The sequence below is a fragment of the Erinaceus europaeus genome, chromosome 17, assembly GCF_950295315.1.
Source record: "Erinaceus europaeus chromosome 17, mEriEur2.1, whole genome shotgun sequence".
NCBI classification, from domain to species: domain Eukaryota; kingdom Metazoa; phylum Chordata; class Mammalia; order Eulipotyphla; family Erinaceidae; genus Erinaceus; species Erinaceus europaeus.
The window spans coordinates 1-58,179 of NC_080178.1; the positions used below are offsets into that span (position 1 = coordinate 1).

Below are 58,179 nucleotides of genomic sequence, written 5' to 3' on the forward strand. Positions count from 1 at the left end.
TGCGTGGGACCTGCGCAGAGAGGGTCAGAGCAGGGCTCAGGTGCCTCCACTAGGACCTCACGAGATGGCCGGGACTCAGGTGCTCACACTCTGCTGATTAACACCAGAGCACTCTCCTCTGAGGGTGTCATCCAACAAACAGGGGGCCAGGTTCTGCACCTGCCTGAACACTGATGTTTCTATGTGCAAGGACCTGGGTTCAAACCTCAGGTCCCCACCTGTGGTGCTAGGGGAGGGCTGAGCTTCAGGACCATGAAGCAGGGCTACAGGTGAAGCAGCTTTTTCTCTCCCCCTCTCTAAGGCCCCCTTTCCACTCAGTTTCTCTCAGTCTCTATCCAAAAAATAAATAATATATGTAAAGTAAATGAGAAAATCTTTATAAAATCAGAGCAAACAGATTTATCCATAACATCCTGTGATTCATCAGACTGACAACTCTCATTCATGGAGCTTATCTTGTTTAAAACACTGATTTAAACCATCACCCATTCTATCATTGGGAGCATACACTGGTTAATATATATATTCAACAAATGCTGAGACAGGTGTGTTGTCCTATGTAGTCTTTCAAAATTGTTGCCTGTTGAAGTGGGATGCTTTCATTATGGAGACAGCATAAGGGTTTTGTAAAATTTTGACTTTAATGCCTGAGTCTCAGTCAGTTCAATCCCTGGTACCATAGCCAAAGCTGAACAGTGCTCCGGTCTCTCTCTCTCTCTCTCTCTCTCTCTCTCTCTCTTCATACAATGAATATTAAAAAAGAAGAAAGGAGAATGCCAGGGGGATCAGCATGTACACTAGTTCACCACAGGTGTTACTATTTGCAAAGGCCTAGGATCAGACTCCTTCTCATCTTCATAGGTGGTAAAGCACGTCTGCAAGTCTCTAGCTTTCTCTCACTCTATCTAACAGCACTGATCAGCTCTGGCTTATGGTGGGATGGAGGATTGAAGCTAGGACTTTGGAGCCTTAAGCATGAAAGTTTCTTTGCATAAACTTTATTCTATCTCCCTGCCCCTCTCGCAACCTCTCTATCTCCTCTAACACCTTCAGTTTCTCTCTGTTCTGTCAAATAGATAATTGGGGCAGAAACAGAAGAGAGGGTGGATTCATAGTACAGGCACTGAGTTCCAGTGATAACCCTGGTGACAACAGCGATTTATAAGACTATAAGTTAATCAGAGTATATATTAACACCATTTCTGCCACCAAAGGTTTGTGTCCCTACCCCCAACACCTTACAGTGGAGCTGAAAATCTATGTTCCCTCCTGCCCCGCCCCATATTTTACTTTGCTAAAATACTCCAAAGTCGATCAAATTCTGTCTTGTGCATCCCATTCTGTGCTTTCTCAACTTCTGTTTATGAGTAGGATCATCCCACACTCCTCTTTCTCTTTCTAGCTTATCTTACTTAGCATGATTCCTTCTAGTTGGTCCATATTCTCAGAGGGATAAATAACAGGGAACTTTCCAGTGGAGGGAATGGTATACAGAACTCTGGGGGTGAGAACTGTATGGAATTATACCCTTCTTATCCCACAATTTGTTGATCATTGTTAAATCACTAATAAAATAAAAAAATTTTAAAAAACATAAGACTGTAGGTGTATATATTCACAGAATGCCATCTTACACAATCTTATAGAACTTTATGAAAAATTAAAAATTATTGGGAGTGCATGAGCTACACAAAATCTAATTTGATAAAAATGTAAACATGATAACAAAGGCAACACTGATATTTACCTAGTTATTTATTATAAATAAATAGTCGAGTCTTTCTCTCACATATGTCATGCCAGGAGTCATACAGTGCACTTCAAACATCCAAGTTCAGACTGCCCCACTAATACAGTTAATGAATAATTTTAGGGCTTGAGTAACAGCAAAATGCTTATGAAAAAGGATATCTATGCCTGAGGCATTGAGCTCCCAGGTTCAATCCATATCACCACCAACAGCCAGAGATGAGCGGCGCTCTGACCTTATCTGTTTATTTTTCTGTATTTCTTGTAGTTCTTACAGCAAAATAAACATAAAAATAACAAATATTTTAAACAGTATAAAATTATCACGATATTCAAAGAAACAGGTAGTATGTATTCTTTATAAGCCATTGTCTTTACCCCAAATGATAAAGGTCAGATAAAAATCCTAAAATAAAGTGTTTTAAAATAATTATGAAGGCAAACATACAACAAACAAGTTATTCTATTTTAAAATTTTTTATTATCTTTATTGGATAGAGACAGAAGTCAAAAGGGTAGGCAAAGAGAAAGAGGGAGAGAGAAAGACAGACAACTACAACACTGCTTCACCTCTTGCAAAACTTTCCCCCTCAAGGTGGGGACCAGGAGCTTGAACCCAGGTCCTTGAGAAGTAATTTATTAATTAAGAAACTTTAAACCAAGTCTAATACCATTTGTTATACTTACTCTTCAAATTAGGATTAAAATAGCATTGCAATAAGATAGAGGTTATGTTGAAGGCTTGAATCTGAACATCTATTCCTGAAATCAACAGCAAGTTCAGGATAATGAATCTCCCTATGTCTTTTTTAAAATGTATTTATTTATCCATTTACTGGATAGAGGTGAAAAGAAACTGGGAGGGAAAGGCAAGATAGAGACCTGCAAGACTGCTTCACTACTTATGAAACTCCCACACTGCAGGTCAGGATTAGGGGCTTGAACCCAAGTCCTTGCAAATGCTAACATTCTCCTCCATGACTGTATTTATTAAAACTTTATTGCAAAGAATAGTGTCAAAAACATATTTTTTACTGATACTGTTAGAAGTTTACCACAAATAACATCTTCATTTATATTTTCTTCACATAGACAAAATATTATTAGCATATATTATATATTAATAGATCTAAACACATCCCTCCTCATAGAACATAACATCCACTATCACTTTATATTTTCCTAGAAAATCTATCCAGAGAACTGTGGAAAGAAGACAGCCTTACACACACACACACACACACACACACACACACACACACAGCACTGCCTATTCAGACTACTGTCATGCTATTTTATATATCCTGCTAAAAATTCAGATATATCTGGAGAGCACTAGCTAGAGTTAACATGGTTTTATGAAAGTGTAAACATTTAAAATACATTGATAAAAACATTCATTACAAAATCTATTGAATACTTAAGAGCTTCATTCTAATATACGTGGTGCCAAGAATCAAACTTTGTCCTTCACAAATGCAAAATAATTCTGTACCACTAATGCACTTTCCTGGAATACATATAAGACTTAGATCCTAAAAATTATAAAATAATACCTAAAGGAACTGCGTTATCCCTCAATAAAAGTGAAACCATTCATGCGCACAAAAAGAAAAAACTAAGGCCTCAGTATATTATTAACATCTGCTGACAAGATCACTCCTATAGGCGCTCTTGGCATAAAGCAAGAGGACCGGTGTAAGGATCCTGGTTTGAGTCCCCAGCTCCCCGCCTACAGGGGGGCTCTCTTCACAGGCGGTGAAGCAGGTCTGCAGGTGTCTGTCCTTCTCTCCCCTTCTCTGTCTTCCCCTCCTCTCTCCATTTCTCACTGTCCTATCCAACAACAATGATGATAACAACAACAACAATGATAAAAACAAGGGCAACAAAAGTGAAAAAATAGCTTCCAGGAGCAGTGGATTCATAGTGCAAACACTGAGCCCCGACAATAACCCTGGAGGCAAAAAAATTAAATTAAAATTATGGACAAAGAAAAGATAGTTTTTTTTTTTTGTCAAAGCAGTTATTGCTGGGACTCAATGCTGACACTCACGAAAGACATGTCTCTGATATCTGATTAAAAAATGGCGACTAATCCCTAGCACTGCAAAAACGGTATCATCTGTTTTCCATCTACACCATGCCTCGGCCTCGCGTAAGCTTAATGTGCAGCTTGGCGATACGAGAATCCGGCATGAAGCCCAGCCAGTCTATCTTGGTGTTACTCTCGATCGCACCGTCATTTCACGGACATCTCATAAAAACTGCAGCAAAGGTGGGCGCGAGGAATCACATCATCGCAAGACTGGCCAGCTCCTCATGGGGCGCGAGCGCTTCCACACTGCGATCATCCTCTCTGGCATTATGCTATTCCACTGCAGAATACTGTGCCCCAGGATGGTTCCGTAGCCCCCATGTCCACTCGGTCGATTCCAAATTATATTCCTCCATGAGGATCATTTCTGGAACCATCCGTTCCACCCCGGTTCCATGGCTGCCAGTTCTTAGCAACATCGCCCCGCCAGATATTCGTCGGGATGCGGCATCATCTAAGTTCATTTCCCATGTCTACGCTCGACCGGACCTGCCAATATACGCGGAGATCTTCGCCCACCCTGTCCAACGCTTGACGTCTCGTCATCCAATCTGGTCCCCTACGCCTACACTGAACTTCTCTGTTCCAGACTCTTGGAAACAGAGTTGGCAGTCAGCTGAGGTAAAGAACAAACACCTCATCACAGACCCCTGCGAGCGTCCACCCGGCTTTGACCTAGCACGTTATGACTGGGCCCTCCTCCATCGCTATAGAACAGGCCATGGCCGGTGCGCCGCTATGTTCCATCGCTGGGGAGCCAGAGACGACCCGAACTGCCCCTGCGGCTCCAGACAGACTATGACCCACATAGTCAACGACTGCCACCTCTCCAGATTCAAAGGAGGTCTGGAAACTTGACATCAGGCTCAACCTGACGCTGTTGACTGGCTACGGAAGAAGGGCAAACGCTAGAAGAAGAAGAATGCTGACACCAAAAGTCCACCACTGCCATAGGCCACTTTTTCCTTCTAATTTTCATTAAACACGGCAAAGAGAAATTGAGAGAGGTGCCGGGAGCCAAGGCCTTAGCTAAGACTCTCTTATAGCCGGTGAGAGGACATTCCGACCAGTGGAACTGAGATGACCATCTAGCTGTTTGGAAAGTCGCTCACCCACCTCCCTCCCCCACTACCTTAGCAGGACTTCCTCCTTGCTTGTGCTTATATTGCGGCTGCAAAGTAAAATTTTCAGAGCTGGATCAGACCTCCTGTCTTGCTCTCGTTCTTCGTGTCTCTCGTCCTTTCCATTCTCTCGCCCCCTCCCCTAGGTTTCCGTCGATAACCCCGCAGGCCGGGGCAGAGAGGATGGGGGAAGAGAGAGAGAAATGCAACTACAGACCAGCTTGACTCTTGAAGCTGACTCACTGCAGGTGGGAAGCAGGGTTAATTAAAGTGAGTTTAGTCTTGCCAGCATAGCCAGCGGAGACTCATCAGGGTGGGGGAGACAGCACAGTCGTTATGCAATGAGAATCTCATATCTGAACTTTCAAAGTCCCAGGCTCAATTCCCCATGCCACCATAAGCCAAACTGCAGTAGTGCTCTGGTAAAAAAAAATAAATTAAATTAAATAAAATAAAAGTAGGTGCAGGGGAGTGGTGCACCCAGCTGAGCACACATGCTACAATGCACAAGGGCCCTGCACACACCAGCAGACATCACAGTCACAGACACCAGAGCCGGGAGGCCCCAGAGCAGAGCTGCTTCCTCAGACGCTGCCTCTCTCAGCACCTCACAAGATGGTGGGGATTCCACATCCTGCTCGCCCTCCTCAGAGCAAGTTTCCTGAAGCCACAGCAGAATGGAGACACCTGCAGCTACTGAGAGGACTGAAGCCTCAGCTGGGAGGCAAGAAAGCACATGTGTGGGACTTGCGCAGAAAGGGTCAGAGCAGGGCGCAGGTGTGAGGGGTAGAGGTCAGAGAGGGTCAGAGCAGGGCACAGGTGTGAGAGGCACAGAGGTCAGAAAGGTCAGAGCAGGGTGCTGGTGTGAGGGGTAGAGGTCAGAGAGGGTCAGAGCAGGGTGCAGGTATGAGGAGCAGGGGTCAGAGGGTCAGAGAAGGGAGGGGCACAGAGGTCAAAGAGGGTCAGAGCAGGGCACAGGTGTGAGGGGCATAGGTCAGAGAGGGTCAGTGCAGGGTGCAGGTGTAAGGGCAGAGGTCAGAGAAGTCAGAGCAGGGCACAGGTGTGAGGGGTACAGCAGGTCAGCTATGGCAGCAGCCTTCAGCCAGCCACTCTGCCCCAGGTCTGCCCCCTAAGATCCTGGGCACTGGCCAAGGTGCTGCTGTGTTTTTTGAGTCAAGAGTCTGACATCTGCTCAGACTCTGCTGGCACCTGACTGAAACCTGCCTTGCTCACACTAACCCTTCCTCTTGATTAACTGGACTTTAAGTGGTCAGCACTATACCTGCTTTAAGTAACATTCTCCCACAGACTGTGACCGAGGGTGTCCAAGTGACATCCTGAGACATGACCTTCATCGTGTAACTAGGACAGATGCAATTTTCATGACTGTTCTTAACCCTGGATAAAGCCAGAATCATAGTCTACAGAAAATTCATGAAGATACAGGTGGTGATGGTGACAGCTAGTGGGTGATAAATACTGTAGGTGACTGACAGGTGAGGTAGATGATAGGTGGGTGACACACGTGGGCAGGTGCATAGATAACAGAGGATGCAAGAGGTCACAAGCAGACAGATGACTGATAAGATAGATGACAGATAGATGTTAGGCAGGCAGAAAGATAGATGATAGATGACAGATGGACAAATGGTGGATAGACAGGTTTTAGATTGCACATAATTAATGGATGATTTATAGATAGATAATAGATAGATAGATTTCAAAATGATAGAGGGGATTCACTTCTTTTCCTTTGAGACCGGTCCTTAGCTTCTCCATAGTGACCCAACAGGTCAGGAAAGATGGTGTTCCAGGCCAGTGATGCTGTTTGACAGTGCTCTGGGCTCAGCCCTGAACGCTGGCTGTCAGACCAGCCTGAATGGCTCTGGTCTTATGTCAGCGGCTCCCCACTATGCCCGAAGTCTGTCTCAGGTAGGAACCCAGGCAGGCGAGGCCCTCACTGGAGAATGTGCTCAGGGTGGCAGAGGGCTGTGACAAACAGAGAGAGGAGGGGCAGGTGGGGGCTGGGTGACAGATGAAGTGGTGCTTGGAGGAGCTTGTCTGCACTTCCTGAGGCCTCTCCTCTCAACTGGGCAGTAGAGGAGCCTGTCCGCACCAGGGGCCTGCAGTGAGCAGCCAAGGTCACCAGGTGGCAGCAGGGGACAGGCCCCGCGGGCCAGACCCAGGTCACCTGGCACTGCTGCTGCATCACCAACACCTGGCCACTTCCTCCATGACATGTGCTGGGCTGTCTCCCCAATTTCTGGGCTCAGACTCTGGCCCCTCCTCACTTCCCAGGGCGGCCCCAGAGATGGACCAGCTCCTCACAGTGTGTCCTTCTCAGCCCCATGGCCATCGCCTGGACTGTGCTAGCCAAGCAGACCTGGGCATCTCCACAGAGCTGCTGGTTCCAGACCACCACCAGAGGGCCCACTCTGCCTACCCTGCCCTCTGCCTGACTGCCAGCCTGCCCCAGCAGATCCATCCTCCCCCAGGTGCTGATCATCAGAGCCCCCGCCCCCAGGTCCTGACGGGCAGGTCCACCCCAGGTCCTGACGGGCAGGTCCCTGCCTCGCCTCCCGTGAGGCATAAAAGCTGGTGCAGGTGGCGCCGGGCAGAGTCCTGCACCATGAAGGGGAGTAGTGCCCTCCTGCTGGCAGCCGTCACCCTGCTCTGCACCTTCGGTGGGTCTGCGCTGCGTGTGGACACATCTGTGCGAGTGTCTGTGCAGGAGTGGATCTCTGCATGTGTCTGTCTTCGTGGCTGTGCATGCATGGTGGCATGTCTGTGTGCATGAGCATTTGTCTGTGTGTCCGTATCTTTGTGTGTCTGAGTGTGTGCGAGTGGGGACTGGACCAGAGCTAGAACCCCAGGCACTGTGTCCACTCCAGGTGCCAGCCCACCTCCTTCCCAGGGCACAGGTTGGCAAGCCTGTCTCCACACCCCTAGCTGACCCCAGGCCCCACACCCGGCCCAGCTGACCCCAGCCCCGGCCCACCCTGGCCCAGCCCCCAAGTTCTAAGTCAAAGCCACATGGAGGGAATCTGGGCACCAGCAGGTCCTGTGCTCTCCTTGCTCGTGGGGTTCCAGGGGCGGTCGGGGGCTCTGCAAGGGAGACCTGGCAGAGCAGGGAGCCCTGAGGAGACTTCTGGAGACCTGCAGCTGGAACGTGAGTTGCTCTGGACCCACCTGGCCTGGCATCATTTTGCCCCACAACACAGGACTGGCCCTAGCGGATGACAACAATGAGTTTTTCATGGACTTCCTGCAAACGCTGCTGGTGGGAACACCAGAGGAGCTGTACGAGGGCCCCCTGGGCAAGTACGAGGTCAACGCAGACGCTAAGGCCGCACTGACAGAGCTCAAGTCCTGCATAGATGGCCTGCAGCCCATGCACAAGGCAGAGCTGGTCAAGCTGCTGGTAGGGGTGTGGGGTGTGGGGGTGTGGGGGTGTGGGGAGCAGCCTACAGCCCATGCACAAGGCAGAGTTGGTCAAGCTTCTGGTAGCGGTGCAGGGGTATGGAGGTGTGGGGGTGTGGGGGTGCAGGGTTTTGGGGAGCAGCCTGCATCCCATGCACAAGGCAGAGCTGGTCAAGCTGCTGCCAGGGGTGCAGGGGTGTGGGGGGCAGCCTGCAGCCCATGCACAAGGCAGAGCTGGTCAAGCTGCTGCTAGGGGTGCAGGGGTATGGGGGTGTGGGGAGCAGCCTGCAGCCCTCGCACATGGCAGAGCTGCTCAAGCTTCTGATGGGGGTGGGGCACAGCCACTCCCCAAAGACTGGAGCCCCAGCAGGACGCACAGCTCTCTACCCAGCCCTGCACTAACACCATGGCCTGCCCCACACGGTACCTCCCAGATACGCTCATCCTCCTGGGCCAGCAGCGGTGTGTGAGCTCCACTGCCCAGAGCTGCCCTGCATGCAATCTGTACACAGGCACACAGACATGCACACTGGGACACAGGTGCACACACAGACACACAGACATGCAGACACACAGGCACACGTCCACACCCTGTCCCAAGTGCTGGGAATGGACAGGCTGCGCCACCTCCCCACCCCACGCTTGCAGACAGGGGCTCCCCAGCTGGGGTCCACGTGCAGCCGCTGCCTCTGGCACACGCGTCTGCCTTCCAGGTGCAAGTGCTGGGCAGTCTGGACGGTGCGTAGTGACCCTGAACATTCCGGCAGTCCAGGACCAGCCATGCTGCTCCCCGCCTCTCCACGTGTGAACCATCCTCAGACCCCCGGATCAATAAAGCCTCTGCAGTCAGGCTCCGGCTCCTGTCTGTCCCCACACTCAGGATACGCCTGTCACTGTAGCTAGCCAGGGTCACGGAGTGGAGCAAGCTCAGTCAGCCGACACAGCGGGCGGGGGCAGGGAGGGCAGGAGCCATTGTTATCTCAAGGATCTAGAACCCACCAACCCACAGAGCCACATTCTAGAGCTCAGGGCTCAGGTCCCCTCCCCAATTCCAGAAGTTCCTGAGGGAGGAGGGGGGAGAGACCTTGCTGTCTCCTTCTGGGGTGGGAGGGCTGCTGGCACCCCCACTGGACGCCTCTGAGGAGGCTCAGCTAGGCTGCTGAGGGACGCCAGAGCCAGGTGAGGCCCAGGGAGCACCCCTCAGTGCTGCCCCACCTGGCCAGGCAGCCCCGGGGAAGCTGCCTGCAGCCTCAGAGCCCAGAGCAGTGGCCGCGGCAGGAGAGGGACCTGAGGTGAGGGCTTGATCCCGTGAGAGCAGAACAGACATCCCAGGGATGTCTCCCGGCTGCAGACCCCACAGAGGCTGGGGTTCCACCCATCATGGGGTCTGGGGAGTGGGCACCCCTCCTCACATGCCCCTCCGTGGACAGAACCAGCCATGGCAGAGGAGGTCTGGGTGGGCACCTGGAGGCCCCACCGGCCCCGGGGGCCCATCATGGCCCTCTACAGCAGCCCTGGCCCCAAGTATCTGATTCCACCCACCACCGGTAAGCACCCTGGCCGGGGTGGGGATGGGGGAAGCCGAGGGGGGCTGGGGAGTCTGGGGAGTGGGCAAGGACAGGCCCAGAGTCTGAGAAGGTCTGAGGGATGAGTGGGGGAGGGGATATGATGTGTCTGGGGGTCATGGGGTCTGTAGGTTTTAGGGGGTCTGGAGTATCTGAGGGAATCTGGGGGGTCAGGGTCCTGGGGATGCCTGGAGTGTCTGAGGGGTCTGGGGGCTGAGGGTGCTGGGGGGGGGGGCTCTGGGATGTCTGGTGGTGCCTGGGAGGGGCTGGAGGACCTGGAGTGTCCAAGGGTTCTTGGGGACAAGAGGGGTCTGGGAGGGTCTGGAATGCCTAGGCAGAGCTGGGAGGAAGGCTGGGGGTTCTGGGGACACCTGGAGCTCTTCCCTGACCCCCAGCAACCTGGATGGGCCGGGTGGAAAAGAGGGGATCTCCCCAGGCCTCTCTCAACCCGTCCCCCAGGGTTTGTGAAGCATACACCCACCAAGCAGCGGGCACCAGCCTACAGCTTCCGCGGGGCCCCCATGCTGCTGGCAGAAAACTGCTCCCCGGGGCCCCGCTACAGCGTCAACCCCAAGATCCTTCGGACCGGCAAGGACTACGGCCCCTCCTTCTCCATTCTGGGCCGCTACTGTGCAAAGACCATGCTGACCCCCGGCCCCGGTGAGCGGGCTGGGGATGAAGCCACCCCAACTCCTGTGACCTTCCTCCAAGCAAGGTCACCCCAGGTCGGGGGCGCCCAGAGACCCTCAAGCCCGGGGGGCCTTCCAGAGCTGGAGTTCTGCCTCAGGCCCTGCCCATCCCTTCCAGTCCCCACTGCCAGTGGCCCTATGCCCAGCACCCTGAACCCCATCCCCACCCATGCTAGGCAGGGCAGTGTCCTTGCAGGCAGCTTCTGCAGTGCCACCCAAGCTGCGAGCTGGGCCCTGCACCCTGGCTGCCTTTCTCCCTGCAGGAGACTACTTTCCAGAGAAGTCTACCAAGCATGTGTTTGACTCTGCACCCAGTCACTCCATTTCTGCCCGGACCAAGACATTCCGAGTGGACAGCACCCCAGGTCCTCAGCAGCCCTGACCACCCTTGGCCGGCCGGCTGGGGTGGGAGGTCTCCTGGGGCAAAAGGCCATGGGGGGGAGAGAAGACGGCAGAGCCTGGCGTGAGACCCAGTGAGTGCCCTGTGCCCTCAGGCCCCGCCGCCTACATGCTGCCCGTGGTCATGGGGCCCCACACAGTGGGCAAGGTGTCCCAGCCATCCTTCTCCATCAAGGGCCGCAGCAAGCTGGGCAGCTTCAGCGATGACCTGCACAAGGCAAGGGCCCCATGGCCAAGGCCTGACTGTTCCCAGGGCAGTGTCCTCTCCGGGAGGCCTGAGCCTGGCAGGCACACCCTGGCTACTGTGGCTGAAGGGGGAGGGCTCACATAGGACTGAGTGTGACTGAGTCAGAAGGGTGCATGGGGCAAAAGGATCACAGACACCCCACCATCACTGGCACCCCGACAGCCCGTGGACTTCTGACCCCCGTCCCCCCGGACCCTGGGCCCCACGGCCTTCTGACCCCCGTCCCCCCGGGCCCCACGGCCTTCTGACCCCCGTCCCCCCGGACCCTGGGCCCCACGGCCTTCTGACCCCCGTCCCCCCGGGCCCCACGGCCTTCTGACCCCCGTCCCCCCGGACCCTGGGCCCCACGGCCTTCTGACCCCCGTCCCCCCGGACCCTGGGCCCCACGGCCTTCTGACCCCCGTCCCCCCGGACCCTGGGCCCCACGGCCTTCTGACCCCCGTCCCCCCGGACCCTGGGCCCCACGGCCTTCTGACCCCCGTCCCCCCAGACCCTGGGCCCCATGGCCTTCTGACCCCCGTCCCCCCGGACCCTGGGCCCCACGGCCTTCTGACCCCTGCCCTGCCACACACACCCTATGGCCTTCTGACTCCTGCCCTTCCCAGACCCCGGGACCCGCAGCCTACCGCCAGACGGATGTACAGGTGACAAGGTTCAAGGCTCCACAGTACACCATGGCTGCCCGTGTGGAGCCCCCAGGAGACAAGACCCTCAAGCCTGGACCTGGGGCCCACAGCCCTGAGAAGGTTCTGGAAGGGCCTGGCAGAAGGGGTGGGAGGGGTTGTAGCCCAAGCTGGTGTGGATGAGAGCAGAGTGACCCACAGAGAAAGGAAATAGGGACAGGCACAGTCCGGGGCGGGACGGTCCGTGAGTGTGGCCCCAAACTGGGCGGGGTTGGGGGCAGGAGGGGCAGGCACGGGGCCTGAGAGGGAGCCATGCCCACACACTCCTGGATCTCTGCCCTGGGACCCCAGACACAGTGACTGCTAGCACGGAGCGGGCTGTCCACCTCTGGCTCCAGGGTGAGCGGGGACAGCAGAGCCCCGTCAGCAGGAGGGGACTGTCAGCATGGTCTCGCTGCCTGTTTCTCCAGGTGACCATGACCAAGCCCAGCGCCCCCGTCGTCAGCTTTGGTATCAAGCACTCTGACTACATGACACCCCTGGTCGTGGACGTGGAGTAGCTTGGCACCCCAGCCTCCGTGCCACGTCTGGCATCCTGGGCCTGGGCTGAGTCACCCCCGGCCGGACTGCAGCTGGCCAGGCTTGGGCGGGCAGGGCCTGCTCATGCAGACAACTGTGACCAATTATTTTTTCTACGCTGTTTTCCCGCTTGCTAGCTTGTTTCCCGGTGAATAAATCATGAATTCCACTAGTCATGGGTTTGTCTTGGGAGTCCCCACGAGCTTCCCGCCTCCTTCTGGGACCCAGGGTCTGAACAAGGAGCCTGGAGGGCTTGGGAGGTCTCCACCTCACCACCGTCTGCCGTGTCTGTTGCACAGAGATGACCCCAAGGCCCCTCCCTGACCCCGCTGAGGCAGTGCGTGCCTCTCCTCGCCTGGGCCAGAGCCCGAGTGCTCTCAAGCCAGGCCACAGATGAGACCATAGCTGTTGACAGGCCGGCAACTGTGAGGCGGCCACAGAGCCCACCAAGCCCCCACAAGCAGGACTTTCGGGCCAGCAGCCCAGCCTCATGTCTCCTGCGTGGTGGGCAATCTCCAGCTCATCACAGTGACACGAGTGACATGGTGCAGGCCTTGTGGGGTCTACTCCTGGCCGTGGCTTCAGGTGTGTGGGGACAGGCAGCCCCGTCCACCTGTGGCCACAGCACAGCTGCCGCTGCTGCCTGCGGTGAGTGTCGGGCTGCGCGGCAAGCGCCTCCCGCGACCAGCTTGGGAGCCACACACTGAGGGTGCAGGCACCCCAATGTGGAAAGCCAGAGCCAGGCTCCATGACCTGCTGGTCCACAGCCCAGGCTCACAACTCTCCCAAGTCCCAGGGAAACAAAAAAGACCACAGACCCCAGCTTCCCTTGGCCACAAAGCTATTTATTCCAGACTTCCTTGTTTGATGTCTTGGCCTTAAGTTACATGACGTTGGCCCCAAACGTACAGGACAGGTCCTGACAGTCCTCACGGACAAAGCCTGAGTCCTCAAGTCCTTTGGGTCCCACCAGCATCAGGGATCAGTCAGTGACCCCCATCTGTGGTGGGCTTGGTTGTTGCACAGAGACCCTGCTCTGTCACACCACGGCTGGAGAGCCACCATCTCCTCCGTGGACTTGCTCGCAACGCAAGAACGAGAAGTCAAACGTGAAGCAGACAGGAAGACCGGGATCCCAAGCAGCTGGAGGGCTGCAGAGCTATGGTGGGGACAAGGACAGAGCCCTGGCGGGAGACAGCTGAGGCTATCAAGCATGCAGAGCACTGCTCGAGCACAAAACCCCAACTCCACTAGTCTGGGCAAAGTGGGAAGGCATGGCTAGGGCATCCTGGGGTTGCCAAAGTGGGGGCAGGACCACACAGGTGAAAAGGGGGTGAGGGAAAGACACAGCGTTCGGCTCCCAGTGAGTCCCCACAGACACTCCACAGACAGGGACAGGCAGCAACAGAGGAAAGCACGGAGGGTCATGAGGGCCAAGCGGGACCCGGCAGGGCCACTACAGGCAGCATGGCCTGTCTGGAAGCCCAGGAAGGCAGGGGAGCCAGCAGCCCAGATGCACGGAGCAACAGGGGCCTCAGAGGTGAGCAGGTGCAGGGCAGTCAGAACACAGCCACCAGGGTCCGGGAGACCCTCCCCTGCGGAAGGCTGAGGAGCTCAGCCAGGAGACGTGAAACAAAGACAGCCAGGTGGTTGTGTCAGAGAGAAATCAGCCCTAAGGCTGCGAGTGCCTGGTGGGGGGCATCTGCACAGGTCAGAGCCCCCATCCCCCAGGGTGGACTTGTTGGGAGAGGAAAGGCAGAGTTGAAAGGCAGCTGGGAAGCTGCCCCAAGACACTCAAGAGCTGACCGTCTGAGCGTCCCTGGGGGCACTCTCAATTCGAGGCCTGGAGTCTGGAAATACATCTTCGGTGAAGGCTGGGTCCTGAGCACAAGCTCAAGACCGCTCATGGACACACAGTGCCACCACCGAGGGTTAGGGCCCAGCGCGGTCCACTCCTCGTCCTGTCTCCCGTCCTTCCCGTCCTGCCTCCTGTCTCTCCCCAGGTCCAGTTCCAGTCACAGGTCTTCAGGTAGGACCTTGGGCTCACACTGCTCTGCTGGCACCCAGCACTCCTAGCAGGGAGTAACTGCCACCTCACGGCTGAGGCCTCTGGGTAGAGGAGGAGGTGCTGATCTGAGGGCCAATGTCACGCAGCCCTTCTGAGTCAGCTCCAGCCACTTCACACGCCAGACGTGGCCTCAGCCGGATGTCAAGAACAGCCTAAGAGTCGTGACAGCAGAGCCTGAGGCCGGAGGGAGGCTGCCAGTAACAGTGCCCTGCCCGGGACTCTCTGAGGCTATCACACCTCTCGCTGCTGGTGCAAAGGGTTATAAAGGGGCCAGGCTCCCCAGAAAGGGCCCCTGCACCCAAGGCACCAGACAGCACAAGCTCACTGGTAGGAGGGAGCGTGACCTCCCGACACACAAGGAGGTTCAAGCCACGGTCATCATTTTACAAGGTATTTCACAGCCAGGGCACCAAGCAGGGGATACAAAGCCTGCCCCAGCACCCCCAGAAGCCAGCTCCCGGTGGCTCCCATGGGCTCACGTCCTTGCTCTGGACAGTAAGTAGAACAGAATGAAGAAGGCCACAACCAGGCCCATAGCCACGCCACACAGAAGCTTCCGGTTGTCTCTCCCAGACCGTGCCATTGTAGAGAAGCGCTTCACACTCCCAGTTAAGAGGCCTGTCACACTGGCGAAATCTGAGTCCTGGGAGGAGGGGGTGTCCCAGTGGGGTCACACAGGGCAGCACCCACAGGCCCCCACAGCAGACGGGGCAGGACCCATGGGAGTCACACGGGCAGCACCCCCAGACCCCACAGCAGGCAGGGTGGGGCAGGGCTTACCGCGATCCCTTACCATGCCATCCAAATACCGGTTGTGATCCTCTGCGTCCCTGTCGATGTCCAGGGCCAGCTGATGAGGACACAGAGGGGCAGGGTCAGGCCCGGGCAGACACACGGGCCGTGTGATCTCCACAAGGGCAGCAGCCCTGCCCCAGCTCCGCCAAGCACGGAGCGCTACCTGAAGGAGGGCCCCGCCAAGCCTCCCTGCCCCAGCACGACAGGTAGAGGACAGGGCAGAAGTCCCACTGACCGATTTGAGCCTGGTAACCTTGGTAGCCAGGCTGTCAGCCATCCGCTTGTTCTCTCGGTCTAGAAGACCCTCCACAGCATCTGGGCTCTGAGCTGCAAGGACAGACAGCTAAGACCAGGCAACTCGGATCTGTACACAGATGCAATGGGGGGGGGGGGGGGACTGGGTCCGTGTCTGCTGGGGGGTCTGGGTCTGTGTCTGCTGGGGGATCTGGGCCCTGTGTCTGCTGGGGGGTCTGGTCCCTATGTCTGCTGGGGAGATGTCTGGGCCCATGTCTGCTGGGGATTTGGGTCCCCGTGTCTGCTGGGGGGGTCTACGCTCTATGTCTGTGGGGGGGGATGTCTGGGTCCATGTCTGCTGGGGAGTCTGGGTCCCACTGTCTACTGGGGGGGTCCGTGTCTGCTGGGGGGTCTGGTCCCCGTGTCTCCTGAGGGGTCTGGGTCCATGTGTCTGCTGGGGGTTCTCGGTCCCTGTGTCTGCTGGGGGGGTCTGTGTCTGCTGGGGGGGTCCGTGTCTGCTGGGGGGTCTGTGTCTGTTGGGGGGTCTGGGTCTGTGTCTGCTGGGGGATCTGGGTCTGTGTCTGCTGGGGGGTCTGGGTCTGTGTCTGCTGGGAGGTCTGGTCCCTGTGTCTGCTGGGGGTCTGGGTCTGTGTCTGCTGGGGGTCTGGTCCCTGTGTCTGCTGGGGGTCTGGGTTTGTGTCTGCTGGAGGGTCTGTGTCTGTGTCTGCTGGGGGATCTGGGTCTGTGTCTGCTGGGGGTCTGGTCCCTGTGTCTGCTGGGGGTCTGGTCCCTGTGTCTGCTGGGGGTCTGGGTATGTGTCTGCTGGAGGGTCTGTGTCTGTGTCTGCTGGGGGTCTGTGTCTGTGTCTGCTGGGGGGTCTGGGTTTGTGTCTGCTGGAGGGTCTGGGTCTGTGTCTGCTGGGGGTCTGGGTCCCTGTGTCTGCTGGGGGTCTGGTCCCTGTGTCTGCTGGGGGTCTGGGTCTGTGTCTGCTGGAGGGTCTGGGTCCCTGTGTCTGCTGGGGGTCTGGTCCCTGTGTCTGCTGGGGGGTCTGGGTCTGTGTCTGCTGGGGGTCTGGGTCTGTGTCTGCTGGGGGGTCTGTGTCTGTGTCTGCTGGGGGTCTGGTCCCTGTGTCGGCTGGGGGTCTGGGTCTGTGTCTGCTGGAGGGTCTGTGTCTGTGTCTGCTGGAGGGTCTGGGTCTGTGTCTGCTGGGGGGTCTGTGTCTGTGTCTGCTGGAGGGTCTGGGTCTGTGTCTGCTGGGGGTCTGGGTCTGTGTCTGCTGGAGGGTCTGGGTCTGTGTCTGCTGGGGGTCTGGGTCTGTGTCTGCTGGGGGTCTGGGTCTGTGTCTGCTGGGGGGTCTGTGTCTGTGTCTGCTGGGGGGTCTGGGTCTGTGTCTGCTGGGGGGTCTGGTCCCTGTGTCTGCTGGGGGTCTGGGTCTGTGTCTGCTGGGGGGTCTGGGTTTGTGTCTGCTGGGGGGTCTGGTCCCTGTGTCTGCTGGGGGGTCTGGGTCTGTGTCTGCTGGGGGATCTGGGTCTGTGTCTGCTGGGGGTCTGGGTCTGTGTCTGCTGGGGGGTCTGGTCCCTGTGTCTGCTGGGGGGTCTGGGTCTGTGTCTGCTGGGGGGTCTGTGTCTGTGTCTGCTGGAGGGTCTGGGTCTGTGTCTGCTGGAGGGTCTGGGTCTGTGTCTGCTGGGGGTCTGGGTCTGTGTCTGCTGGGGGGTCTGGGTTTGTGTCTGCTGGGGGGTCTGGGTCTGTGTCTGCTGGGGGGTCTGGGTCTGTGTCTGCTGGAGGGTCTGGGTTTGTGTCTGCTGGAGGGTCTGGGTCTGGGTCTGCTGGGGGTCTGGGTCTGTGTCTGCTGGAGGGTCTGGGTCTGTGTCTGCTGGGGGTCTGGGTCTGTGTCTGCTGGGGGTCTGGGTCTGTGTCTGCTGGGGGGTCTGTGTCTGTGTCTGCTGGGGGGTCTGGGTCTGTGTCTGCTGGGGGGTCTGGTCCCTGTGTCTGCTGGGGGTCTGGGTCTGTGTCTGCTGGGGGGTCTGGGTTTGTGTCTGCTGGGGGGTCTGGTCCCTGTGTCTGCTGGGGGGTCTGGGTCTGTGTCTGCTGGGGGATCTGGGTCTGTGTCTGCTGGAGGGTCTGGGTCTGTGTCTGCTGGGGGGTCTGGTCCCTGTGTCTGCTGGGGGGTCTGGGTCTGTGTCTGCTGGGGGGTCTGTGTCTGTGTCTGCTGGAGGGTCTGGGTCTGTGTCTGCTGGAGGGTCTGGGTCTGTGTCTGCTGGGGGTCTGGGTCTGTGTCTGCTGGGGGGTCTGGGTTTGTGTCTGCTGGGGGGTCTGGGTCTGTGTCTGCTGGGGGGGTCTGGGTCTGTGTCTGCTGGGGGTCTGGGTCCCTGTGTCTGCTGGGGTCTGGCCCCTGTGTCTGCTGGGGGTCTGGGTCTGTGTCTGCTGGGGGGTCTGTGTCTGTGTCTGCTGGAGGGTCTGGGTCTGTGTCTGCTGGGGGGTCTGGGTCTGTGTCTGCTGGAGGGTCTGGTCCCTGTGTCTGCTGGGGGGTCTGGTCCCTGTGTCTGCTGGGGGGTCTGGGTCTGTGTCTGCTGGGGGGTCTGGTCCCTGTGTCTGCTGGGGGGTCTGGGTCTGTGTCTGCTGGGGGGTCTGGGTCTGTGTCTGCTGGTGGGTCTGGGTCTGTGTCTGCTGGGGGGTCTGGTCCCTGTGTCTGCTGGGGGGTCTGGGTCTGTGTCTGCTGGGGGGGTCTGGGTCTGTGTCTGCTGGGGGGTCTGGTCCCTGTGTCTGCTGGGGGGTCTGGGTCTGTGTCTGCTGGGGGGTCTGGGTTTGTGTCTGCTGGAGGGTCTGGTCCCTGTGTCTGCTGGGGGGTCTGGGTCTGTGTCTGCTGGGGGGTCTGGGTCTGTGTCTGCTGGTGGGTCTGGTCCCTGTGTCTGCTGGGGGGTCTGGGTTTGTGTCTGCTGGGGGGTCTGGTCCCTGTGTCTGCTGGGGGGTCTGGGTTTGTGTCTGCTGGGGGGTCTGGGTCTGTGTCTGCTGGAGGGTCTGGGTCTGTGTCTGCTGGGGGGTCTGGTCCCTGTGTCTGCTGGGGGGTCTGGGTCTGTGTCTGCTGGGGGGTCTGGGTCTGTGTCTGCTGGGGGGTCTGGTCCCTGTGTCTGCTGGGGGGTCTGGGTTTGTGTCTGCTGGGGGGTCTGGTCCCTGTGTCTGCTGGGGGGTCTGGTCCCTGTGTCTGCTGGGGGGTCTGGGTCTGTGTCTGCTGGGGGGTCTGGGTCTGTGTCTGCTGGAGGGTCTGGGTCTGTGTCTGCTGGTGGGTCTGGTCCCTGTGTCTGCTGGGGGGTCTGGGTTTGTGTCTGCTGGGGGGTCTGGTCCCTGTGTCTGCTGGGGGGTCTGGGTTTGTGTCTGCTGGGGGGTCTGGGTCTGTGTCTGCTGGAGGGTCTGGGTCTGTGTCTGCTGGGGGTCTGGGTCTGTGTCTGCTGGGGGGTCTGGTCCCTGTGTCTGCTGGGGGGTCTGGGTCTGTGTCTGCTGGGGGGTCTGGGTCTGTGTCTGCTTGGGGGTCTGGTCCCTGTGTCTGCTGGGGGGTCTGGGTTTGTGTCTGCTGGGGGGTCTGGTCCCTGTGTCTGCTGGGGGGGTCTGGTCCCTGTGTCTGCTGGGGGGTCTGTGTCTGTGTCTGCTGGGGGGTCTGGGTCTGTGTCTGCTGGGGGGTCTGTGTCTGTGTCTGCTGGAGGGTCTGGGTCTGTGTCTGCTGGGGGTCTGGGTCTGTGTCTGCTGGAGGGTCTGGGTCTGTGTCTGCTGGAGGGTCTGGGTCTGTGTCTGCTGGAGGGTCTGGGTCTGTGTCTGCTGGGGGTCTGGGTCTGTGTCTGCTGGGGGGTCTGGTCCCTGTGTCTGCTGGGGGGTCTGGGTCTGTGTCTGCTGGGGGGTCTGGGTCTGTGTCTGCTGGGGGGTCTGGTCCCTGTGTCTGCTGGGGGGTCTGGGTTTGTGTCTGCTGGGGGGTCTGGTCCCTGTGTCTGCTGGGGGGGTCTGGTCCCTGTGTCTGCTGGGGGGTCTGGGTCTGTGTCTGCTGGGGGGTCTGGGTCTGTGTCTGCTGGGGGGTCTGGTCCCTGTGTCTGCTGGGGGGGTCTGGTCCCTGTGTCTGCTGGGGGGTCTGTGTCTGTGTCTGCTGGGGGGTCTGTGTCTGTGTCTGCTGGGGGGTCTGTGTCTGTGTCTGCTGGGGGGTCTGGGTTTGTGTCTGCTGGGGGGTCTGGGTTTGTGTCTGCTGGGGGGTCTGGGTCTGTGTCTGCTGGAGGGTCTGTGTCTGTGTCTGCTGGGGGTCTGTGTCTGTGTCTGCTGGGGGGTCTGTGTCTGTGTCTGCTGGGGGGTCTTGTCCCTGTGTCTGCTGGGGGGTCTGGGTCTGTGTCTGCTGGGGGGTCTGGGTTTGTGTCTGCTGGGGGGTCTGGGTCTGTGTCTGCTGGAGGGTCTGGTCCCTGTGTCTGCTGGGGGGTCTGTGTCTGTGTCTGCTGGGGGGTCTGTGTCTGTGTCTGCTGGGGGGTCTGTGTCTGTGTCTGCTGGAGGGTCTGGGTCTGTGTCTGCTGGGGGTCTGGGTCTGTGTCTGCTGGAGGGTCTGTGTCTGTGTCTGCTGGGGGGTCTGGGTCTGTGTCTGCTGGGGGGGTCTGGTCCCTGTGTCTGCTGGGGGGTCTGGGTTTGTGTCTGCTGGGGGGTCTGGTCCCTGTGTCTGCTGGGGGGGTCTGGTCCCTGTGTCTGCTGGGGGGTCTGGGTCTGTGTCTGCTGGGGGGTCTGGGTCTGTGTCTGCTGGGGGGTCTGGTCCCTGTGTCTGCTGGGGGGTCTGGGTTTGTGTCTGCTGGGGGGTCTGGGTTTGTGTCTGCTGGGGGGTCTGGGTCTGTGTCTGCTGGGGGGTCTGTGTCTGTGTCTGCTGGGGGTCTGGGTCTGTGTCTGCTGGGGGTCTGGGTTTGTGTCTGCTGGGGGTCTGGTCCCTGTGTCTGCTGGGGGGTCTGGGTTTGTGTCTGCTGGGGGGTCTTGTCCCTGTGTCTGCTGGGGGGTCTGGTCCCTGTGTCTGCTGGAGGGTCTGTGTCTGTGTCTGCTGGGGTCCCTGTGTCTCCGGGACCAGGCGGGTCTATGTGGCCCTGTCCGGGGCAGGTAAGCGCTAACACAACAGGCGCCCAGACGGGCTCTCCGGCTGCTGGCTACTCACCACCTGTGAGCTGTGGCTGAGAGGGGTGGGCAGCCCAGGGACCCCGCAAGGCTCATCCCAGAACAGTTTGGGCCCATCTGAGGCACCTCCAGGGTCCCTGGCTGTGCATGGGGCTGGGGAGCACAGTGGTGGGGGAGAAGGAGTCTTTACAGCACAGGGTGCTACCCGAGTCCCGGGACGCCATGGGACACAGCAGCACCCTTCCCCGGCGGACACATCGCAGGGCTGTGACACAGTGGGTGTCCGGTGGCTTCGAGTCCCCGTGCCCTTGCGGGGGTGACGGGCACCCTGGGTGCTGCCCTGAGGGGTGACGGGCACCCTGGGCGCTGCCCTGAGGGGGTGACGGGCACCCTGGGTGCTGCCCTGAGGGGTGACGGGCACCCTGGGCGCTGCCCTGAGGGGGTGACGGGCACCCTGGGTGCTGCCCTGAGGGGTGACGGGCACCATGGGTGCTGCCCTGAGGGGGTGACGGGCACCATGGGCGCTGCCCTGAGGGGGTGACGGGCACCCTGGGTGCTGCCCTTGCGGGGGTGACGGGCACCCTGGGTGCTGCCCTGAGGGGTGACGGGCACCCTGGGCGCTGCCCTGAGGGGGTGACGGGCACCATGGGTGCTGCCCTGAGGGGTGACGGGCACCCTGGGTGCTGCCCTGAGGGGTGACGGGCACCCTGGGCGCTGCCCTGAGGGGGTGACGGGCACCATGGGTGCTGCCCTGAGGGGTGACGGGCACCCTGGGCGCTGTCCCTCCCCGGGGGTGGGGACCGAGTGGAGGCGGCCCCCCGTCTGACCCCTGAGGTCAGGTCCCCGCCGCCGCCCGCGCTCACCCCGGGTCCAGTCTGCCATCGTGCCCGGCGGCGACTCCCGCACGGCGGCTAAGGCCTCCTCGGACGTGGCGCAGCCCCCGAGGGATTTCCGGGTCCGCCCCTTCCGCCCAGGGCTCCGCCCCTCCGCGGCTCGATCTCCCCACTTCCAGGCGGGGGCGGGCAGTACCGGGCGGCCCCGGGTCGGACGGCGACAGAGGGGCGACCGCGGCCACGGAGGAAACACTGCGAGCGCGACACGCCAGGCCCCGCCCCCGGCGAGCAGGCCCCGCCCTCCCCGGCCCCGCACCCAACCGACGCACGCTACGCAGGCCCCGCCCCCGGCCGCTGCGCGCGGTGCAGACCCCGCCCCCGACGCGCGGGCCACGCCCCGGTCCCGGCTTGCCCCGCGACCCGAGCCAGGGCGGGGCGCAAAGCGAGACCCGGGGTCCGGGGCACCATGGAGCTCCGGGCGGTGGCCGACGCCGTGGAGGCGGGGGAGGAGGACGTGGCTCTGGAGGTTCTGCATACGTACAACCGGGAGGTGAGGCGCGGGGGGCGCGGGGCGCGGGGCCCGGGGCTGCGGGGGTGCGGGGAGGCCGCTGCGCCTGAGCCCCGTCTCTCTTGCAGAATTGCGAGAGCTTCACGTTCGAGGACGCCCAGCAGGAGGACCGGAAGGTGCGTGCGTGGGGGCGGGGGTCGGGTCCCGGCTGCAGCCCCTGTCCTCCCGTCCTCCTGTCCCCCTAGTCCTCCTGTCCTCCTGTCCGCAGAGACCACCGTGGGGTGGAGGCCCGGCTGCAGCCCCTGTCCCCCTGTTCGCAGAGGCCTCCATGGCGGGGTCCTGGCTGCAGCCCCTGTCCTCCTGTCCCCCTGTCCTCCTGTCCCCCTGTCCTCCTGTCCCCCTGTCCTCTTGTCCCCCTGTCCGCAGAGGCCGCCGTGGGGTGGGGTCCCGGCTGCAGCCCCTGTCCCCCTGTCCCCCGTCCTCCTGTCCGCAGAGGCTTCCATGGGCGGGGTACCGGCTGCAGCCCCTGTCCCCCTGTCCTGTCCTCCTGTCCCCCTGTCCGCAGAGGCCACCGTGGGGTGGGGTCCCGGCTGCAGCCCCTGTCCTCCTGTCCCCTGTCCTCCTGTCCCCCTGTCCTCCTGTCCCCCTGTCCGCAGAGGCCGCGTGGGGTCCCGGCTGCAGCCCCTGTCCCCCTGTCCTCCTGTCCCCCTGTCCTTCTGTCCCCCTGTTCTTCTGTCCCCCTGTTCGCAGAGGCCGCCGTGGGGTGGGGTCCCGGCTGCAGCCCCTGTCCCCCTGTCCCCCGTCCTCCTGTCCGCAGAGGCTTCCATGGGCGGGGTACCGGCTGCAGCCCCTGTCCCCCTGTCCTGTCCTCCTGTCCCCCTGTCCGCAGAGGCCACCGTGGGGTGGGGTCCCGGCTGCAGCCCCTGTCCTCCTGTCCCCTGTCCTCCTGTCCCCCTGTCCTCCTGTCCCCCTGTCCGCAGAGGCCGCGTGGGGTCCCGGCTGCAGCCCCTGTCCCCCTGTCCTTCTGTCCCCCTGTCCTCCTGTCCCCCTGTCCTTCTGTCCCCCTGTTCGCAGAGGCCGCGTGGGGTGGGGTCCCGGCGGCAGCCCCTGTCCTCCTGTCCCCCTGTCCTCCTGTACGCAGAGGCCGCCGTGGGGTGGGGTCCCGGCTGCAGCCCCTGTCCTCCTGTCCCCCTGTCCTTCTGTCCCCCTGTCCTTCTGTCCCCCTGTTCGCAGAGGCCGCCGTGGGGTGGGGTCCCGGCTGCAGCCCCTGTCCTCCTGTCCCCCTGTCCTTCTGTCCCCCTGTTCGCAGAGGCCGCCGTGGGGTGGGGTCCCGGCTGCAGCCCCTGTCCTCCTGTCCCCCTGTCTGCAGAGGCCGCCGTGGGGTGGGGTCCCGGCTCCAGCCCCTGTCCTCCTGTCCCCCTGTCCTCCTGTCCCCCTGTCCTTCTGTCCCCCTGTTCGCAGAGGCCGCCGTGGGGTGGGGTCCCGGCTGCAGCCCCTGTTCTCCTGTCCCCCTGTCCTCCTGTCCCCCTGTCCGCAGAGGCCACTGTGGGGTGGGGTCCCGGCTGCAGCCCCTGTCCTCCTGTCCCCCTGTTCGCAGAGGCCGCGTGGGGTGGGGTCCCGGCTGCATCCCCTGTCCCCCTGTCCTGTCCCCCTGTCCACAGAGGCCCCCGTGGGGTGGGGGCCCGGCTGCAGCCCCTGTCCCCCTGTCCCCGTCCTGTCCTCCTGCCCCCGTCCTGTCCCCCTGTCCGCAGAGGCCGCCGTGGGGTGAGGGCCTGGCTGCAGCCCCTGTCCCCCTGTCCCCGTCCTGTCCTCCTGCCCCCGTCCTGTCCCCCTGTCCGCAGAGGCCGCCGTGGGGTGAAGGCCTGGCTGCAGCCCCTGTCCCCCTGTCCTGTCCTCCTGTCCGCAGAGGCCCCTGTGGGGTGGGGGCCTGGCTGCAGCCCCTGTCCCTCTGTCCTGTCCCCCTGTCCACAGAGGCCCCCGTGGGGTGGGGGCCCGGCTGCAGCCCCTGTCCCCCTGTCCCCGTCCTGTCCTCCTGCCCCCGTCCTGTCCCCCTGTCCGCAGAGGCCGCCGTGGGGTGAGGGCCTGGCTGCAGCCCCTGTCCCCCTGTCCTGTCCTCCTGTCCGCAGAGGCCCCTGTGGGGTGGGGGCCCGGCTGCAGCCCCTGTCCCCCTGTCCTGTCCTCCTGTCCCCCTGTCCGCAGAGGCCGCTGTGGGGTGGGGGCCCGGCTGCAGCTCCTGTCCTGTCCCCCTGTCCGCAGAGGCCCCTGTGGGGTGGGGGCCCGGCTGCAGCCCCTGTCCTGTCCTCCGCAGAGACTGGCCACGCTGCTGGCCGCCCGCCTGGAGCAGGGCCTGGCCCCCGGCCGCCGCACCGTCTGGCTGCAGAGCGTGCGCATCCTGTCCCGGGACCGCGGCTGCCTGGACGCGCTGTGCCGCCCCGGGTGCCTGCGCGCACTGGCGGGCTACGCGGGGCTGGCGGCCCCGGAGGCCGAGGGGAAGACGGACGCGGACGCGGAGGCGGACGCGGAGGCGGACGCGCTGCTCGAGGCGCTCAAGGGCCTGTGCAACCTGGTGCTGAGCAGCCCGGGCGCGCAGGCGCTGGCGGCCGAGGAGGGGCTGGCGGCGCGGCTGGCGGCGCGGGTGGCGCGGGCGGGGCGCGGGCTCCCGCACGACGTGCGCTTCTTCGACCTGCGGCTGCTCTTCCTGCTGACGGCGCTGCGGCGGGACGCGCGGCTGCAGCTGCGGGACCTGCGGGGCGTAGCGCTGCTCACCGCCGCCCTGGAGCGCACCGTGGGCCCCGGCCTGGGCCGCCTGCCCCCGCGCGAGGCCGAGCGCGCCATGGAGATCCTCAAGGTGCTCTTCAACATCACCTTCGAGCCGCTGCAGAGAGAGATGGACGAGGTGTGGCCTGGGGTCCCCCGCGGGTGCTGCTGGCGGGCGCAGGTCGGTGCGGGGCCTGCGGGGCCGGGGCTTCTCGCTCAGGATCCCCCCTCTCTGGTCAGGAAGACGCTGCCCTTTTCCGGCGCCTGGGGACCGTCTTGAGACACTGTGTGATGGTCACTGCCGCCGGAGATCGCACAGAGGAGTTCCATGGGTGAGGGCGGATGGGTCTGGGGCCATGATGGCCAGTGGGTGTGTTTCCAGAGGCTGAGCGCCGGTACGAGGCAGGGCAGAGGGGCGGGCAGTGCCCCTGCTGTGGGACCAAAGCCTGGCAGGGCCTGGTTTCCCGGTGTCACCCAGGTGGGTGTCTGCGGGATGCTCTCTCCGTGAGGGCCCCCTTCGGGAATGCCCGAGATGAGCGTCCACTTAGCTCTGGAGCCCAGGCAGGGCCCTCGCAGGCTGCCATGTGAGGGCTGGGCTCAACCCATACAGGCACGCGGTGAACCTGCTGGGGAACCTGCCCCCCGCCTGCCTGGACGTGCTCCTGGCCCTGGAGCCTCGCCCGGGCTCTCTGGAGTTCCTGGGTGTCAACATGGATGTGATCGGCACCCTGCTTATCTTCCTGGAGAATCGGCTGCTGCAGGTTTGCGGGCCACGGGGCACCGAGTCCGGCATGGCTGTGTGTTGGCATCTTCAGGGAGCCAGGAGTTGCACCCCAGCTAGGGCTGCAGAGGCCCCGTGGGCCTCGTGGGTGCCACACCTGGCTGTGGCTGCCCTCAGCATCAGGCTGGGGAGACACCCTCTGCTCCCCACGTCCTCCCGAGTCAGGCTCCACCCTGCCCACCTTGGCCTTCACTCACGGCTGCCGAGGCATTCTCCTGAGCGGATACTCTAGTCCCCAGTAGGTGTGGGTGCAGCTCCATGGCCCCCAACTTACAGGACAGTGGGTGTGGCTGCAGCTGGCTCTGGGCTGGAGTGACAGTCACTGTCTGCAGACGCACAGACTAAAGGAGAGGGTGGCACCCGTGCTGAGTGTGCTGACGGAGTGTGCCCGCCTACACCGTCCTGCCAGGAAGTTCCTCAAGGCTCAGGTATGGGGGGGGCCCTAGAGTGGGATCCAGCGGGCTGCCTGGCTGGGCTGAGGGACCGTGTGCCCAAATGCTGCCCCTACTCAGTGCCGCCCGGATAAGGGACTGTGTGTCCAAGTGCTGCTCCCTTTGCGGGACATGCTGCCCCATTCAGAGATCCCGTGTCCAGGCACCTCCCCACTCTGAGACCCAGTGTCCAGGTGCGGCCCCGTTCAGAGACCCCGTGTCCAGGCACCACCCCATTCAGAGACCCCGTGTCCAGGCGCCTCCCCACTCAGAGACCCCGTGTCCAGGCGTGGCCCCATTCAGAGACCCCGTGTCCAGGCGCCTCCCCACTCAGAGACCCCGTGTCCAGGCGTGGCCCCGTTCAGAGACCCCGTGTCCAGGCGCCTCCCCACTCAGAGACCCCGTGTTCAGGCATGGCCCCGTTCAGAGACCCCGTGTTCAGGCGCCGCCCCACTCAGAGACCCCGTGTCCAGGCGCCTCCCCACTCAGAGACCCCGTGTCCAGGCGCCTCCCCACTCAGAGACCCCATGTCCAGGCGTGGCCCCGTTCAGAGACCCCGTGTCCAGGCGCCTCCCCACTCAGAGACCCCGTGTTCAGGCGCCGCCCCGTTCAGAGACCCCGTGTCCAGGCACCACCCCATTCAGAGACCCCGTGTCCAGGTGCCTCCCCACTCAGAGACCCCGTGTCCAGGCGTGGCCCCGTTCAGAGACCCCGTGTCCAGGCGACACCCCATTCAGAGACCCCGTGTCCAGGCGCCGCCCCACTCAGAGACCCCGTGTCCAGGCGCCTCCCCACTCAGAGACCCCGTGTCCAGGCGACACCCCATTCAGAGACCCCGTGTCCAGGCGACACCCCATTCAGAGACGCGGTATCCAGGCGCGGCCCTGTTCAGAGACCCTGTGTCCAGGAGCCGCCCCGTTCAGAGACCCCATGTCCAGGCAACACCCCATTCAGAGACCCCATGTCCAGGTGCTGCCCGGTTCAGAGACCCCGTGTCCAGGCGACACCCCAGAGACCACAAGTCCAGGTGACACCCCATTCAGAGACGCCGTGTCCAGGCACCACCCCATTCAGAGACCCCATGTCCAGGCGCCTCCTCACTCAGAGACCTGGTGTCCAGGTGCGGCCCATTCAGAGACCCCGTGTCCAGGCGCCTCCTCACTCAGAGACCTGGTGTCCAGGCGCCTCCCCACTCAGAGACCCGGTGTCTAGGCGCCGCCCCGTTCAGAGGCCCCATGTCCAGGTGCTGCCCGGTTTAGAGACCCGGTATCCAGGCGACACCCCAGAGACCACGTGTCCAGGCAATACCCCATTCAGAGGTCCCGTGTCCAGGCGACACCCCATTCAGAGACCCCGTATCCAGGCGCCGCCCCGCTCAGAGGCCCCGTGTCCAGGCGACACCCCACTCAGAGACCCCGTGTCCAGGCGACACCCCACTCAGAGGCCCCGTGTCCAGGCGACACCCCGTTCAGAGACCCCGTGTCCAGGCACCACCCCATTCAAAGACCCCATGTCCAGGCGACACCCCATTCAGAGACCTGGTGTCCAGGCGTCGCCCCGTTCAGAGGCCCCGTGTCCAGGTGCTGCCCCCGCTGCGGGATGTGTGGGTCCGGCCTGAGGTGGGTGACCTTCTGAGGAACAAACTGGTGCGCCTCATGACGCACCTGGACACGGACCTCAAGAGGGTAGCGGCAGAGTTCCTGTTCGTCCTGTGCTCTGAGAGCGGTAAGTGCACCCACACCCGCCCCCCCCTGCACCCCACACCTCACACCCCCACACTGACTGCTGCCCCGCCCCAGTGCCCCGCTTCATCAAGTACACGGGCTACGGAAATGCCGCAGGACTCCTAGCCGCCAGGGGCCTCATGGCAGGGGGCCGGCCAGAGGGCCAGTACTCAGAGGACGAGGACACAGACACGGACGAGTACAAGGAGGCCAAGGCCAGGTGCGCCCCCACCCGTCCCCGTCCCCGTCCCCGGGTTCTAGGCGGATGGAGGGTGTCTCCCAGCAGCCTCTGCCCACTCCCACCCAACAGTGAGTTTCTGGCCAGACGGCCTCCCCATCTGGGGCTGACTTCCCTGTCCCCCAGCAGTATCAACCCCGTGACGGGCCGGGTGGAGGAGAAGCCGCCCAACCCTACAGAGGGCATGACGGAGGAGCAGAAGGAGCACGAGGCCATGAAGCTAGTGAACATGTTTGACAAGCTGTCCAGGTGCGGGTGTGGGGGCAGAGGAGGAGGTCGGCAGCACCAGGCCAGCCTCATTCTCACGTCCCCGAGGGAGGATGCACGTCACAGATGACGGCTCAGGTCTCAGAGCCGGCGGGAAGCAGCCCCTCCCCTATTGCTCACCCAGCATGGGAGCGCCCCTCTGAGCCCCTCCTCTGCCTTGCAGACACAGAGTCATCCAGCCCATGGGGGTGAGCCCACGTGGGCACCTCACGTCCCTGCACGATGCCATGTGTGAGACCATGGAGGGCCAGCTCGACTCGGACCCCAGCTCAGACCCCGACTGAGTGCATGGGACCCTCAGCTGGTGCTGCTTCACAGTGGCAGAGACCAGGACACCCCCGCTCCGCCCATAGCTCTCCCTCCCTGACTGCCTGCCGCCCAGCTGTCTCTGACCTGGGAAGGTCCTCCCTGCTGTGACTGACATGCAGGTGCCTTCTGGGGACCCAGTGGCACCTGAGACTGGGCGCTTGGTTGCAGCTTGGTGCGCCAGGCACAGCTGTGACAAGTGCCTGAACGTCAGCTCTGCAGGGACACCAAATGCCGCGGCTGCCTGAGCCGGCTGGGACCACGCGTGTCTGCTCAGGCCTGGCTTCTCCCTGGCCGTCACGGCCACAGTGCTGGAGCTCTCACTGTTGTGACGTCGCCTGGCCTTCCCACCACCCTCAACGATAAACACAAAGGAAACTGTCCCTCGCAGAACCACACACCTGTGCGCCAGCGCATCACAGACACCACCTTGGAATAAATAGTTCTGAGCAAGCACATGAGCAGTAAAGTTGAAGGCGTGAAGCCTCCACAGGGAAACTCGCTCACATAGCCCCAGCACTTCTCAGAGCACCACCTTGAGAACCAAGGCCAGCAGCTCCCCCAAGTCCTGGTCAAGGCGAGTTGTGGGGGAGCTGTCCCTCTGGGGTGGGGGGTTCAGGGGAGGCTGGGGGTCTGCCCAGACGGTACTGCCACAGCTCGGGTCAGCTTTGCAGGGCCACTGGAAAGTGGGCACGAGATGGCCAGGATGATCAGACAGATTATTTCCTGGGGCCGTTTGGGTGGAGGGTCGGTGGAGCTCTGAAAGGCCTGGTCTGCTGCCAGCATGAATCCAGGGGAGTTCCTCGGATGCCCAGTGGGGAGAGCACAGGACTTGCATGTCTGGGCTTCAGACTCAGTCCCACCAGCATATATGCTGGGTGATTCTCCAGCTTGTTCTCATGAGATAAAGCAAATCTTTTTTAAGATTTTACTTATCTATTTATGAGAAAGGAGAGAGAGAAAGAACCAGACATCACTCTGGTACATGCGCTGCCAGGGATTGAACTCAGGACCTCACACTTGAGAATCCAGTGCTTTATCTGCTCACTGTACCACCTCTCAGACCATGAGATAAAGCAAATCTTTACTTTTTAATATAGAGACCACAGCACCAAAGCCTGCTGTGGTGTAACATGGACCAGGTTCAAACCTTTATAGAGATCCTTTCAGGCTAGCAAAATGCATGGCTTTGCCATGTCTGCTTCCCAAGGCCAGGCCAGTCCCCACAGCACTGAAGCTTCTTCCTTTGTTTCCCTCACTCAGCCTCTGTCTTCTTTATATCTGGACAAAAGTTGGCCCAGAGCAGGAAAGCCCCAGGAGACAACCCAAATTATCTTAGATTGAGGACACAAAAAATGAAAGAAGGCCTCATTTTTATTTTACTTGAGAAGTGAAGGGCAAACCCCAGCCCACACTGGGTGTGACCCAGACTGGCCCTGCCTTCCTGACAGGTAAGTGACGCGGCTACAACTTTAGCTGGTCAGTTCAGGGCCCCAGCAGTGATCAACTGGTCCTGACTGCAGCCCTGGGCATCTCCTCAGGCCTCATGTCCAGGTCAGACAGCACCTGTGCCGCTGAGCTGTTCTTCAGCTGTGTGGCCTCAGCAGACAGGGCTGGCCAGCACACTTGTGGTCAGTCCTGCAGCTGCCGCCACTCTACCTGTCCAGCCCATTGAGTTGGAAAACAGAAGGGGAGCAGGCCGTCCAGCAGCTCTCAAGACACACGCTGCTGCTGAGGCAAGTTCAGAAGGAAGCCTGGTGATGGGGAGACAGCAAGATGGTTCTGCAGAAGACTCCTGCCTGAAGCTTTGAGGGCCAGGTCTAACCCCAGCACCACCCTCAGCCAGAGCTCCGGTCTTTCTCATTAAAATAAAATAAATAAAAATAGGAAAGTTAAGGAAGCAGGGCTGGGTAGTGGTGCATCTGGTTGCCATTTTACAGTGGAAAAGATTCAAGCCCCAGTCCCCACCTGCAGGGGGAAAGCTTTGTGAGTGTTGAAGCAGTGTTGTAGGTCTCTCCCCTAACACCCCTTTTCCCCTTGATTTTTGGTTATCTACTCAATAAATAAATAAACTCCAAAAAGATAATTTAAAAAGGATCCTGGCAGGCCAAAACAAGCTTCCTGGCTGGCCAGTCCTGCCTGAGGGCCCAGGGTGCTGAGGCTGGGCTGGGGCACACCTGCAGGTCCTCAGTGTGCACAGCTCTCGACAGCCCACCTTTCGGTCGCCATGACCACCAGGGACAGCTAGAAGCTGTGTGGCCTGTCTGCAGGGAGCCCACCCTGGGTCGAGGCAGCCCAGTGACCCATGGCCCGCACCTGGCCAGTCCAGAGCAGCGTGGCCAGCCATACCTTGCCGGCCTCCCGCTGAATGAGGTCCTGCATCTCCTCCGTCCAGCCCAGTAGCTCCACCAGCCTCTGCACGCCCTCAACCACGTCCCCCTGCACCACCACGTCCTGGACCCGCGGGCGCCAAGCGAAGGGCCCCACCACCTCACGGTTGATGAGCAGCCGAGGCACGGAGTGCCGCACAGCCTCACACAGGCTGGCAAATGGCTCCACCTGGAGAGGACCCGAGCGGAGTCCCATGAGAGCCGGGGACGGGTTGCCACAGCCCGAGAAGCTGCCACCCTCCCGAGGGGCCCACCGTGTTCCTTCTTGCCCGGTCTCCATGACCCAGCCTCCTCCCACAGCCCTCTCCCCCTCTGGGCCCACATCCCGTTTGTCAGGGTCTCCAGGCTCACCTGTTCCTGCCTACTGGCCTTCCAGCAAGCACAGTCCCAGATACTACCAGCTGACACGACTCCTGAGCAAGGCCCAGGTCTCCCAAGAGGGGCCTGTGCCCACACCCACTGGCCACAAACGCCATCTCTTACCCTCTTCCACCCAGACCTGCCTCTGTGCACACCTCCCCCACCTGGACCTGGGCTTCTCCACAGACCTCCAGGGACGTCCCAAGGATGAGCAGCAGGTCTGCCATGGGGAAATCCACCACGTGCAGAAAGAACCTCTGTGGCATGGGCTCCCCAAAGAACACGATGTCAGGCTTCACGACACCCGTACAGACTGGACAGAGGGGCACCCTGCCCTCCTTCACTTCAGCCTGCGGGGAAGAGAAAAGGGGCTTGGGGCAGATCTCATAATATCCTGTCAAGTAATTTATTTTTTCTTCCTTCTTTAAATAATTATCATTTTTATTTATTGGATAGGGACAGCCAGAAATTGAGGGAAGGCGGTGATAGAGGGGGGCCAGGTGGTGGCACACCTGGTTGAGTGCATGTTACAATGTGCAAGGACCCGGGTTCAAGCCCCCCGGCTCCCCACCTGCAGGGGGAAAGCTTCACAAGTGGTGAAGCAGGGCTGCAGGTGTCTCTCCTTCCTCTCAATTCCTGGCCATCTTTTTAAAGTATTTTATTTACTTTTTATGGGATAGAGACAGAACTGTATAGGGATGGGAGATAGAGAGGTAAAGAGAGACACCAGCAGCCCTACTTCAACACCCATGAAGCTTTCCCCCTGCAGGTGAGGACCTGGGGCTTGGACCGGGGGGCCTTGTGCACTGGAGCATACAAGCTTAAGCAGGTGCCCACCATCCAGCCCCATTTCTGGTGTCTCTATCCAATGAATAAAGATAATTAAAAATTTTAAAGGGGGGGGGAGGAGAGAGAGAGAACACCTAAACCGCTGATTCCCCAGAACTTGGGTCCTTGTGCACTGTAACATGCTCAGCCAGGTGCACCACCACCTGCCCCCCCCCCCACTTTTTTTCTTTTTAAACAGAGCTCATTCAGTTCTGGATTACAGTAGTGCTGGAGATTGAACCTGGGATGGAGCAGAGGTAGACAGCTTAATGATGAGGCTCCAAGGTCCCGGATCCAATCACTCTGCACCACCATGAACCGGAGGTGAGTAGAGCTCTGGTTTAAAGCAAAAAGAGATGGGACCTGGACCCTTCGGTGCTTCACACAAGAAGATTTTTGTGCATGACCATTACGCCGTCTCCCCAGCCCAAAGCTCTAATTAACGAAATGTTCAAATATCCACAAAAGCTGACAACAGCAAGAAGCACTTTGATGAACCAGCTCCAGCAATGGCTGGCATCTGCTGGGCTGCTGTCATACTGGCCCTACCTAAGCTTTGAGGAGGCTGGAGAATTCGACACCACGTAGGATTTGCATGTGTCTGGGTGAGCTCTGCACCTGGATGGCTATCAGAACAACAGGTGTTGGGGAGACTGGCAGCACAGCACCCCACACTCTGCCCTGCAGGCCAGGGTACAGCAAAGCCAAATCATCACCACATCCGGCTACATGTGCACTAGTGCCCAAGTCCAAGGAAAAAGGCACCTACAAACCTTCACGACTAAGGGCTGGGTTCTGACAAACTGACACCCGTGAAAGTCAGCAAAAATAGAAGAAATGGACTACTCAGAAACCTTAAATCGGACAGATTAAAACCCATACAATTAACTTTGAAATTCTGCAGAGATAACTAAGAAAATATGTAGGTCTTTAAGACAGAAACATAAAGACTCATAGGCCAATGACAGAGCTCAGAAATAAACTCTTATATAAGGCCAATGACCTTGAAAAAGAAAAGATTAGTCTTCAAGAAGCAGTGCTAGAAAAACTGGGCTGCAGTGTGCAAAAGAATGAACGGGGGTGCGGTGGGGTGTTAACCCTGTGGCTTCCACAACAGACTTTCATACTTAAGGCTCCAAAGTCCCAACTTCAGTAAGCCAGAGCTGAGTGCTCTGGTTTAAAAAAAGGGGGGGGACACTAAAAAAGTAAATTAAAAACAGATTCAGGGGCCCGAGAGGTGCCACAGGATAGAAAACATTGGACTCTCTAGCATGAAGTCCTGTGTTTGATCCATGATATCCCATGTGCCAGAGTGGTGTTCTGGTGTGTGTGTTCTCTCTGATGCATGCAAAACCCCCCACACACACACAGCTGACGGGCCAGGTCAATGTTTCATTTTCAACCTTGAGTTTCCACAGTAAAGTGGAACTCAGTCCACCCCACCCACGCCCACTGGAGGAAGACGTGGCACTGTGGTGTTTTTCCCTGGAAACCTCTGTCTTTATACATAAAAGGAAAAGATTCCCTAGTGTATCCTACAACTTAAGGTCACCACACATCACTGAATCAGAGGAGCAGGAACGTGGATGCCATTACGGTGCGTCTGTTCTTTACGGCCACCAGGGTCACTGCTGGGGAGCGTGGATACCATCACGGTGCGCCTGTTCTTTACGGCCACCGGGGTCACTGCTGGGGAGCGTGGATACCATCACGGTGCACCTGTTCTTTACGGCCACCAGGGTCACTGCTGGGGAGCGTGGATGCCATTACGGTGCGTCTGTTCTTTACGGCCACCGGGGTCACTGCTGGGGAGCGTGGATACCATCACGGTGCGCCTGTTCTTTAGGGCCACCAGGGTCACTGCTGGGGAGCGTGGATACCATCACGGTGCGCCTGTTCTTTACGGCCACCGGGGTCACTGCTGGGGAGCGTGGATACCATCACGGTGCGCCTGTTCTTTACGGCCACCGGGGTCACTGCTGGGGAGCGTGGATACCATCACGGTGCACCTGTTCTTTACGGCCACCGGGGTCACTGCTGGGGAGCCTGGATACCATCACGGTGCGCCTGTTCTTAAGGCCACCAGGGTCACTGCTGGGGAGCGTGGATACCATCACGGTGCGCCTGTTCTTTACGGCCACCGGGGTCACTGCTGGGGAGCGTGGATACCATCACGGTGCGCCTGTTCTTTACGGCCACCGGGGTCACTGCTGGGGATCCACATCAGCACCACAAATTCACTGTCCCGACTGCCGTTCTTCTCTTTTCTGTTGTTGTTTTGCTTTTATTCTCTTCTTTCCTTGTTTTGACAGGACAGTGGAAAATTGATAGGGGTGGGGAGCTAGGAAGAGAGAAAGGCCTGAAGACCTGTTTCTCCACTCCTAGGTCCTCTCTGCAGGTAGAAAGCAGGGGCTTGAACCTGGGTCCTTGGGCATGGTTGTACGTGTGCTTAACCAGTGAACCACCACTTGCCCCCCTAACCTCATTTTGATTTTTTAATGTATTTTATTTTGAGGTAAAGAAATTGAGAAGTAGATAGATAGACAGATGACAGTGAGATTCCTGCAGCCCTGCTTCACGGTCTGTAGTTAAGGCCTGGCTGCTAGAACCCAGGTCCTTCCTTGCACATGATGCTGTGTGTATTCAACTAGGTGCACCACCGCCCAGCCCTACTCTGCTGCATGTAAGTTTTATTTATTTACATTTAGTGGATAGAGACAGAGAAACCAAGAGGGAAGAGGGAGGAGGAAAGGGACAGAGAAACGCCTGGACCATTGCTTCACCGCTCGCAAAGCTTTCCCTGTGTAGGTGAGGACCAGAGGCTTAAACCCAGGTTCTTATGCACTGTAAAGTGTGCACTCAAATAGGTGCAGCACCAGCCACCCCCTAATAACATACTATTTTTAACAGTAAAAAGCATAAGTGTCAAGAAGCATCCCACAATAGAACAGTTATATCATACTGTATAGCTTAAAAAAAACAACTAGCATGTCTGCACTTACACAAGAGTACCATGAAATTCTGCTCAGTAACAAAGCAGATTGTAAAATATTACACGTAATTCCACACTGAAAAACAAATCATTTTAACTGTTTGCTACACAGATCGGTGCAGGTATAAAGAGATTTAAAATATATATAGGGGAGTGGGGGTGGTGAGCAGTGGTGCACCCAGGTAAGCACATAATGACCCAGGTTCAAGCCCCTGCTCCCATCTGCTGGGGGGATGCTTCACAGCAGTGAGGCAGGTCGGCAGGTGTTTAACTTTCTTTCTCCCTTCCGATCTCCCCTTCCTCTCAGTTTCTCTCTGTCCTAGCAAATAAAATGGGAAAAAAAATAATAAAGCTGCCAGGAGCCGTGGCATTACGGTGCTGACACCAAGCTCCAGGAGCCGTGGCATTACGGTGCTGACACCAAGCTCCAGGAGCCGTGGCATTACGGTGCTGACACCAAGCTCCAGGAGCTGTGGCATTACTTTTTTACTCTATATATTTCCACAGTTCACAAGCATTTATTATTTTTTTCTGATTTAAAAATAAAGCCACACTACTACCATCTTGTTAAATCTGCAGACTTTAACAAAAAAAGGCACTTTTCCACACCACTCCCAGTGCCAAGTACCAGGGGTAAGAGCAGCAGTGTGACTACTCACCCAAATATCTTCCCCTGGCCAGGACCTCTGGCAGACAGTGCAGGTAGCAGAGGCAAAGGATCCATGAGCTTCCACGAGCTTTGAGGCAGGGATGCCGGCTGCTGAAACTCAAAGTAAATGTGAGTCCTGCTACCTGTTGCGGGCACACAGGCCCCACACACAGCCTCTGCGCTGAGGGTCCCAGGCAGGAGCCGCAGCTTCCGGTGGACAGCTGCTGCCCTCCTTTACCGCCCACGGTGAGGACACCCACTGTCCAGATGTGCACAGGCCTGGGGCTTTCAGCTACAGCCGCGTCAGTTAAGCTAGCCAGGCACAGTACCAAACACTCAAGATAAATCATATCCATGGTCCAGGATGTGGCGCAGTGGATAAAGCGCTTGACTCTCAAGTGTGGGGTCCTGAGTTCAAGCCCTGGCAGCACATGTACCAGAGTGATGTCTGGTTCTTTCTCTCCTCCTATGTTTCTCATCAATCAATAAATAAAATCTTAAAAAAAAAAAAAAAAAAAGATGAATCATATCCACTAAAGCAGTGGAAGAATTTCTGTCCTACAGACACCAAGTTAAAGTGAGAAATCAGATGAAACGACGTGCTGTGTTGCAAACCAACCCATGGGTGAGAGAAGGCAGGAGAGAAGGCACAGATAAAATTGGGACTTGCTGACATTCGTTCCTCTGTTCTGTGCCTGATAAAAATTCCATCAGTAAATTTTAAAAGACTTATCCTATCAGGCTAGCAAAACTAGGAGCACTGGGTGTCAACTTTGAGATTTTTATTTATCAGGGAGAGAGGAGAGACCCACAAGTTCACTCTGATACATGCAATGCCAGGGATTAACCTTGGGACCTCAAGCTTGTAAAATCTAGCACTTTATCAACTGTGCCTCCTCCTGGGCCCCTCAACCTTAACCCGACTGAAAATTTACAGCCTGGCAGGTCGACGGGAAAGCAGCTTCACCAACAGTGACCTGTAAACACAGGAGCCATTTCTGTTGGGGACAAGTGACTAGTGGGCTCATCAGTCGGGTGGCTGAGTCCTGCAGAGAGGGAGATGAGACTGGATGGCAGGCTCACCTCTCTCGAGCCCATCAATGTTCTGTGTGTAGAGTCGCAGAAGCAGCCCCTTGTCGTGGAGCAGCCGGATGAAATAGTGAATAACGTTGGGCCGACAGTTCCCAGGGCGCAGCTCCTTGGCCAAAGCAAAAAAGGGCTTGGGGTTGTGACAGAAAAACGTGAGTTCAAAAATGGCCTCTGGGTATGGGAGACTGTACTGCTGGAGGTTACTGTAAAGACCGCTCCCTGGAGACCTGCGAGAAGCAAGAGGCTCTAAGAAGGGAGAAGAGCGGGCGGCAGACGAAGGCAGCAGGGGCAGGAACACTGCAGAGGCACCTGAAGTCTGGGATGCCGCTGGGTGTGCTGATGCCAGCCCCCGCCATGACTACTACTCTCCGGCAGGCTCCTGTTCCAATCAACTCAGCAACGTCCTGAAGCAGCAGTTTGCCCTTCTCACTTCCGCCTCCACTGCCGGCAGCAGCAGGAAGAAACATGGGCCATCTCCTACCCGCGACACTGAGAGGGACAGGGAAGCGGCAAACATGGGCCATCTCCTACCCGCGACACTGAGAGGGACAGGGAAGCGGCAAACATGGGCCATCTCCTACCCGCGACACTGAGAGGGACAGGGAAGCGGCAAACATGGGCCATCTCCTACCCGCGACACTGAGAGGGACAGGGAAGCGGCAAACATGGGCCATCTCCTACCCGCGACACTGAGAGGGACAGGGAAGCGGCAAACATGGGCCATCTCCTACCCGCGACACTGAGAGGGACAGGGAAGCGGCAAACATGGGCCATCTCCTACCCGCGACACTGAGAGGGACAGGGAAGCGGCAAACATGGGCCATCTCCTACCCGCGACACTGAGAGGGACAGGGAAGCGGCAAACATGGGCCATCTCCTACCCGCGACACTGAGAGGGACAGGGAAGCGGCAAACATGGGCCATCTCCTACCCGCGACACTGAGAGGGACAGGAAAGCGGCCAGGTAACCGACTGAGATCACACTCAAGTCAGTGAAAACGTGGGCTGACTGCCCTTTCATTTTTAATATCTATTTATTCCCTTTTGTTGCCCTTGTGTTATTGTTGTAGTTGTTATTGTTATTGCTGTCATTGTTGTTGGACAGGACAGAGAGAAATGGAGAGGAGGGGAAGACAGAGAGGGGGAGAGAAAGACAGACACCTGCAGACCTGCTTCACCGCCTGTGAAGCGACTCCCCTGCAGGTGGGGAGCCGGGGCCGGAACCGGGATCCTTATGCCGGTCCTTGTGTTTCGCGCCACCTGCGCTGTGCCCGCTGCGCCACCGCCCGACTCCCAACTGCCTTCTTGTTGGCACTGGCTCCAGGCCCACCCCAGCAGGTCCGAGCACCCCACACCACTTGCCAGTGCTCAGTGAGCACTTGGGAGCTTCTGAGCGACAACTCAGGAGTGGGGCAAGTATCATCTGTGAAGGGCAGCCTCCGGGATTGCTTCAGGGATGGCGGTGTCACTATGGGACTTTAGAGCGGGGCAAGTGTCACCAGCCAGGCACCAGGGTGAGACTAACGAACTAAGGACTCCAACCCCCCCACCCCCCCAGCCTCCTGCAGAATTAAGTGGCCCTGGCCTTACTGGCCCAGTCAAAACCTAAGCAGGTTAAGCGCAGGTGGCGCAAAGCGCAAGGACCGGCGTCAGGATCCCGGTTCGAGCCCCCGGCTCCCCACCTGCGGGGGAGTCGCTTCCCAGGCGGTGAGGCAGGTCTGTAGGTGTCTGTCTTTCTCTCCCCCTCTCTGTCTTGCCCTCCTCTCTCCATTTCTCTCTGTCCTGTCCAACAACGACGATAGCAATGACAACAATAACAAGAGCAACAAAATGGGGGGAAATATCTCCAATTTATAAATAAAATGTTTTTCAGTGAGAAACAACGGGCCTCCAGGAGCGGTGGGCTCGCGCAGAAGCAGGCACCGAGCCCCAGCGACAACCCTGGAGGCGAATAAACAAACGAAGCTGCCAAGTCAGCGGCCCTGCCCGACCGCTTGGGGCCTCGGCCACCGCCAGGGCCGCTCGCTCCCCGCCGGTCCCCGCTCCGCGGCCGCCCGTCCTCGAGGCCTGAGCCCGGCCAGACCCGCGCAGGCCTCCGGAGCCGGGGCTCTCGTGGCGCGGGGCCGAGCGGGGCGCCCCGGCCTTGGTGGCCTGTGGCCTTTCGGTCAGTTCAAGGCGGCGGCGGGCGCGAAGGGCGGGTCGGGGAAGCGGCTGGCGTCCGCACAGAGCCTCTGCGGCCCGAGGCGGCGAGGTCCCGGGTTCGGTCCCCGGCACCGCCACCGGCCAGAGGCGAAACCCGGCAGCGTTCAGACCAAGTCGGACGGCGGGGTGGGAAGCCCTCCATCGCGCCGGCCACGCCCCGAGGCGGGACCTGCACACAGCGCGGCCCAGGGCTGCAGAGAAGCTCGGGCGCGGCCCCTCCGCCCCCCCCGGGCACTCGGCGCCGCCCCGCCCAGCGCCGGCCCGCCACTCACGGCGGCCAGCGGGCCCAGGCCCGACCACTGCCTAAGCCCCGGAGTCCGAGCGCGGCTGTCGCGGGCGCAACGGCCACGGTCACACTGCGCACAACGCTCGCCGCCAGGAGCCGCGCCATGCTCCCCTCCGCGCCCTGCCCGGACCGGTCTGGAGTCACGCGCAGCGCACGCCCCGCCCACAGCCCGGGGGCCACCCATGTCCCGCCCACTGTCCAGAGCCCCGCCCATCCCCCTGCGCTACGCGACACGCCTGCTACGCGACACGCCTACCGCTTCGTGCAAACTCGTGGACACGCCCACAGCCCCGCCCCGAGGGACTGGCCACGCCCAGCAGCCTTCCCGACCGCCCCAGGCCCCATGGCCACGCCCAGCAGCCTTCCCGAGCGTCCCAGGCCCCATGACCACGCCCACAGCCCCGCCCCGAGCAACTGGCCACGCCCATCAGTCTTCCCGACCGCCTCATGGCCACGCCCAGCAGCCTTCCCGAGCGTCCCAGGCCCCGTGGCCACCCCAGCAGGCTTCCCGACCGCCCCAGGCCCCATGGCCACGCCCAGCAGCCTTCCCGACCGCCCCAGGCCCCGTGGCCACCCCAGCAGCCTTCCCGAGCGTCCCAGGCCCCATGGCCACGCCCAGCAGCCTTCCCGACCGCCCCAGGCCCCATGGCCACGCCCAGCAGCCTTCCCGACCGCCCCAGGCCCCGTGGCCACCCCAGCAGCCTTCCCGAGCGTCCCAGGCCCCGTGGCCACGCCCACAGCCCCGCCCCGAGCGACTGGCCACGCCCATCAGCCTTCCCGAGCGCCCCAGGCCCCATGGCCACGCCCACAGCCCCGCCCCGAGCGACTGGCCACGCCCAGCAGCCTTCCCGAGCGTCCCAGGCCCCATGGCCACGCCCACAGCCCAGCCCCGAGCGACTGGCCACGCCCAGCAGCCTTCCCGAGCGTCCCAGGCCCCATGGCCACGCCCACAGCCCCGCCCCGAGCGACTGGCCACGCCCAGCAGCCTTCCCGACCGCCCCAGGCCCCATGGCCACGCCCACAGCCCCGCCCCAGGCCCCATGGCCACGCCCAGCAGCCTTCCCGACCGCCCCAGGCCCCGTGGCCACGCCCACATCCCGCCCCGAGGCCCGCCCCGCCTCAGGCCTCCTCACAGCCTCACTCGCGGAAATGCTGCAGGCCGCAAGGGCCGCGCCCCAGCCCTCCCCGCCAATGGCCGCCCCTCGATGCTCGCGCACCAGTTCCGGAGACTCGGCCCCGAGCGGCGGGCGGTCACCATGACAACCGTAGCGCGGCCGGGGCGGAAGAGACGCTCCCGGCCTGCCCCGCGCTGCCCGCGCCGGAAGTGAGTGTGCAGGCGGCGCCGGAAGTGAGTGAGCATTTCCGGCGGCAGGCGCCGGCGCTCGTTTCCCGGTGGTCTCGCGGTCCCGGGCTTCGCCGTCGCCATGAAGGACGTCCCGGGCTTCCTGCAGCAGAGCCAGAGCTCCGGGCCGGGCCAGGCGGCCGTGTGGCACCGTCTGGAGGAGCTGTACACCAAGAAGTGAGCGGGCGGGCGGCGGGGCCCCGGGGTGTCGGTCTGTCCCTGTCCCGGGCGGAAGCCGCGACCCGCTGTGTGTTTCAGGCTGTGGCACCAGCTGACGCTGCAGGTGCTGGACTTCGTGCAGGACCCGTGCTTCGCCCAGGGCGACGGTCTCATCACGGTAAGGCGGCCCCGTCCTTGTGCTCACGGAGGCGCAGGGCCAGAGCCCGCGCAGCCCTGGCTGTCGGCGGTGCGGGGCTTGAACCCGGGACCTGGGAGCCTCGGGCGCGCAGCCCCCAAGTACGTTCCAGGAGGTAAACACAAAAGCGCTGTGTGAGCGGAGTCCGGACGTGGCCGGCTTCTGCCTCCCTCCCACCCTGTGACTGCGAGTGGTGTTCCTCCTAGGCCCCGGCCCCGGCCCCGGCCCCCAGCAGCTCTAGCTGACGGGCGTGCAGGGGCTTGAACCCGGGACCTCAGACGCTCAGGCCCGAGGGTCCGTTCGCAGAAGCAGGATGCTGCCTGCCCGGCCCTGTGCTCAAGAACTTAAAAATAATAGTGCGGGGGGGGGGGGGGGCGGGCGGCGGGCGGTAGCGCACGTGGCGCAGAGCACAAGGACCAGAGTAAAGATCCCGGTTCGAGCCCCCGCTCCCCACCTGCAGGGGAGTCGCTTCCCAGGCGGTGAAGCAGGTCTGCAGGTGTCTGTCTTTCTCTCCCCCCCTCTGTCTTCCCCTCCTCTCTCCATGTCTCTCTGTCCTAGCCAACAACAATAACGATAAGGGCAACAAAAATGGGGGGAAATGGCCTCCAGGAGCAGTGGCTTCATAGTGCGGGCACTGAGCCCCCGCGACAGCCCTGGAGGCAAGAAAACAGTGACGATACTGGCAGCTGAACCTCATCACAGCGGTGCGCCCCGGTCACTTGTCCAGCAGCAGGGGGTTCCGCCTGTCTGTCCGCTGCCTTCTCCCTCCAAGGTGGGCAGTGAACATGACTGCCTTCCTGCTTCAAGTAGCTCGCGGCCTGGCTGGCTGTGAAAAGTATATTGTGCGAGAAGGGTGCGGACGCAGACTCCTGGGTGGAATTCCCCGAGTCTGCTGTGTCCCGGTGGGTGTTTCCTTCCTGCGCTTTTGGAACGCTGTTCCGCTGCGTGTCTGAAACCAGCTAGAGGGCCTGGGGCTTCCCGCAGTTCCCAACAGCCATCCCTCCACCACCCTTATTCTCTTCTTTAATTACTGTCTTTTATTTACTGGGTAGAGACAGCCAGAAATAGAGGGGTGGGGTGATAGGGAGAGACAGAGAGACACTCGCAAAGCCTCCCCCCTGCAAGTGGGGCCTGGGGGCTCGAGCCTGAGTCCTCGCGCCACCACCCGGCCGTCTTTCTTTCTAGTAGAGGGAGAGATGAAAAGATGCCCCTGCGGGTGTGAGCCATCGTCCTGGTTGCGATGAGGTGTGACTGACTGGGGGAGAGATGAAAAGACGCCCCTGAGGGTGTGAGCCGTCGTCCTGGTTGCGATGAGGTGTGACTGACTGGGGGAGAGATGAAAAGACGCCCCTGAGGGTGTGAGCCGTTGTCCTGGTTGCGATGAGGTGTGACTGACTGGGGGAGAGATGAAAAGACGCCCCTGCGGGTGTGAGCCGTAGCCCTGGTTGCGATGAGGTGTGACTGACTGGGGGAGGTGGTTACTATCAGTTGCTTCTCTCTAGGCATTGCCAGCGTGCTCGTGCCTGGCTGTGGTGGTGCAGGGGGTGACTGAACCTGGCAGCTTTGCAGAGTGCACAACCAGCATGCCCGCCCCCAGCCCTGCTGGGTCTTCTGAAGACACCTTGATGGGAGCCACCTGCTTCCAGGGCCTGCCCCACACTCAGCCTCTGTGGGCCCAGGAGTCCTGGGGGGTCCCGGAGTGTGGCAGCGTCTGGGGGCTCTTTCTTAGACCCGTGGACAGGTTGAGGTGGTGGGCCAGGCTCCATAAGGACCTGTTGCAGTTGGGGCGCCGGCAGGGACGATGATCCTTGCACCAGGGCACGGGGCCTGGGCAGGGCAGGGCAGGGCGCTCACGATTAGGGGCCTAGGGTCCTGCCGCTCCTCCCACATCCACACCAGGTGCAGCTGCCCTGGGGCCGGCCCTCATCCCTGTTCAGAGCGGGACGGCTCTCTCTCCGCCCTGGGGGCGCACGTGTGGGTTTCCTGTCTCCTGCCACTCTTCCGCGGGTGAGACTCCTGTCTGCCGTCTTCACAGCACCGTCTGGGGGAGCTGAGGCCTCAGAGATGCCTTCCCTGCCGGCTCGCTCTTGTCTGTCACCACTCAGTTTTGGCTGCGACTTCTGGGGGCTCCTCACTTCTTGTTTTCTGAAGTGGCCCTTGTCGGGATAACTTCCTGCTCTGTTGCCATGTCCTTGTCTTCCTCGACTTTCTGCTGCTCTGGGGGAACTTGGGGACCCGTCTCCTGAGGTTCATGGCTCAGGGAGGCCTGGGGACCCATGCTCAAGTAGAAGGGCCCATCCAGGCTGCTGGCCCACACTGGGTCATCTCCACAGCCTCCAGAGCCTGCTTTTCCACGGGAAGGACCACTTGTGAGTCATCCATAATGATCTCTGTAAGTCTGCTTGGTCTCCATGGTCATGACAGTTTGGGTCAAACAGTCTCTTCGTGGTGTCTACCTGGTTTCTACCTATTCCCTCACTCTGTCCTGACGTCCTCCTTTTAAACATCTTTCCTGACAAGCTTTGCTGTGACTTTGCTGCAGATTCCAATCATTGAGTTTTGTGTCTGTGTTGAAACTATGACGATAGCCTAAATTATCTTTGCTTTGCTTCCACAGCTTTATGAAAACTTCATCAGTGAGTTTGAACACAGGTAAGATGCTTGTCCATTATTGTGTTTGCAGATGGATAGATTGGTACTTAATAGTCAGCTTCTGGTGGTTTTTATTTTAGGGTGAATCCTCTGTCCCTGGTAGAAATCATTCTTCATGTAGTGCGACAGATGACTGGTGAGTTTCATCTCACTTTGTTCCACAAAGGGCTGGCCCTAAAGGGTGACTCAAAAAGATCTCAAGGTGTTTTCTTGTTGGTAGAGTCAGAGTCTCCGTTAGTTTTTTATATTTAATTATATATATATAATTATATTATAATTATATATAATGATAATATAATTAATAATGATATATTATATACTATCAGTATCCTGATAGTAGGAATCGAACTGGAAAGATAGCCTGTTGGTGGCTCTTTTGATTTTGTTCTTTATTTTCTAGATCCCAATGTGGCCCTTACATTTCTGGAAAAGACTCGTGAGAAGGTAAGTGTGATTTTAGCCAGGCCTTTTAGGCCGCCTGTGCTCACTGGCCATCCCACAGGAACTGAGTTCCACTTACAGTCTGGTTTGGTCGGCCTCACCCACACTTCTTTCACCGCTCCTGCCGCCCTCAGGTGAAGAGCAGCGATGAGGCGGTGATTCTGTGTAAGACGGCCATCGGAGCTCTGAAGCTAAACATCGGGGATCTGCAGGTCACAAAGGTGAGGCCGCCACAGTGCACATCTGCCTTTGTTTAAAAAGGTGTTTAGAACCGTAAGGGTGGATGGAACGGGAGGTGCTCCCTGGGCAGGGTATCGGTCAAGCCCCAGGAATACATGGGAGGTGCCAGTTCTGGTCTGTCTGTCTGTCTATGGGTGGAACAGAGTTGAAATTACAGACACCACACAAAGGGGGGTGGATGTGGCTGGCAGTGAGACCACTTACATCCATGGTTCACCTGTCAGCTTGGGGTTTGGTTTGGTTATCAGAACAGTAACGGCAATGGGGGTGGAAGGTCTGGCAGCCAAGGATAGATGCGTCGCCCTTGAGACCCCGCTCCTCCGCGCTCCACTCCCTCACTCATGCTCACACACATTTCCTGAGCCTCGTGGGGTTGAGCTGTGTAATTGCTTTGAACTGACGGCCTCGCTTTAGCATGAGAGTCCTGTGGAGACTGCTTCACTGTGTTTCAGCCGCAGCGTCCAGTCTGGTGTTAACAGGGTGGCATATCTATTTGTTGGATAGAGACAGTCAGAAATTGAGGGGAGGGAGAGAGAGAGAGGAAGAGAGACAGACACCTGCAGCCCTGCTTCGCCACTTGCAAAGCTTTCCCCCTGCAGGTGGGGGCCAGGGGCTCAAACCCAGGTCCTTGTGCCCTGTAACACGTGCGTTTAACCAGGTGCGCCACCACCCAGCCCCTGGGGTGACTTTTTAATTCGCAGCATTCATGCCCTTTCTGTGCCTGGTCCTAGTGTAAGTGGGCGGCCACACTTGGAGCTGAGGCACGTGTGAGGCCTCTGCTTTCAGCCTCAGCTCAAACACGTTTCCTAGGTGGCACTTGGTTACCTGGGGTTTAGTGACCACTCCCTTCTTGTCTCCACTTGCGAGTGGTCCGACTTTTCCTTGTTGATTTTCCTTGTTGTTGCCTGCTGATTTGGAAGACTTTTTGGTCTTGTTCTTTACAGACCATGTGTGCTTTGAGTGTCTTCCTGATGTGTCGCTGGCTTTGTGCTTCTCTCTGTGCCGTGAATGGCTGTGGCCATGTTTCCCTCTAACACAGCCACACATCTGTCAGCTTTCACCTTTGTGCCGGGCCTGGGCACGCATGTCTGCGCCCTCGGGTGCTGAGCTCGCCCTCCCCAAGCGCTTGCACTTCAGCGCAGTCTTGCTTCCTGCGGGCAGGAGACAATTGAAGATGTTGAAGAGATGCTCGGCAACCTCCCGGGGGTGACATCTGTCCACAGCCGCTTCTACGACCTCTCCAGCAAGTACTACCAGACCATCGGGAACCACGCCTCCTACTACAAGGACGCCCTGCGCTTTCTGGGCTGCGTGGATGTCAAGGACCTGCCGGGTAAGGGAGCCCGAGGCCCTGCAGGCCAGTCCCAGAAACCTCGCGGGGGCTGGGGTGGCAGGAGGAGCATCCGGTGAGCTCTGCAGAAAGCACGTGGCTCGTAATTCAGGAGAGGATTTTTGGTCCGTCTTAGCATGTTTTCGGTGTTCTCACAGAACACTGCAAAATGGCCGGCAAGCTCAGGGCCTGCATGTCTGAGAGCCGGGTTCTGTCCCTGCTGCCACGTGTTCCCGAAAGGGGCTGTGACTTCTCTCTTTCTTATGAAGTCGTGTGTATAAATGCCGTCTATGTGCTGCCTCTTGGTAAGAGACATCGGAATAGGAATAAGGAGATCTCTAAGAAAATAGTTGATTCTTTTCTGAAGGGAAACTGAGTGAGATGACTTTGTGGTGACTAAGAAGGGGCAGTGCTTATATCGGGTGAGGGTTTAAGAACTGCATTGCTTCAGGCGGTGATGTAGGCTAGGAACACAAATACTCACAGGTATTTAGGGGAATGGAGTGAATGAGCATCTTTCCCACACATACCTGTGTGGTAGTCTGTCAGTCCAGAACTTTAAAAGAGAAGACTGAGCCAAGACTCTGCAGTAGCAGCTGTTACAGGGTGGCGTCTGCTTGTTCCTGTGGGGTGCCACAGGGCTGGCTCCCTGGATGTGTGACGGAGTTGTTGTCACTGCAGTGTCTGAGCAGCAGGAGAGAGCGTTCACGCTGGGACTTGCAGGACTGCTTGGCGAAGGCGTCTTTAACTTCGGAGAGCTCGTAAGTGGGCTGGGCGGGCCCTCCTAGGGAAGCTGCCAGTCCCTCTCTGACCACCCTTGTCTTTGCAGCTCATGCACCCTGTGCTGGAGTCTCTGCGCGGGACCGACCGGCAGTGGCTGATCGACACCCTGTATGCCTTCAACAGTGGCGACGTGGAGAGGTTCCAGACCCTGAAGAGTGCCTGGGGCCAGCAGGTCAGTGGGCTGCCCATTCACTCCACAGATATGAGGAGCACCTTCCTCCAAGAGGAGAGGCGCTCAGACAGGTGCTCAGGTAGCACCGCAGAGGCTCTGGGCGCCCCAGGTGTAGGGGCTGCACAGAGCCTCCCCCCAGATGCAGGGGCTGCACAGAGCCTCCCCCCCAGATGCAGGGGCTGCACAGAGCCTCCCCCCCAGATGCAGGGGCTGCACAGAGCCTTCCCCCAGATGCAGGGGCTGCACAGAGCCTCCCCCCCAGATGCAGGGGCTGCACAGAGCCTCCCCCCCAGATGCAGGGGCCCCACAGAGCCTCCCCCCCAGATGCAGGGCCCCCACAGAGCCTCCCCCACAGGTGCAGGGCCCCCACAGAGCCTCCCCCCCAGGTGCAGGGCCCCCACAGAGCCTCCCCCCCAGGTGCAGGGCCCCCACAGAGCCTCCCCCAGGTGCAGGGCCCCCACAGAGCCTCCCCCAGGTGCAGGGCCCCCACAGAGCCTCCCCCAGGTGCAGGGCTGCACAGAGCCTCCCCCAGGTGCAGGGCCCCCACAGAGCCTCCCCCCCAGGTGCAGGGCCCCCACAGAGCCTCCCCCAGGTGCAGGGCCCCCACAGAGCCTCCCCCAGGTGCAGGGCTGCACAGAGCCTCCCCCAGGTGCAGGGCCCCCACAGAGCCTCCCCCCCAGGTGCAGGGCCCCCACAGAGCCTCCCCCCCAGGTGCAGGGCCCCCACAGAGCCTCCCCCAGATGCAGGGGCTGCACAGAGCCTCCCCCCCAGGTGCAGGGCCCCCACAGAGCCTCCCCCAGGTGCAGGGCCCCCACAGAGCCTCCCCCCCAGGTGCAGGGCCCCCACAGAGCCTCCCCCAGGTGCAGGGCCCCCACAGAGCCTCCCCCAGGTGCAGGGCCCCCACAGAGCCTCCCCCAGATGCAGGGGCTGCACAGAGCCTCCCCCCCAGGTGCAGGGCCCCCACAGAGCCTCCCCCAGGTGCAGGGCCCCCACAGAGCCTCCCCCAGGTGCAGGGCCCCCACAGAGCCTCCCCCAGGTGCAGGGCCCCCACAGAGCCTCCCCCAGGTGCAGGGCCCCCACAGAGCCTCCCCCCAGGTGCAGGGCCCCCACAGAGCCTCCCCCCCAGGTGCAGGGCCCCCACAGAGCCTCCCCCAGGTGCAGGGCCCCCACAGAGCCTCCCCCAGGTGCAGGGCCCCCACAGAGCCTCCCCCAGGTGCAGGGCTGCACAGAGCCTCCCCCAGGTGCAGGGCCCCCACAGAGCCTCCCCCAGATGCAGGGGCTGCACAGAGCCTCCCCCCCAGGTGCAGGGCCCCCACAGAGCCTCCCCCAGGTGCAGGGCCCCCACAGAGCCTCCCCCCCAGGTGCAGGGCCCCCACAGAGCCTCCCCCAGGTGCAGGGCCCCCACAGAGCCTCCCCCAGGTGCAGGGCCCCCACAGAGCCTCCCCCCCAGGTGCAGGGCCCCCACAGAGCCTCCCCCAGGTGCAGGGCCCCCACAGAGCCTCCCCCAGGTGCAGGGCCCCCACAGAGCCTCCCCCCCAGGTGCAGGGCCCCCACAGAGCCTCCCCCAGGTGCAGGGCCCCCACAGAGCCTCCCCCCCAGGTGCAAGGCCCCCACAGAGCCTCCCCCAGGTGCAGGGCCCCCACAGAGCCTCCCCCAGGTGCAGGGCCCCCACAGAGCCTCCCCCAGGTGCAGGGCCCCCACAGAGCCTCCCCCAGGTGCAGGGCCCCCACAGAGCCTCCCCCAGGTGCAGGGCCCCCACAGAGCCTCCCCCAGGTGCAGGGCCCCCACAGAGCCTCCCCCCAGGTGCAGGGCCCCCACAGAGCCTCCCCCCCAGGTGCAGGGCTGCACAGAGCCTCCCCCAGGTGCAGGGCCCCCACAGAGCCTCCCCCAGGTGCAGGGCCCGCACAGAGCCTCCCCCAGGTGCAGGGCCCCCACAGAGCCTCCCCCCCAGGTGCAGGGCCCCCACAGAGCCTCCCCCAGGTGCAGGGCCCCCACAGAGCCTCCCCCAGGTGCAGGGCCCCCACAGAGCCTCCCCCAGGTGCAGGGCTGCACAGAGCCTCCCCCAGGTGCAGGGCTGCACAGAGCCTCCCCCAAGTGCAGGGCCCCCACAGAGCCTCCCCCCCAGGTGCAGGGCCCCCACAGAGCCTCCCCCAGGTGCAGGGCCCCCACAGAGCCTCCCCCAGGTGCAGGGCCCCCACAGAGCCTCCCCCCCAGGTGCAGGGCCCCCACAGAGCCTCCCCCAGGTGCAGGGCCCCCACAGAGCCTCCCCCAGATGCAGGGGCTGCACAGAGCCTCCCCCCCAGGTGCAGGGCCCCCACAGAGCCTCCCCCCCAGGTGCAGGGCCCCCACAGAGCCTCCCCCAGGTGCAGGGCCCCCACAGAGCCTCCCCCAGGTGCAGGGCCCCCACAGAGCCTCCCCCAGGTGCAGGGCCCCCACAGAGCCTCCCCCAGGTGCAGGGCCCCCACAGAGCCTCCCCCAGATGCAGGGGCCGCACAGAGCCTCCCCCCCAGGTGCAGGGCCCCCACAGAGCCTCCCCCAGGTGCAGGGCCCCCACAGAGCCTCCCCCAGGTGCAGGGCCCCCACAGAGCCTCCCCCCCAGGTGCAGGGCCCCCACAGAGCCTCCCCCAGGTGCAGGGCCCCCACAGAGCCTCCCCCAGGTGCAGGGCCCCCACAGAGCCTCCCCCCAGGTGCAGGGCCCCCACAGAGCCTCCCCCAGGTGCAGGGCCCCCACAGAGCCTCCCCCAGGTGCAGGGCTGCACAGAGCCTCCCCGAGAAAAGTAATCCCCATGTAGCCTTGGGCAGCTGACTAGTGGTCGGCCAAGTGGAGAAACAGAAAAGCCAGGTATGGCTGAGCATGGTGGTGCTACAGCTTTGACAGCCTGCGAGTGCACACACAATAGAGCAGGGAAACAAAAGGAGGACTTGGGAGGTGGAGGGCTTGCCCAGCCAGGGCTGACCCTTGAGCTCCTGTCTTACTATGGTGAGAGAAAGGAGCTGGAGAGACAGCGTAAAGGCTGTGCGAACAGGTCCCGGGCTGGGTCCCCAGCACCACCACATGCCAGAGCTGAGCAGGGCTCTAGTCTAACACACGAGCCACCAGCCGTGCTGTCTTTCTCCAGAGCCTTTTCAGGGCCGTGGCCCCCTGAGGCCCAGTGGCTCCCTGTGGGGCTGCCCTCGGCAGAGGTCTGCCTGAGGCCTTGCCCTCCTTCATTGCTCAGCAGATGACCTTGACCCGCCCACAGGATGCCCTGTGGCTCTGCAGAGGGTGACTCCTATCCTTCCGACCATGCAGCTTTTCGTTGTACGTTAATTTTGGTTCTGAACGCTTGGCCCACAGCTGGCAGGCAGGCAGGCAGAGCAGGCAGCAGCCAGAACCACCACACAGGCTGCCCCGTGTGCCTCGTGCCCTCGGGGGGCTGCTAGCAGCCCTTGGCGTCTGTGACTTTAGCACAAGCGCCAGAATTTAGGTGTCTTGTTTTAGAAGCGCCTCACGCTCAGCAGTGTCTGGTGAGTTCCCAGGGGACTGGCCTCAGCAAGGGGCAGGGTGCTGCTTCTCTGCTTTCAGCACTGCCATGTGAGGGCCTGGAAAGCCACTGCCCTTGGGTGATACACCTCTCTACTTTGTAGCCAGATCTAGCAGCCAATGAAACTCAACTCCTGCGGAAAATTCAGTTGCTCTGCCTGATGGAGGTAAGAGGCCCGAGAGCCTGCCCTGGCCTTGGCCCCCTGGCCCCCTGCCCCCTGGCCATGCTGACTAGACACCTCCCCACTTGCCCACGCTTGCCTGGCTGCAAGCAAAGTGCTTACCACATTCTGTGACACTTGGTTTCCCCTTCACGGCTTTCTTTCTCTTAACAGTGGGCCTCGTTTTAATGGTTTACCCCAAATAATAACCCCACCTCCATGCAGACCTCCAGAACTGCCTCAAGCCCTTGTTCAGGAAATGAATAACTATTGTGGAAAACTGTTATAGGGGTTATTTATTTCTGTAATGTGGGAAATTTGCTCACAATAGAATCATAACTAACGTGAAGAAACTTTAGTATGAAGCTGGGCGGTGTCTCACCCAGTAGAGCACACGTTACCATCCAGCCCCGTGTCCCCCTCAGGGACAGCAGAGCAGTGCTGCAGGTGTATCTTGCTGTCTGTCAAAATTAAATGGCCGGGGCCAGGTGGTGCAGCTGGTTGAGCACACATAGTACTAAGCACAAGGATCCCGGTTTGAGCCCCTGGTCCCCACCTGCAGAGGGAAAGCTTCACGAGTGGTGTGTGTGTCTCTATCCAGTAAGTAAATAAAGATGATATAAAAAATTAATGAGTAGCCACTGGGCATGGTAGGTGGTGCAGGCATCGAGCCCCAACAATAACAGTGGCGACAAGAAAGGCTTGGTGTGTACAGGAGGTTCTGACAAAGCCTGCAGTCCTGGGCAAATACTGGCAACAGTCACTGTCACGGTAGCTTTGTGTTGAAAGCAGCTGACAGACTTTTTCTTTCAGATGACTTTCACACGACCTGCCAATCACCGGCAGCTGACATTTGAAGAAATCGCCAAAAGCGCTAAGATCACCATGAACGAGGTGGGTTGGACACGGCGTCCTGCCCCAGACTCAGGGCAGGTGGGAGCTGTGCACCCCCTCCCCTCCGCCCCCGGGGTCAGCTGCTGGACCTCGCCGAGGTCAGGCTCACCGACCAACTGCTCTCTGGCAGGTGGAGCTTCTCGTGATGAAGGCCCTGTCGGTGGGGCTGGTGAGGGGCAGCATCGACGAGGTGGACGGGCGGGTGCACATGAGCTGGGTGCAGCCTCGCGTGCTGGACCTGCAGCAGGTGAAGGGTGGGGGGGACGCCGTGGCAGGGGTGGGGGGACGCCGTGGCAGGGGTGGGGGGAGCTGCCTGTCTGGTTCCCTCTAGAGAGCCACTTGGGGGAGGGACTTGAGCAGTGAATTGCTGCTGGGGGACTGAAGGCTTCTCAGCCCAATTAACGCCTCCCCCTGGGTGAGAGCCCTGTGCTTAAAGGCTGCTCAGCCTAATTAACGCTTCCCCTGGGTGGGAGCCTTGTGCTTAAAGGCTTATTGTGACAATGGTGCTGCTTGTGTGGCAATGAACCTTAATCCTGAAATTAGTACTTCGAACAGCATGTTCCTGGCGCTGTGGGTTCAGTTCAAATCCACCTTGTTCATGTTCTCTGGAAATGTAATCCCATCTATTTCCTCTATCCTTGCCTGTTTTCTAAAATGTCCTCGTGATAAGAGCTAATGGGGGTGATCCCAGCCGCCGCCCCCCCCCACACACACACACACACACACTGCCTGCCTGGCCTGTGACCCTGCCCTGCCCTGCCCACAGATCAAGGGGATGAAGGACCGGCTAGCCTTCTGGTGCACAGATGTGAAGAGCATGGAGATGCTGGTGGAGCACCAGGCCCATGACATTCTCACCTAGAGCCACCGAGGACCAGCCTCAGCCGGGACTGTCCTTGATGGGTGGGGACTCCCACCCAGGCCGGCCAGGACACCCGTGTGACAGCTGGTTCAGAACGGCCCGTAATAAACACTTCTGTTCGTGCTTCTCGTGTTTCTGTGCAGGTCAGTCCCACCTGTGCCTGCGGGGCTGGGGCCGAGCAGGGCGCCGGGGCTAGGAAGTGAGTCCACCCTTACTGGCCCTCACGCTGACTTGGTGTCAGCCCTCTCACACCACGTGCTCTGCCCTGGGCGCACCAGCAGCCTCCCGGAGCCACAAAGAATCGCCCTGTGCCGGGTCAGGTGGGGGAGCGTTTAATAGCCTTGTGCCGCGCTGCCGTGCTGGACCCGTGGGGCCCTCAGGCCCTCTTCTTGTAGTTCTCCAGGTGGGCCAGGACCCAGCCGCCAGGAACCAGGAAGCTGAGGAGTATGGCCGAGAGCCCGATGGCCTGCTCCTGGGGAGGAAGTGCGGGGTAGTGTGAGCCCTGCAGCATAGGGCTCCGCCTGACCCCTCCCTGCCTCGCCTGTGGACGTGGGTGCCAGGACAGCAGCTGGGTGCCGACCTGCTGACCTGTGCTTGGGCCTCCCCCGCCTTCCCGTCCCGAGGCCGGGCGGTGACTGTCCTCCCTGTGACCTTGGCCTACAAAGGCCCAAGGCCATGCTTATCTGGGCTTCACCAGTGGCACCCACCTGGTTTTCTTCTTGCCTGAGTCTGAGATGCTTGAGGGCAGGCCTGCGGGGCTGGGGCAGAGCTGGGCCCTAGGGCAGGAGGCGGGCCTCACCCTTACTGCCCCTCAGGCCAGCGCCCTGGGGCCTGAGTCAGACCTCCCCTCCCTGAGGGGTTGAGTGCCCCTTGGAAGTGGCCACTGCTGTGCTGTCCAGAAGGCAGGTGACCAGAGAGCACCCTGGCCTCCCGGCCTGGCCCAGCCTGGGGTCAGTGGCAAGGAGCCCCCTCTCCTGGACTCTGGTGGTTTGGAGCAGACCTCAAGTCGGGTCCTGCCGCACAGACACCCCCAGCCCTCCCCCACCTCCACTCGTGCCAAGGCCTCCTCAGAGCCGGACAGTCCCTGCTCTGGCTAGGTCCTGGTGCCCAGTCACTCACCACAGGAGAGACGGGTGTTCTGGGCGGCTTGCTGGAGATGTGAGCCTTGGGGAGCAGCCAGCCCCTGAGGGGGGCCCGGAGCAGCCGCAGGACAGGGACCATGCACAGCATAGTTCTGGTCGAGCTATCCTCTGTGTCCTCTGCTGGCCTGGCCACTGGGCTTTTTATAGCTCGAGAGAGGATAACGCCTGTCCCCTCCTGTCACGGGGCTTGGCGGGCCTCAGTGCAGCCGCTCACCCTGTCCACAAGTCACACGTCCCTCCAAATACCCAGGTTGGGCCCTCACTGTGAAAAGAAGCCTGGACAGCAGGATGGGGAGATGTGATCCAGTGGAACCCAGCTGCCCGGTGTCCACTGGCAGAGTCCAGGGGGCTGTAGGGGTACAGGGCCTGCTCCTGCCAAGCTCAGCTCACAGGGTCTTGAGTGGACGGGCAGACTTCAGTCTACACAGCACTGGGGTCCACCTGACCATTAGCGTGTGCTCTGAGTGACCTTCATGTAGTGCAACAGGTGACGGGTGGCTTTCATCTCACTTTGTTCACGGAGGGCCAGCCCTAAAGCGTGAATCAAAATGATCTCGAGGTGTTTCACTGTTGGTAGAGTCCGGAGTCTCAGGTTTTTGTATTTAATGGTCTAAACCTAAAAAGCATCCTGGTTGGTAGGAATCCATCCGTGAAGATACCCTGTTGGTGGCTCTGTCCAGACTGGGGCAGGGGCAGCCCAGGGCACAGGTGGTCACAGCAGCCCCATGTCCAGCTCCCTTGGGCTGGGGATGGATCACACCTGGCCTGGTAGGCTGGTGACCACAGACACCCACCATCCTGGCTTCCCTGGAAGCTTGTTCTACCACTGAGAGACTGGCTTCTGGCCACCCCCCACCAGCCCAGGCTTCCTGTGACTTGGTTTCCCAAGAGTAGCCAAGTCCCGGGAGGCCAGAAGGGGACGGGGACATGGCCTGAATGTTATCTCAGGCCGCTGGGGGCTCTGCCCCCCACTCTGTTAATCCCTTCCGCCTGAACCTTTAATTATAGCTTTGGGGTCCAGCAGATCAGGCTGTGGATCAGAGGGTCAGTCATGTGGCTCAGCTATCGCAGCTGAGAGCCTCTACCCCTGCGGGCCTGGCTGGGGGGCCGCCTCCGCCTTCCCCAGGGGGCAGCTATGCCCAGGACCCCAGCTCCAGGCTGCTACACGAGGTGCTGCCCACCGGGCATGGGTGGAGGGCTGGGGCCGGGCTCTGGGCTGCCCTCACACTCTCAGTGGCCCTTGGTGCCCCTCAGCCTTGGCTCTCCTGCCCTGCACAGTATTTGGGGTGCTGCCACCCACAGCAGTGGCCTCTGGGCCCCTCGTGGGGTTCTCAGCCTGGATCACCTATCCAAAGCAAACAGCTGCTGCTCCCAGTCCACCCAGCCCTCGGGGACAGCCCAAGGGTCCTTCCAGCCCAGACCAGGCCCCGCAGAGCTCAGCCCTGTGTCCTGCTCCCTGTCCCACCCAGGCCATGAGGGTCACGCTGAACAAGACAGGCCCTGAGGCCATGGGGGAGCAAAGGGGAAAAGCCACGAAGACTGAGGCTTGAGGGGAGCTGGGTTCAGGGCCAGCTGGCCAGCTCCGGCTTGCCCTGAATGGACAGAGTCCCCAGGGTGCTGGTGGACAGTCTCACCCTCATGCCTGTCACCTGCCCCACTGGGCAGACTCCATCCTACCACCCACTGCCCTGAGGCACAGCCTGTGCTTCAGCCCAGACACCCCCAGCTTCCAGCAGCCTCGGCGGCTGGCCCGGCTAGGTGGTTGCACAGTGCCACCCTGTGCCCAGACTGCGAACTGCCGTCCCCTGCAGAGGCCCTGGGGAGTCCCGGACAGAGACCTGGGCAGAGTCCTGGCAGCCCAGGCCCTTCAAGGCACCTCCTGGACCTCAGGGGCGCTAGGCCCTGTCTGTGACCACACACCCCAGCACACACACCCTCCCTCCACAGATGGCGCCCGACGCTCGCTCGCCTCCCCCATCACACAGCCTCTGCCACCAGCGCAGCCAGCAGAACTTCTGCAGTGGCGGGGTGGCCAGCCTGCACCTGCCCTCAGCACCGCCACAGCCCCTCCACCCTGCACTTCCCACCACAGGGAGGCCGGCTCAGCCAGCCCCAGCGCACCTCTAGGGCACGTCTGCCAGTGGCTGCTGCCGCGGGGCCCCGCGCAGGAGCCGTGTCCGCACGCGCAGACCATTCACACGTGTGTGCACGCGTGCTCTCACACCTCTATGCCTGCGCCCTCACCCACATGCCCAGATGCTCACACACACCTGTACAGGCCCCACAGCACAATGCAGGCACGCCCAGAGGCACGTGCGTGCATCCCACACGTGTGAGCTTCCACATACATGTGCACACGTGTGGCTCACATGTACATGCTGCCTGTTGGGTCTGGTCCCTGAAGAGCCGGAGCACAGTGAGTGAGCAGGGTCCTCAGCGTTGTCACCCTGGGTGCTGGGCGCCCCCTGGCTCAGGGCTCCAGGGCTCCCTGGCTTCCTCCTGACTCAGGGTCCCCTCCCAGCCCCCAGGTCTGAGTCCAGGCAGCCATTCCTGACCACCTCCACCCCGGCCGCCTGGCGCCCCCTGCAGGCCATCGCCAGCACAGCCAGCAAGAGTACCTCTGTACTTCAAGTCTTCCTGGTGGTTTCTTAAAAATATGTGTTATGGGGAGTCTGGCGGTAGCACAGTGAGTTAAGCACAGGTGGCACAAAGCACAAGGACCACTTAAGGATCCCGGTTCGAGCCCCCAGCTCCCCACCTGCAGGGGAGTCGCTTCCCAGGCGGTGAAGCAGGTCAGTAGGTGTCTGTCTTTCTCTCCCCCTCTCTGTCTTCCCCTCCTCTCTCCATTTCTCTCTGTCCTATCCAACAATGATGACATCAATAACAACAATAATAACTACAACAATAAAAAACAAGGGCAACAAAAGGGAAAATAAATAAATATTAAAATGCATATATATGTGTGTTATGATTAGTCAACGATTTGTTTGGCTCTGTATGTTAACTCTCTTTTCATCCACAAGTTTCCAGATGCTACCATGATGCCAACCTGACTTTCCTGGGCAGACGACCTCACCAATGTGCCCTGGAGCCCTGTCACCCCAGAGCCCTGCCCCACTAGGGAAAGAGAGAGACAGGCTGAGGGTGTGGATCCACCTGCCAAGGCCCATGTTCAGCAGGGAAGCAATTATAGAAGCCAGACCTTACACCTTCTGCATCCCACAATGACCTTGGGTCCATCCTCCCAGAAGGTTAAGGAATAGGAAAGCTGGGAGTCAGGCGGTAGCGCAGCAGGTTAAGTGCAAGGACCACCATAAGGATCCTGGTTTGAGCCCCCCAGCTCCCCACATGCAGGGGAGTCGCTTCATAGGCAGTGAAGCAGGTCTGCAGGTGTCTGTCTTTTTCTCCCCCTCTCTGTCTTCCCTCCTCTCTCCATTTCTCTCTGTCCTATCCAACAACGACAACATCAATAACTACAACAATAAAACAAAGGCAACAAAAGGTAATAAATATTTTAAAAAGTTATAAATAGTTGGGGGAGTCAGGCAGTAGCACAGCGGGTTAAACGCATGTGGTGCGAAGCACAAGGACCGGCGTGAGGATCCCAGTTCGAGCCCCCGGCTCCCCACCTGCAGGGGAGTCGCTTCACAGGCAGTGAAGCAGGTCTGCGGGTGTCTTTCTCTCCCCCTCTCTGCCTTCCCCTCCTCTTTCCATTTCTCCGTCCTACCCAACAACAACGACATCCTACAGCAACAAAACAACAAGGGCAACAAAAGGGAATAAATAAATGTGTTTTAAAAAAGAATAGAAAAGCTGTCAGGGGAAGGGATGGGATACGGAGTTCTGGTGGTGGGGATTGTGTGGAGTTGTAGCCCTCTGATCCGATGGTTTTTGTCAGTGTTTCCTTTTTATAAATAATATATATATATATATATATATATATGTTTTGGGGGTCAGGGTGGTGGTGGTACACCGGGTTAAGCCCACATGTTCCCATGCACAAGGACCCACCCCACACAGTGTCCCCAAACTGACAGACTCTTTGTGAGAAAGACTCACTGGCAGAGCAGCGGACAGAGGCCAGAGACCAGGAGCTGCAGCTCAGGGAGCAGACTGACCTTAGGAGACCACCAGCAAAGCAGTCACTGCAAACGCTGTTGGTCTTGGGGGGGCAGCACAGTGACCACACAAAAGTATCCTCAGGCCTGAGGCTCCAAGGCCCCAGGTTCAATCCCCCACACCTCCACAAGCTGGAGTTGAGCAGTGTCTACCTAAAAGGCCATGGCCTTTGCCTCCCAGGTGCTGCAACAAGGTGCAGGCAGGTGGCCCCAGGGGTGGTGCCTCCCCTTTGGGACAAGGCTGTGCCCCACCCTGCCCAGCACCTCACCCCTGCCCTCAGGAGGCAAGGGTCGGCAACCCCACGAGCATTATGAGCAAGTGGCACCGGGGTTCTCAAGGTCCCTCCGGCAGTCAGCTAATGATTAATCAGGCCACACACTTCCTGAGCCCTGGTGCACCCCCAGCAGGTGGGCTCCTTTGGGCCCTCCTGGCTGACTGAAGACCAGGCTCTTGCTCTCTGCAGGGGATGCACCCTGAGGCGCTGGGGCTGGCTGCAAGCCTGGGTCAGCTTACAGGAGGCTGGAGGGAAGAACTGAGGCGGGGGGAGGCTTCAGTGCTGCCATAAGAAGGCCCAGACAGTGGTCCGGGAGGTGGTGCAATGGATAAAACACTGGATTCTCAAGCATGCGGTCCCGAGTTCAAGCTCCAGCAGCACATGTACCAGATAGCTGGTTCTTTCTCTCTCTCCTCCTATCTTTCTCACTACTAAATAAATAAAATCTTTAAAAAGAAGAAGAAGGAGGCCCAGACAGCAGCACTCAGCTCTGGGGTCAGTCTCATCCACCCTGGGCCTGTGTGACCCTCAGCCGGCCTCCCTCAC

The 58,179-nt window shown here is 60.1% G+C and overlaps 6 protein-coding genes and 2 long non-coding RNA genes across 16 annotated transcripts; 6 read left to right on the top strand and 2 right to left on the bottom strand.

The window, feature by feature from the left end:
• Nucleotides 1-7,477: 7,477 nt before the first annotated feature.
• Nucleotides 7,478-9,235, top strand: SCGB1C1 (secretoglobin family 1C member 1). Its single transcript, XM_007536534.3, has 3 exons — nucleotides 7,478-7,649; nucleotides 8,187-8,386; nucleotides 9,099-9,235. Exons 1-3 carry the CDS (start codon nucleotides 7,595-7,597, stop codon nucleotides 9,129-9,131), a joined length of 288 nt encoding a protein of 95 aa, XP_007536596.1. The 5' UTR covers nucleotides 7,478-7,594; the 3' UTR covers nucleotides 9,132-9,235.
• A 198-nt stretch (nucleotides 9,236-9,433) lies between these two features.
• Nucleotides 9,434-12,659, top strand: CIMAP1A (ciliary microtubule associated protein 1A). Of its 3 annotated transcripts, none has more exons than XM_007536535.3 (7): nucleotides 9,434-9,677; nucleotides 9,816-9,932; nucleotides 10,410-10,610; nucleotides 10,903-11,004; nucleotides 11,134-11,255; nucleotides 11,891-12,031; nucleotides 12,379-12,659. In XM_007536535.3, the coding sequence occupies exons 2-7, from the start codon at nucleotides 9,824-9,826 to the stop codon at nucleotides 12,466-12,468; spliced, it is 765 nt and encodes a 254-aa protein (XP_007536597.1). In that variant the 5' UTR covers nucleotides 9,434-9,677; nucleotides 9,816-9,823; the 3' UTR covers nucleotides 12,469-12,659. The 3 variants fall into 3 exon arrangements, with proteins under 3 accessions (XP_007536597.1, XP_060031813.1, XP_060031812.1); XM_060175830.1 differs by having other exon boundaries at nucleotides 9,437-9,564; XM_060175829.1 differs by lacking the exons at nucleotides 9,434-9,677; nucleotides 9,816-9,932 and having other exon boundaries at nucleotides 10,253-10,610.
• A 652-nt stretch (nucleotides 12,660-13,311) lies between these two features.
• BET1L (Bet1 golgi vesicular membrane trafficking protein like) lies at nucleotides 13,312-21,835 on the bottom strand. Of its 2 annotated transcripts, none has more exons than XM_060175837.1 (4): nucleotides 21,566-21,835; nucleotides 15,586-15,677; nucleotides 15,336-15,405; nucleotides 13,312-15,198 (listed from the first exon to the last, which is right to left on the bottom strand). In XM_060175837.1, the coding sequence occupies exons 1-4, from the start codon at nucleotides 21,582-21,584 to the stop codon at nucleotides 14,951-14,953; spliced, it is 429 nt and encodes a 142-aa protein (XP_060031820.1). In that variant the 5' UTR covers nucleotides 21,585-21,835; the 3' UTR covers nucleotides 13,312-14,950. The 2 variants fall into 2 exon arrangements, with proteins under 2 accessions (XP_060031820.1, XP_060031821.1); XM_060175838.1 differs by having other exon boundaries at nucleotides 15,349-15,405; nucleotides 21,566-21,832.
• A 93-nt stretch (nucleotides 21,836-21,928) lies between these two features.
• On the top strand, nucleotides 21,929-29,003 carry RIC8A (RIC8 guanine nucleotide exchange factor A). Of its 2 annotated transcripts, XM_016194047.2 has the most exons (10): nucleotides 21,931-22,085; nucleotides 22,172-22,219; nucleotides 24,352-24,939; nucleotides 25,041-25,132; nucleotides 25,411-25,561; nucleotides 25,914-26,009; nucleotides 27,593-27,737; nucleotides 27,812-27,956; nucleotides 28,104-28,223; nucleotides 28,405-29,003. In XM_016194047.2, the coding sequence occupies exons 1-10, from the start codon at nucleotides 22,002-22,004 to the stop codon at nucleotides 28,523-28,525; spliced, it is 1,590 nt and encodes a 529-aa protein (XP_016049533.2). In that variant the 5' UTR covers nucleotides 21,931-22,001; the 3' UTR covers nucleotides 28,526-29,003. The 2 variants fall into 2 exon arrangements, with proteins under 2 accessions (XP_060031819.1, XP_016049533.2); XM_060175836.1 differs by lacking the exons at nucleotides 27,593-27,737; nucleotides 27,812-27,956; nucleotides 28,104-28,223; nucleotides 28,405-29,003 and adding an exon at nucleotides 26,610-27,239 and having other exon boundaries at nucleotides 21,929-22,085.
• Nucleotides 29,004-29,630: 627 nt separating this feature from the next.
• On the bottom strand, nucleotides 29,631-40,769 carry SIRT3 (sirtuin 3). Of its 5 annotated transcripts, none has more exons than XM_060175833.1 (7): nucleotides 40,561-40,769; nucleotides 37,165-37,344; nucleotides 36,850-37,082; nucleotides 35,777-35,874; nucleotides 31,486-31,647; nucleotides 30,897-31,106; nucleotides 29,631-30,301 (listed from the first exon to the last, which is right to left on the bottom strand). In XM_060175833.1, the coding sequence occupies exons 1-7, from the start codon at nucleotides 40,767-40,769 to the stop codon at nucleotides 30,290-30,292; spliced, it is 1,104 nt and encodes a 367-aa protein (XP_060031816.1). In that variant the 3' UTR covers nucleotides 29,631-30,289. The 5 variants fall into 5 exon arrangements, with proteins under 5 accessions (XP_060031816.1, XP_060031815.1, XP_060031814.1 ...); XM_060175832.1 differs by having other exon boundaries at nucleotides 35,777-35,877; XM_060175831.1 differs by having other exon boundaries at nucleotides 35,777-35,883.
• PSMD13 (proteasome 26S subunit, non-ATPase 13) lies at nucleotides 40,695-52,221 on the top strand. The gene is made up of 13 exons (XM_007536537.3): nucleotides 40,695-40,862; nucleotides 40,944-41,022; nucleotides 43,658-43,692; nucleotides 43,773-43,828; nucleotides 44,093-44,136; nucleotides 44,268-44,354; nucleotides 45,535-45,706; nucleotides 46,385-46,464; nucleotides 46,533-46,658; nucleotides 50,286-50,348; nucleotides 51,156-51,236; nucleotides 51,367-51,483; nucleotides 52,003-52,221. Exons 1-13 carry the CDS (start codon nucleotides 40,768-40,770, stop codon nucleotides 52,096-52,098), a joined length of 1,131 nt encoding a protein of 376 aa, XP_007536599.1. The 5' UTR covers nucleotides 40,695-40,767; the 3' UTR covers nucleotides 52,099-52,221.
• On the top strand, nucleotides 46,658-48,512 carry LOC132533805 (uncharacterized). Its single transcript, XR_009545545.1, has 3 exons — nucleotides 46,658-46,767; nucleotides 47,724-47,784; nucleotides 48,432-48,512. It is a non-coding gene; the product is annotated as an uncharacterized LOC132533805 (long non-coding RNA).
• Nucleotides 49,192-50,279, top strand: LOC132533806 (uncharacterized). The gene is made up of 3 exons (XR_009545546.1): nucleotides 49,192-49,257; nucleotides 49,316-49,374; nucleotides 49,432-50,279. It is a non-coding gene; the product is annotated as an uncharacterized LOC132533806 (long non-coding RNA).
• Nucleotides 52,222-58,179: the final 5,958 nt, after the last annotated feature.

Coding starts and splice junctions, on each gene's coding strand:
- PSMD13 (XM_007536537.3), top strand. CDS start 40,768: ATGAAGGACGTCCCGGGCTTCCTGCAGCAGAGCCAGAGCTCCGGGCCG. Junction 43,693..43,772: donor ATCAGTGAGTTTGAACACAG/GTAAGATGCTTG, acceptor TTTTTATTTTAG/GGTGAATCCTCTGTCCCTGG. Junction 51,237..51,366: donor CTAAGATCACCATGAACGAG/GTGGGTTGGACA, acceptor GCTCTCTGGCAG/GTGGAGCTTCTCGTGATGAA.
- RIC8A (XM_060175836.1), top strand. CDS start 22,002: ATGGAGCTCCGGGCGGTGGCCGACGCCGTGGAGGCGGGGGAGGAGGAC. Junction 24,940..25,040: donor TGCAGAGAGAGATGGACGAG/GTGTGGCCTGGG, acceptor CTCTCTGGTCAG/GAAGACGCTGCCCTTTTCCG. Junction 26,010..26,609: donor GGAAGTTCCTCAAGGCTCAG/GTATGGGGGGGG, acceptor CCCCGTGTTCAG/GCGCCGCCCCGTTCAGAGAC.
- SIRT3 (XM_060175831.1), bottom strand. CDS start 40,769: ATGGCGACGGCGAAGCCCGGGACCGCGAGACCACCGGGAAACGAGCGC. Junction 37,345..40,560: donor GGGCCGAGTCTCCGGAACTG/GTGCGCGAGCAT, acceptor TGTCCCTCTCAG/TGTCGCGGGTAGGAGATGGC. Junction 37,083..37,164: donor AGCGGCATCCCAGACTTCAG/GTGCCTCTGCAG, acceptor TGCTTCTCGCAG/GTCTCCAGGGAGCGGTCTTT.
- SCGB1C1 (XM_007536534.3), top strand. CDS start 7,595: ATGAAGGGGAGTAGTGCCCTCCTGCTGGCAGCCGTCACCCTGCTCTGC. Junction 7,650..8,186: donor CACCCTGCTCTGCACCTTCG/GTGGGTCTGCGC, acceptor CCCACAACACAG/GACTGGCCCTAGCGGATGAC. Junction 8,387..9,098: donor CAGAGCTGGTCAAGCTGCTG/GTAGGGGTGTGG, acceptor TCTGCCTTCCAG/GTGCAAGTGCTGGGCAGTCT.
- CIMAP1A (XM_060175829.1), top strand. CDS start 10,277: ATGCCTAGGCAGAGCTGGGAGGAAGGCTGGGGGTTCTGGGGACACCTG. Junction 11,005..11,133: donor CCGAGTGGACAGCACCCCAG/GTCCTCAGCAGC, acceptor CTGTGCCCTCAG/GCCCCGCCGCCTACATGCTG. Junction 11,256..11,890: donor TCAGCGATGACCTGCACAAG/GCAAGGGCCCCA, acceptor TGCCCTTCCCAG/ACCCCGGGACCCGCAGCCTA.
- BET1L (XM_060175837.1), bottom strand. Junction 15,406..15,585: donor AGGTTACCAGGCTCAAATCG/GTCAGTGGGACT, acceptor TGTCCTCATCAG/CTGGCCCTGGACATCGACAG. Junction 15,199..15,335: donor TGGCATGGTAAGGGATCGCG/GTAAGCCCTGCC, acceptor CCCTCCTCCCAG/GACTCAGATTTCGCCAGTGT.